This window comes from Strigops habroptila, chromosome 1, assembly GCF_004027225.2.
Source record: "Strigops habroptila isolate Jane chromosome 1, bStrHab1.2.pri, whole genome shotgun sequence".
In the NCBI taxonomy this organism is placed as follows: domain Eukaryota; kingdom Metazoa; phylum Chordata; class Aves; order Psittaciformes; family Psittacidae; genus Strigops; species Strigops habroptila.
In genome coordinates this window covers 124,043,612-124,107,967 of record NC_044277.2, presented here as the reverse complement: position 1 = coordinate 124,107,967, position 64,356 = coordinate 124,043,612, and the positions used below count along the sequence as shown (strand labels likewise).

General features: G+C 42.7%; 2 protein-coding genes across 5 annotated transcripts; one reads left to right on the top strand and one right to left on the bottom strand.

The window, feature by feature from the left end:
• Window positions 1-18,116: 18,116 nt before the first annotated feature.
• C1GALT1 (core 1 synthase, glycoprotein-N-acetylgalactosamine 3-beta-galactosyltransferase 1) lies at window positions 18,117-34,804 on the bottom strand. Of its 3 annotated transcripts, none has more exons than XM_030497323.1 (4): window positions 34,715-34,804; window positions 27,550-27,789; window positions 24,901-25,568; window positions 18,117-22,647 (listed from the first exon to the last, which is right to left on the bottom strand). In XM_030497323.1, exons 2-4 carry the CDS (start codon window positions 27,770-27,772, stop codon window positions 22,438-22,440), a joined length of 1,101 nt encoding a protein of 366 aa, XP_030353183.1. In that variant the 5' UTR covers window positions 27,773-27,789; window positions 34,715-34,804; the 3' UTR covers window positions 18,117-22,437. The 3 variants fall into 3 exon arrangements, with proteins under 3 accessions (XP_030353183.1, XP_030353164.1, XP_030353173.1); XM_030497304.2 differs by lacking the exon at window positions 34,715-34,804 and adding an exon at window positions 33,977-34,153; XM_030497313.1 differs by lacking the exon at window positions 34,715-34,804 and adding an exon at window positions 28,270-28,427.
• A 10,281-nt stretch (window positions 34,805-45,085) lies between these two features.
• ASNS (asparagine synthetase (glutamine-hydrolyzing)) lies at window positions 45,086-60,504 on the top strand. 2 transcript variants are annotated; one of them, XM_030498808.1, is made up of 12 exons: window positions 45,086-45,180; window positions 46,209-46,490; window positions 48,511-48,748; window positions 49,965-50,150; window positions 50,407-50,508; window positions 52,604-52,731; window positions 53,506-53,632; window positions 54,916-55,022; window positions 55,375-55,475; window positions 57,205-57,286; window positions 57,550-57,705; window positions 59,004-60,504. In XM_030498808.1, the coding sequence occupies exons 2-12, from the start codon at window positions 46,242-46,244 to the stop codon at window positions 59,211-59,213; spliced, it is 1,686 nt and encodes a 561-aa protein (XP_030354668.1). In that variant the 5' UTR covers window positions 45,086-45,180; window positions 46,209-46,241; the 3' UTR covers window positions 59,214-60,504. The 2 variants fall into 2 exon arrangements, with proteins under 2 accessions (XP_030354668.1, XP_030354658.1); XM_030498798.1 differs by having other exon boundaries at window positions 45,097-45,181; window positions 46,205-46,490.
• Window positions 60,505-64,356: the final 3,852 nt, after the last annotated feature.

Below are 64,356 nucleotides of genomic sequence, written 5' to 3'. Positions count from 1 at the left end.
GAGATTCACATATAAAATCCAGGTTTGAACGTTAATGTTTTCTCTGCAATTACCCTCAGAGAGCTACGACTGGGACTCCATCAGGCTGCGCTCCCCATAAATGTGCAGATCATAACTTACTTGAGGCACAGGCTGCCAAAATACGCAAGTGTCTGTAATAAGAAGAAAGTGTACTGACAGGGGTGGTTCTGGAGGCAGAACTGCACTCTGCCTGAAGGGAATGTCATGTTTGCAAAAAGAAATCTTTGATTTTTGTTCTGGATGAACCAAATAATATGGTCAGCCAAAAGTCATGGTACTGTCTGCACATTCTAGCGGATAGGGGTGAACTTGTGTGAGTGAAAAACCATCCTTTGAGCAGGGTCCTTGAGAACTGAGTTGTCATGTGCCAGGCTTTTTTGAAATCTTTTGACATGCTCAGTGATGTGTTGGACTTGTTACAATTCATAAGCTGGCTGAAACTTTCCTTTTCGAGAGGAGAAAATCACCCAACAAAAGTTCCCTTAAATAAGCTAAACTTCACATCAGTAATTTAGGTTAACAAGGTATAAGGATGTTGTACTGAAATTGAGCATTACAGGACCTGTCATGTCAGCGACAAGAAATCCCAGCATCTTCCATGATGCAGCTGCAGTACAGGGCCCCAACAGCCACAGCTTTATCCTACAGTGCCACCAGGAGGAAAACAACAAAATGCCTCAATAAAACAAACAGCAAGACAACAGGTTTCTAAAAATCATATTGAAGTAACAACTTGCAAAATTCAGCTGAGCAGCAGTAGCTGGTTGAGGACTTTTTAAATCACCTTAATTTATCTCACAAAATCACATTTTCTGCTGGCCACCGTAGCTACTTCATGCTCCTCAGTCTCGTTGACAAGAGGACAACTGACATTTGAACCATACACTGTGTAAACAGGATGTTCAGCAAACTAGGTATTGAGCATTGCAGGGACAAGTCTACATGGCATTTTCACTGAAGCAGGAACATGGCAATAAAAAGGGCCCTTATGCTCTTTACCATAGCATGAAAGCCAGAGCAATGTACCCCATAATCACATCACAAATCCCCTTGCAGCACCCCACTTCATCTATAGCCATTGCAATACTGCTGAAACAAGCAAATTTACATCTAGCAATAAATGCCAAGCCAAGGAGCACTTTCTGGAAAGCCAAGGATTCAGGGAAGTCAAGACTCAGTGTAGTAACAGCAGTAGTAAATGAGAGTACCTGGCCCCAAGCTTTATCTCCAGTACAAAGCCAGGCAAAGAACATGTCATGCTGGAATTGAAGCTATTACACAGGAGCAGCTTTTACTCTGAGCTGGATTACTCATGCAGTGATCTGAGGTTAAGGGCTCCAGAGTTTATGAGCTGGTTGGTGCGCAGAGAGGTGAAGATGACCTAAGACAGGAGTACAGATTTTGCTCTCTGCTTTTGGACTGTGGCTCAATATGCCCAGCATTACCCTTTCGGGACACACCCTGGGGTACATGCTGAACTACCTTCCTGCCTCTCCCATCAGCTCAAACTGGCAGTGCCCCAACAGACCAGTGCTCTGTAAAGCTTTCTCATGTTACAACCCTGAGAACAAGGCTTCACTCTGGGAACATTATTTCACTAAATTCCTTTGTTGTTTGGGGTTTTTTTGTTTGGTTGGTTGGTTGGTTGGCTTTTTTAATTGGTATACTTTGCGCAGGGAACTATTTTTACTTTTATGTATCTTACCATGTTTTCTGTAGCATCCTGTTCTGTAACAATCGCCTGTTTCAGCTTCTGCAAGAGCAGCGTCTATTAATCAAACTGCTGCAATGGGAGAGGGTAGCATTAACATTGGATCCAGAAGTTACTTGTGATATAAAACTCATTCCAATCATGGTGTCAGGATCATGCTTGCTCTCAGGTGTACACTGACCTTCCACACTCACAATGTGCTAGTACCACACCTTGGTCTCCATCTCCACCTGCTCCCAGGTGCTCTGCTTGCCAGCTGGTTATCACAGGGGGCAAGCATGTGTTTGGAGGTTTCCTCCTGTGGGTCTTGGTGTGAAGTTTTTGGATGCTGCTGTGTTTCTTTAACTGTACTCTGTTTAACCAGCTCGCTTTCTCCTCTAACACGGATCAGATGTATTTGTGAAACAGCAGTAAAACACTAAATATCAGAATAATGCTGAACCGAACATCAAGGGAAAGTGCTTCCTGCCTTGTTGCATTTTGTGTATTGGCTTTTTAAGAATCACAACATGTAATTCTTAAGTACTGGGCTTAAGTTGGGCACAAGTGCTGCAGGCAGCACAGGACCCCCCTTTATTATTTCCACGTGGGAAAAACTGTTTTGGATTCTGTCCTCACATTGCATAATAATTTTTTATGGTGTTTTTAGTAGCAGCTACCTGCTGGCTATCAGAGATGAGAAGCTTTTGTTAACAGAGAAATGAACTGTGCCAATACCAGAGTTAACCTTCCGGCTCTGCATACCAAAGAAACGTGATCTCTGAGTTCAACAGGCACAGCTATTGTACAGGAACAGGGAGAAGGGAACCTTTACACCCATAAAACCCAGTGTGCATTAATCAGGATTGTGGTAGTTGTACAGTGACTAATAAGACCCAAATGCTACTTTTTTAAAATGATGGTTTTAAAGCAAGATGAATGAGACTTCTTTCACTGGGGCTGGTGTGAATTCGTAAACATTCACATCTACATTTGATAAGACAACTTCTGCATTTAGAAACCATGAAGCTTTACCTAAAATGAAAACATGGCCAGTGCATTCTGACAAATATTTACTGGAATAAGTCTGAACAAGACACATGAAATTCAGCTTTGGAAGCTGATGAAGATAAAGCCCATAAGGCCCAAGCTAGCTGACAGGGAAATACTTTCAGAGCAGGATGCTGTTGATTAGACTGACAAATGATGTCTAATCTGGGTAAACAACACCACCTATTCCCTGTTAAAAAACAGAGTAACACTGACAAGCAGGAACAAAAGCTTCATTGTTCACATCGAAACACTGCCAACACTGCCAGCTTCTGAACGGGAGAGTTTGCTTTTCTAAACAGTGTTTGAAAACTGATTTTAGACACAATTACACTACCTGTCTTTGGAGCGTTAATCGTATTTCAGCTATGATTTCAACAGAATCTACAGCAGAACATGTGAAACCTGCTGTTTTCACTGGTAAATGTCTGAACTCCTGGTGCGGGTGAAGCACTCTGCTGGGAAAAACTGCAGACCCTCAGGTGTGATTTTCATATGGTTTATGATTAATCTCTGCAGAGTGCTCACCTGGGCTGCAGATCTAGGAAGGAAATGGGCTCCAGTTTACAACCACAGCCTCCACTTGAGATAGAGTAGCCAGAGAACAGACATTTAATAATGCTGTTGTACTCCCAAGCTTCGTAGAACTAGGGGATTGAAGACATACATTTAAAAAAGAATTAATTACAGAGATATTGATTTGTTTTGATTTCCACTAAGTACTCAGGATTGAGCCCTAAGTTAACATTTGTCTTCAATGTTATATTCTACACCTTCAGGGGCAGGGAGCAGGAAGAAGCACTGAACAGCCCAGCATTTGGGTGATTCGTAGTTAAGAATTCATGTGGGACAGCACAAGAAGGAAAAAAATAAATCATAGTCCCAGGTTTTAAAGGTGCAGGGTACCAATGCACGTTAGTTTCTACACCTTTTTGATCAGTTCTTAGGCAGAGGAGGAAGAGTCAAGACCTTGACTATCTGGGGCCATGCAGATCCAGAGCTGCTGGGGAACACTGAAAACTCAGGCTGGAACTGGGAAGCAGAATCAGGAGGCTGATCCAATTCTTTAGATGACTGACGTTACTGACAAAGCTCCTTTCCTTGCAGCAGGTTAGGATCCTAGCAGGAGAAAGAAATCAGAAGAGGGCAAGGAATTGGTGGAAGCCAGGTTAGAAATTGAAAGCAGCAAACCAGCCTTTTTGACTTCAAGATGCCAAAGTGATGGGTTCATATGCACCACAGGTTGGGTTTGTACAATTGAAGATCAGTGCTGCAAACTTAGGTACCTACTCAAGTAAAGTACCTGCTCAAGTAAAGTTCTGGAGTTTAAATGAAAGGAAAGAAGAAAGCTGCTCACAATAGTGTTTTATTTAACAAACATTCCTGCAAAACTCCCATCTCTATTCAGATCTAAATTTGAAACTATTGCCACTTAGCTTTGCAAAAGACTGTTTGCCTCTTTGTGCAGAAGTTAAAAAAGAAGATAGTGGCTGCAACAATACTTAGTAGATGGTTGGAAAATTCACATTTCTTTTAGAAGAACTTTACTACAAAGAATTCTCTCTAAGGAAGACAACTTCTAAGGAAGTTGGCTGCTAGAGTTTGGAGCCAGCCCACCTGTCCTTCCTCTCAAACTGAGAAGTATTTTAAGCACTAACTGTTGAAACATGGTTCCAGCTCCTGCTTTGGTAGTGGCTCATTTAGGCTGACTTTAAAGTATGCTGTAAGTTAGTAACTTTACTGAAGGCAGTATACTACTTCACATACAGACCTGAAATGAGCGGCAGCCACTTGAGAGTGAGGAAATGACATCAATCCATCGGTATCATGTACTCCTCAAACAGCACTTTGCAGAGCAGAAGGTGAAGCTATTGGCAGGAAAAGGAAAGGAAAGAAGTGGTGGGGGGAGGGAAGAGAAGGGAATCCATTTAAAAGGTGAATCGCACCTCCAAAGAAGGTAACACCTTGACTATGCAAAAGAACTGACACTGCCTCATCCCCGCAGCTGTCTAACACACCAGAAAAGTCCCAGGTAGAACTGGGACACTGAGGCATGAAGTTTTGGTCAGCACGAGTGCAGGCATCAGCACCTGGGGCTTCAACCTCACTAAAGAAAACAAAACTTACAGAAAAGCATTTGGAGGAGGAAGGGAAGAAGGGACTGCTCTTGATGGCTTGTAGTTTCACAAGAGAGCAGTGTTAGATACAAGGGAACAGGGGGCTGAGCCTGAAAAGAAGAGTTAAAGGAAAGCATGTGGGTCACGCCAGGTCTTTTTGGCTAACCAATGTTGAGAGCATCTCTACAGTTTATTTTATTGGCATTTCAAGAGGTCTCACAGAAATATGTGTTAGAAAGCTGAAAAAAAGGAGAGCTCAAGCAACTTTTCTGAATTAAATAACCACTTTTCTTTACAAATGCCAAGTTCCACCCTAACCCAAAAGTAAGATCTCATGATTCAGTTTTTCCCTGCCCCGAGTCTACATTAAATTACTTTACATGTGGAACAATGAAACCCTTCCCTGCAGGGCTCTGACTTTCTCACTTACTCCTCACCAAGTTTTTGGAACCCATAGAAGTTCATATTAAGGCGAAACACTGTCAAAAAAGGAGGAGGGACTGCTAAACATTTTGCAGTGAGAGCTGGAGTGAGCAACACACAGGCTTATCTTCCCTGAAGCTTAGAACAAACTCGACAGTCCCTGGGTGTAAGGTATTTACTTAAATTTATTTTAGTTCACACTAGTGCACCAGAACTCCTCCTCTAGGAAAATTCCACTGAGCCAGTGAAGCTTTCTGTAAGCGAGACGTTTATGAGACATGAGCTTCATTTAAAGATATGTCATTTGCCGAAGTGAGCAGCTCCACAGAGGACGCTTCAACCCCGGAGCAAGGGCAAACACCACGTCCAGGAGCCTCAGTTCTGAGCGGTGAGAGCCACCGACAGACCCTTGAGCCCTTGCCAGGCCTCGCCCAGGAGCTGCAGCTCCGTGGATGTGAGCCTGGGAACAGCCTCCCTTGGGACTTGCACTGCAGATGGCCCCTCAGACTTAGGTCACAGCTTGTCATGCAGAACTATATGCATAATATATCACAGCTGTTCTGTTCCATTCCATTCCATTCCATTCCATTCCATTCCATTCCATTCTCTTCTGTTCCATTCCATTCCATTCCAATCCATTCCGTTCCATTCCATTCTGTCCCATTCTCTTCTGTTCCATTCCATTCCACCCCATTCCGTGCACATGGTGCACTGAGTGAAGAACCAGCTGAATGGCAGGGCTCAGAGGGTGGTAGTGAACGGGGCTACATCTGGCTGGCAACTGGTCACCAGTGGTGTTCCTCAGGGATCAATTCTAGGTCTAGTTCTGTTCAATCTTCTTATCAATGATCTGGATGCAGGAGTTGAACGCACCATTGGCAAGTTGGCTGATGATGCTGACAGGTGCTGTTGGCTCTCTTGAGGGACGGGAGGTCTTGCAGAGGGATCTAGCTAGACGGGAGCATTGGGCAGTCACCAATGGCATGAAAGCGAACAAGTGCAGATGCCGAATTCTGCACCCAGGATGGAGGAATGCCAGCCACAAGTGTAAACTGGGAGAGGGGGGGCTGGAGAGCAGCCCTGCAGAAAGGGGTCTGGAGGTGCTGGCTGGCAGCAGGCTCCGTGTGAGTCAGCAGTGTGCCCAATGGCAGCCAAGAGGGCAAACCACATGCTGGGGTGCATCACACACAGCATGACCTGCCAGTTAGAAGAGGTGATGGTCCTGCTGTAATCAGCGCTGCTGCAGGCTCACCTTGAGTACTGGGTGCAGTTCCAGGCCCCACCATTTAAGAAGCACAGGAAGCTCCTTGAATGCATCCAGAGGAGGGCATCAGAGCTGGTGACAGGGCTGGAAGGCATGTCCTGGGAGGAGCGGCTGGGGACACCGCGTTTGTCTAGTTTGGAGAAAAGGAGGCTGAGGGGTGACCTCATTGCTCTCTACAGCTCTTCCCAAGGAGGGGAAATGGAGAGGGAGGTGCTGATCTCTGCTCCCTGGGATCCGTTGATAGGATGTGTGGGAATGGTTCAGAGCTGCGCCCGGGGAGGTTTAGAGTAGGCATTAGGAAGCATTTCTTTACCTAGAGGGTGGCCAAACACTGCAACAGGCTTCCTAGAGAGGTGACCAATGCCCTTTGCCCGTCAGTGTTGCAGAGGCATTTGGGCAACACCCTTGATAACATGCTTTAACTTTTGGCCAGCCCTGAAGGGATCGAACAGTTGGACTTGATGCTCACTGTAGGTCTCTTCCAACTTCCAATTTTTTTCTCCCGATTTCCTTCTTTCCCTAACAGTACATGCTGAGGAAATACTCGATGACATTTCTTCCGAGCCCTGCACTAGTGGAAGGGATTGAATGGGTATCACGTCCCATCACAGGCATTGGCTCTGTCATTTTGTGGGAAGGAGGCCTGTGCCTTTTGATGGGGGGGAGAGATGTAGATTGTCTCTGGATGATTTGAGCATCCAAACAGATTTGCGAAAAACATGTGTGAGCTGGTTTTTGAAACTCTTCTGTGATCAACCAGTTTATTTGGGTTTCACAGGATGGCAAAAGACCACGTCTCTGACATCAGCGACGCTCAAAGATCAAGCCCTCAGCCTGAAGCAGGATGTGCTCCTGAACTAAACGGTTGCAAATCTTCCGTATGTGGGCAATACCTGCTCATTTCCTTGTGATTTCCCCCCACTCCCAACCCCACCCCTCCCCCAAATACTGTTTTTTCAAAATGCCCAAGTTGGTGCTTTTGGAGAAACAGAACCAAACACAAGAGCCTGAGAACAACACCACTCCGTCAGGAGTTCCTCTGGCCCAATCCTCTCTCTTCAGTGGCACCCCGTACATGTCTAAAGGAGAGTATATGAGGAGTGCAGGTCTGCTTCAGTCAGGGTCCGGAGGGTGTTGGTAGGCCTCAGTGCCTGGGATCGGCCTCCCTTGGGACCTACACTGCAGATGGCTCCTCAGACCTAGGTCAGAGCATGTCATGCAGAACTATATGCAGAACATATCATAGCTGTTCTGTTCCATTCCATTCCTTCCATCCCAATCTATTCTGCTCCATTCCATTGCGTCCCATTCTCTTCTGCTCCATTCCATTCTACCCCATTCCGTTCCATTCCATCCCAATCCATTCTGTTCCATTCCATTCCATTCCATTCCATTCCATTCCATTCCATTCCATTCTCTTCTGTTCCGTTCCATTCCTTGCACTCACGATGAGTTGTATAATGGTGCAACCAACATTTACCTGAAATGTCAAGAGGTTGTCAGCACCAAAACCACTTTCAAAGACACAAATCAGACACAAATCAGGTTACAGGTGGAAAGAGTATTTTATTTATTTATAAAGTTATTTTATCTTATTTTATTTTTACTTTAGTTAATTTTAGTCTAGTCTAGTGTAGATAATATTTTCCTTTTCTAGATCTTGCAGAGCCAATGCTCACAAGCATTAACTCGATGCACACGCGTAGCCAGCAGCAGGCTGACGCATCCTTCAGTCTAGCTAGAAAAATCCTCCCTTGCAGCCTGACAAAGGAAAGCTGGGGCAGGAGCGGTGCCGTGGTGGTGCGAGAGCAGTGCAAGAACCCAGCCAGAATATGCTAGGGAAGACCTGACAAGGGGGGTGCTCAATGCTACAGAGGAGAAGCAGCAAGTCCCGGGGCCACGCTGTGGGGCCACCCTGGGAGTCCAGAAGGCTTCCTCCCCCCGCGTGCGGGGCACGAGGGCCAGCTGCGTGGAGCACGAGCAGCTGCCTTTGGGCCACAGTAGCCCAAAGGAGCCCCATGGAGGGGCTGTGCTCGGCTGCGGAGGAGGCAAAAAACCCCGGGGACACTTGCCAGTCCACCCTGGGGGCAAAAAAGCCTTCCCCCCCCAGCTGCAGGACACGAGGGGCCACCTTCGTGGAGCATGAGCACCAGGCGATAACCCAGAGCACCAGGACCAGGGGAGCCCTGACAAGTGGTCATGCTCAGTGCTCAGAGGAAGGCAAAAAACCCCCAGGAACCAGGGCCAATCTGCCCCGGGGGAAAATTCCTTCCTGACCCCAGCGCTGGCGATCGGCTACTCCCTGAGCACGTGAGCAAGACCTGCTCCTGGTCCACGGGCTGGTTATGCCTCTAAGGGGACACCGGCACTGCCTTTTCTGCCTCCACCTGCAGCCATCTCCGGGGCTTCCCACAGCAGCAAAATGCCGCTGGGCTGATCTACCCCGGGAGCAAGAACCCTTCCTGTGCCTGGCACTGGAGCTCCAAAGCACTGCGGGAGGGCGCTGGGCTTTATACTGCCCCAGAGCACTGTGATGCTGCGCTGGCGGGTGGTGGCACTATGACACGGGGGTGACGGGGCCCCCGCAGCCCTGCCCAGCGCAGCCCTGCTGCTGCCCCTTCGCCCAGCGTGCCTTGGAGAAAGGCCTCTGGGGTGCTGGCCCTGAGGCAGTGCCTGTGCCCAGGAGGCCCAGGGGGCTGCCCCTGCCCATGGCGGCCACGCCCTGGGCACCGCTGCAGGGTGTCCCTGTAAATGAGTCTGTATGTCCGGACTGTCTCAATAAAGGCTTTTATACCACGTACAGTCATTTGAGTGTGGCAAGCCCAGAGGTGAAAGAAAGGGGGTTTGGTTCCCTCTGCACGAACTTTGCAGAAACGTAGAGAGCAATGCAGGATTTCCTCACCATTCCTTACCAATACACCAAGTGGCATTTGCTACTGCACTGCTTATGGTGAGGTCTTCTTCTTGGAAAGAAGAAGAATTTCAGAAATCTCTCCTGCGTTTGTTACACACGGGGGTTAGATATTTGCTTGTGTTTATTAACACTCGTGTCTAGTTTGCGGGTTCACCTCTCGTATTACTACTTGAATGCAACACTTCACCGACTGCTGCCTAATTCCATGCTCTTGATAGCTCAGTAAAGTGCTTTGATCCCAATTTGGTTTAAAGCGCGTGGACTGAGCAGCTTTTCCCTGCAACACTCAGGCAAAACAAGTAACTGACTCAGTTGTGTAGAACGGTTTTAAAATGCTCAGCTAAGTATCACGTGAGGGTACTGTACAGAGGGCAGAGATTGCGAGATTGGCAACAACTCCCCCCAGCACATTTGTTCAAGTCCTTGCAATGCAGAATGACCGCTGGTCTCTCTGCCATAGGCTTATTTCTTGAGCGGTCTATCGGGGGGAAAAGGGAGAGTCACCGAGTTTCTCATTGGAGATGTTGGTGTAGGCTGCAGAAGACAGCCCCAGCTGGGTTCCTATCTGAAATGATGAAATCTTTGTGTCTGTCTGAACGAACGGTTCTTTTAGGCAAAACACCTATGTTTTTCACATACAAGAGTAGGAAATGCTACTGCCTCTGCCCAGGCCTGGTAGAAAGTGACCATAATCACCTCTTGGAAACAACAAGGAGCAAACAATATACACAACCAGAAACGCACCCTTCTCTATCTCTAGCTAGACCATCTCTAACACTTTAACACTGTATCTACATCTACGTTTCTAGCTATCATCTCCTACGTTAGCACAAACAAATCCTCACATCGCAGCAGTACTGGTAAGTGCAATGGAGGGCACGTGCTGAGGACGCCAGTGTGAAACACCAGAGCTGCAGCCAAGGCAGAGGGAGACAAGCTGGAGGGAACTGCAGCAGCGATGCCGTTGCAAAAGCTTTCACAAGTGAAGGCAGGAAACCGGAGAAGCTGTGAAGGGACAGCTCGATGCCAATCCACACGGTGTCCTGAGTTGGTACCAAAAGGGAAGGGTGGGCTCTAGAAGGAAAGGATCAAGAAATAGTGACCTCCCTCCCTAGATGGGAGAAGAGCAGGGCCATGGGGGAAAGGAGGCGATGGATTGAAATCTCTTCTCCGTGTTACAGAAACACGTTGCATGCTCCGGAAAGGGAAGTACTGACGAGTTTTGCTCTGCCGGGCAAAGGACTGGTGTCCTTCGGCACATGGCGGCACGTCCGTTCATGGGCCCCTATGTCAGCCCTGTACTCGTGGTCCTTTACAGGACAATTTCTCTTTTCTAGTTTCACCGGTACATGTCTGTTTATGCCAATAAATCAGCTAAATGGAAACTAACTGAAAACCCAAACTGCAACTCTGCTCGCATAAGCCAAAATTAATTACTTAACAAAAGTACTATTTCTTAGTTATGCGAAGAGGTTTCCTTTATGTAACTGTGATTACACCAACAGACACTTTTCTGAAATATGAAGACGTAAAGCTTGTCCACAGGTTTTTTGATTTCAGGTCAATTCTATGAGACGGTGGTAAACAATCCACTGAACACAAAACCCTGAATTACAGCGCAGTCATCTGTGAGGTCTGGTAGAATCGTTAGTCCTCACTTTATTCACTGTAACATCTCCTTTACCGTGGAAGTGTAACACTGGCATGCAACTCCATGCGATCATCAGGCACAATCAACATGGGTTCACGAAGGGAAAGTCCTGTTGAGCTTATTTGAGATCCTTCTCTGATAAGGTCACCTGCCTAGTGAGGGAAGGGATGTGGTGGATATAGTTTTTCCAGGTTTCAGTGAGGCTTTCGGTACTGTCCTTCACAGCATCCTGCTGGACACGTTGTCCAGCTATGAGATCAACAAATACATGGTGCACTGAGTGAAGAACCAGCTGAATGGCAGGGCTCAGAGGGTGGTAGTGAACGGGGCTACATCTGGCTGGCAACTGGTCACCAGTGGTGTTCCTCAGGGATCAATTCTAGGTCTAGTTCTGTTCAATCTTCTTATCAATGATCTGGATGCAGGAGTTGAACGCACCATTGGCAAGTTGGCTGATGATGCTGACAGGTGCTGTTGGCTCTCTTGAGGGACGGGAGGTCTTGCAGAGGGATCTAGCTAGACGGGAGCATTGGGCAGTCACCAATGGCATGAAAGCGAACAAGTGCAGATGCCGAATTCTGCACCCAGGATGGAGGAATGCCAGCCACAAGTGTAAACTGGGAGAGGGGGGGCTGGAGAGCAGCCCTGCAGAAAGGGGTCTGGAGGTGCTGGCTGGCAGCAGGCTCCGTGTGAGTCAGCAGTGTGCCCAATGGCAGCCAAGAGGGCAAACCACATGCTGGGGTGCATCACACACAGCATGACCTGCCAGTTAGAAGAGGTGATGGTCCTGCTGTAATCAGCGCTGCTGCAGGCTCACCTTGAGTACTGGGTGCAGTTCCAGGCCCCACCATTTAAGAAGCACAGGAAGCTCCTTGAATGCATCCAGAGGAGGGCATCAGAGCTGGTGACAGGGCTGGAAGGCATGTCCTGGGAGGAGCGGCTGGGGACACCGCGTTTGTCTAGTTTGGAGAAAAGGAGGCTGAGGGGTGACCTCATTGCTCTCTACAGCTCTTCCCAAGGAGGGGAAATGGAGAGGGAGGTGCTGATCTCTGCTCCCTGGGATCTGTTGATAGGATGTGTGGGAATGGTTCAGAGCTGCGCCCGGGGAGGTTTAGAGTAGGCGTTAGGAAGCATTTCTTTACCTAGAGGGTGGCCAAACACTGCAACAGGCTTCCTAGAGAGGTGACCAATGCCCTTTGCCCGTCAGTGTTGCAGAGGCATTTGGGCAACACCCTTGATAACATGCTTTAACTTTTGGCCAGCCCTGAAGGGATCGAACGGTTGGACTTGATGCTCACTGTAGGTCTCTTCCAACTTCCAATTTTTTTCTCCCGATTTCCTTCTTTCCCTAGCAGTAAATTCTGAGGAAATACTCGATGACATTTCTTCCCAGCCCTGCACTAGCGGAAGGGATTGAATGGGTATCACGTCCCATCACAGGCATTGGCTCTGTCATTTTGTGGGAAGGAGGCCTGTGCCTTTTGATGGGGGGGAGAGATGTAGATTGTCTCTGGATGATTTGAGCATCCAAACAGATTTGCGAAAAACACGTGTGAGCTGGTTTTTGAAACTCTTCTGTGATCAACCAGTTTATTTGGGTTTCACAGGATGGCAAAAGACCACGTCTCTGACGTCAGCGATGCTCAAAGATCAAGCCCTCAGCCTGAAGCAGGATGTGCTCCTGAACTAAACGGTTGCAAATCTTCCGTATGTGGGCAATACCTGCTCATTTCCTTGTGATTTCCCCCCACTCCCAACCCCACCCCTCCCCCAAATACTGTTTTTTCAAAATGCCCAAGTTGGTGCTTTTGGAGAAACAGAACCAAACACAAGAGCCTGAGAACAACACCACTCCGTCAGGAGTCCATATGGCCCAATCCTCTCTCTCCAGTGGCACCCCGTACATGTCTAAAGGAGAGTATATGAGGAGTGCAGGTCTGCTTCAGTCAGGGTCCGGAGGGTGTTGGTAGGCCTCAGTGCCTGGGATCGGCCTCCCTTGGGACCTACACTGCAGATGGCTCCTCAGACCTAGGTCAGAGCATGTCATGCAGAACTATATGCAGAACATATCATAGCTGTTCTGTTCCATTCCATTCCATTCCATTCCATTCCATTCCATTCCTTCCATCCCGATCTATTCTGCTCCATTCCATTGCGTCCCATTCTCTTCTGTTCCATTCCATTCTACCCCATTCCGTTCCATTCCATCCCAATCCATTCTGTTCCATTCCATTCCATTCCATTCCATTCCATTCCATTCTCTTCTGTTCCGTTCCATTCCTTGCACTCACGATGAGTTGTATAATGGTGCAACCAACATTTACCTGAAATGTCAAGAGGTTGTCAGCACCTAAACTACTTTCAAAGACACAAATCAGACACAAATCAGGTTACAGGTGGAAAGAGTATTTTATTTATTTATAAAGTTATTTTATCTTATTTTATTTTTACTTTAGTTAATTTTAGTCTAGTCTAGTGTAGATAATATTTTCCTTTTCTAGATCTTGCAGAGCCAATGCTCACAAGCATTAGCTTGATGCACACACGTAGCCAGCAGCAGGCTGACGCATCCTTCAGTCTAGCTAGAAAAATCCTCCCTTGCAGCCTGACAAAGGAAAGCCGGGGCAGGAGCGGTGCCGTGGTGGTGCGAGAGCAGTGCAAGAACCCAGCCAGAATATGCCAGGGAAGACCTGACAAGGGGGGTGCTCAATGCTACAGAGGAGAAGCAGCAAGTCCCGGGGCCACGCTGTGGGGCCACCCTGGGAGTCCAGAAGGCTTCCTCCCCCCGCGTGCGGGGCACGAGGGCCAGCTGCGTGGAGCACGAGCAGCTGCCTTTGGGCCACAGTAGCCCAAAGGAGCCCCATGGAGGGGCTGTGCTCGGCTGCGGAGGAGGCAAAAAACCCCGGGGACACTTGCCAGTCCACCCTGGGGGCAAAAAAGCCTTCCCCCCCCAGCTGCAGGACACGAGGGGCCACCTTCGTGGAGCATGAGCACCAGGCGATAACCCAGAGCACCAGGACCAGGGAGCCCTGACAGGTGGTCATGCTCAGTGCTCAGAGGAAGGCAAAAAACCCCCGGGGACCAGGGCCAATCTGCCCCGGGGGAAAATTCCTTCCTGACCCCAGCGCTGGCGATCGGCTACTCCCTGAGCACGTGAGCAAGACCTGCTCCTGGTCCGCGGGCTGGTTATGCCTCTGAGGGGACACCGGCACTGCCTTTTCTGCCTCCACCTGCAGCCATCTCCGGGGCTTCCCACAGCAGCAAAATGCCGCTGGGCTGATCTACCCCGGGAGCAAGAACCCTTCCTGTGCCTGGCACTGGAGCTCCAAAGCACTGCGGGAGGGCGCTGGGCTTTATACTGCCCCAGAGCACTGTGATGCTGTGCTGGCGGGTGGTGGCACTATGACACGGGGGTGACGGGGCCCCCGCAGCCCTGCCCAGCGCAGCCCTGCTGCTGCCCCTTCGCCCAGCGTGCCTTGGAGAAAGGCCTCTGGGGTGCTGGCCCTGAGGCAGTGCCTGTGCCCAGGAGGCCCAGGGGGCTGCCCCTGCCCATGGCGGCCACGCCCTGGGCACCGCTGCAGGGTGTCCCTGTAAATGAGTCTGTATGTCCGGACTGTCTCAATAAAGGCTTTTATACCACGTACGGTCATTTGCGTGTGGCAATCCCAGAGGTGAAAGAAAGGGGGTTTGGTTCCCTCTGCATGAACTTTGCAGAAACGTAGAGAGCAATGCAGGATTTCCTCACCATTCCTTACCAATACACCAAGTGGCATTTGCTACTGCACTGCTTATGGTGAGGTCTTCTTCTTGGAAAGAAGAAGAATTTCAGAAATCTCTCCTGCGTTTGTTACACACGGGGGTTAGATATTTGCTTGTGTTTATTAACACTCATGTGTCTAGTTTGCGGGTTCACCTCTCGTATTACTACTTGAATGCAACACTTCACCGACTGCTGCCTAATTCCATGCTCTTGATAGCTCAGTAAAGTGCTTTGATCCCAATTTGGTTTAAAGCGCATGGACTGAGCAGCTTTTCCCTGCAACACTCAGGCAAAACAAGTAACTGACTCAGTTGTGTAAAACGGTTTTAAAACACTCAGCTAAGTATCACGTGAGGGTACTGTACAGAGGGCAGAGATTGCGAGATTGGCAACAACTCCCCCCAGCACATTTGTTCAAGTCCTTGCAATGCAGAATGACCGCTGGTCTCTCTGCCATAGGCTTATTTCTTGAGCGGTCTATCGGGGGGAAAAGGGAGAGTCACCGAGTTTCTCATTGGAGATGTTGGTGTAGGCTGCAGAAGACAGCCCCAGCTGGGTTCCTATCTGAAATGATGAAATCTTTGTGTCTGTCTGAACAAACGGTTCTTTTAGGCAAAACACCTATGTTTTTCACATACAAGAGTAGGAAATGCTACTGCCTCTGCCCAGGCCTGGTAGAAAGTGACCATAATCACCTCTTGGAAACAACAAGGAGCAAACAATATACACAACCAGAAACGCACCCTTCTCTATCTCTAGCTAGACCATCTCTAACACTTTAACACTGTATCTACATCTACATTTCTAGCTATCATCTCCTACGTTAGTGCAAACAAATCCTCGCATCGCAGCAGTACTGGTAATTGCAATGGAGGGCACGTGCTGAGGACACCAGTGTGAAACACCAGAGCTGCAGCCAAGGCAGAGGGAGACAAGCTGGAGGGAACTGCAGCAGCGATGCCGTTGCAAAAGCTTTCACAAGTGAAGGCAGGAAACCGGAGAAGCTGTGAAGGGACAGCTCGATGCCAATCCACACGGTGTCCTGAGTTGGTACCAAAAGGGAAGGGTGGGCTCTAGAAGGAAAGGATCAAGAAATAGTGACCTCCCTCCCTAGATGGGAGAAGAGCAGGGCCATGGGGGAAAGGAGGCGATGGATTGAAACCTCTTCTCCGTTTTACAGAAACAGGTGATCCTGCCCCTCTACTCTGCTCTCGTGAGACCTCACTTGGAGTCTTGTGTACAGCTCTGGTGTCCTCAACATAAGAAGGACATGAAGCTGTTGGAGCAAGTCCAGAGGAAGGCCATGAGAATGAGAAGAGGGCTGGAGCACCTCCCGCATGAAGACAGGCTGAGAGAGTTGGGGCTGTTCAGCCTGGAGAAGAGAAGCTGCATGGAGACCTCATAGCAGCCTTCCAGTATCTGAAGGGGGTCTACAAGGATGCTGGGGAGGGACTCTTCCTTAGGGACTGTAGTGGTAGGACAAGGGGTAATGGGTTCAAACTTAAACAGGGGAAGTTTAGGCTATATATAAGGAAGAAGTTCTTCACAGTGAGGGTGGTGAAGCACTGGAATGGGTTGCCCAGGGAGGTTGTGGATGCTCCATCCCTGGCGGTGTTCAAGGCCAGGTTGGACAGAGCCTTGAGCCACGTGGTTTAGGGCAAGGTGTCCCTGCCCATGGCAGGGGGGTTGGAACTAGATGATCTTAAGGTCCTTTCCAACCCTTACGATTCTATGATTCTATGATTCTATGAAGCTGTTGGAGCAAGTCCAGAGGAAGGCCATGAGAATGAGAAGAGGGCTGGAGCACCTCCCGCATGAAGACAGGCTGAGAGAGTTGGGGCTGTTCAGCCTGGAGAAGAGAAGCTGCATGGAGACCTCATAGCAGCCTTCCAGTATCTGAAGGGGGCCTACAAGGATGCTGGGGAGGCACTCTTCATTAGGGACTGTAGTGGTAGGACAAGGGGTAACGGGTTTGAACTTAAACAGAGGAAGTTCAGGTTAGGTATAAGGAAGAAGTTCTTTACAGTGAGGGTGCTGAGGCACTGGAACGGGCTGCCCAAGGAAGTTGTGAATGCTCCATCCCTGGCAGTGTTCAAGGCCAGGTTGGATGGAGCCTTGGGCGATGTGGTTTAGTGTGTGGTGTCCCTGCCCATGGCAGGGAGGTTGGAACTAGATGATCTTAAGGTCCTTTCCAAGCCAAACCATTCTATGATTCTATATTTCACTTGTGTCTATAACTTCTGGTAATCAGATACACAGAGTCTGCTACATATTAAAAATAAAAGGCAAGCAAGCAAACCTGCAATTACCAAACAGTTTTTCTCCAGGGTAGTAGCTGTAGTTTTTGTTTCGCTCCAGGACTTGCATCGCCCTGCAATTTACTGGATCTAGTTTGTGCCTGACAGTTCATAAAGGCATAACCTATGCCTGAAACTTTAGAGAGGAGCTTCTATCATCTGTTCAACAGGCTGCTGTTCCTTAGTTAAAATATCCTAACTTCTGAGCACAGTTAACCTGGTTGTCACACACTTCCTGCGCCTTGAAACAATTAATCCACAATTAATCCACGTTAATAATTCTAGAGTCCATTACTGTAGTTAAGGCAATAAAACACAGCTGTACCGTGCTTACGCCTACCATGTGCAACAACCAACATTCCATAAGGAAAGACACCTCCCATCTGCATAAGTAGAATGTTCTGCATTGCTGGATATTATTCTGCATGAATAGCAGAAAGCTAGGTGAGAAAGCACAGCAATTAAACCAACAGGTTGTTTTGGGTTTTGTTGGTTTGGTTTTGGTTTGGGTTTTTTTTGCAGAAGAGGCTGACCTTAAGAACAAATCCTTTTGAAAAAAAGGTGGTTAATTTTGAACAGTTTTGCTTTATCTTTGCGGTATCGGCTACAGTCAGTTCAATCGGGACTCTGTACCAACATGGAGACACTGAAAGATCAGGCCAATGCAGAAACAACAGCCTGCTTGTGTCATCTAGTACTAGCACTTATAATGAATTTTACACTTAAATAATACTACCTTGTTTTCACAGTAGCTTCTTCTTTGCTAACGGCATAAATATAATAGAAAACTGAGCAAGTGTGAGAAGCTTTTTGAATTTTCTGCACCCACCCAAGACCAAAAGTAAGAATGTTTTTATTAGACTAAATTGTGCTGCTATGCTACACTGCTAGTATGCAGGAGGGGTAAAGGAAGACAGACATGAAGTGTGTATGAGATAACTTATTTTATTTATTCAAATCTCAACTTAATTTTGATGCTAAAAATTGGTCAAAGGCACTTCAAAGAAGGTATTTAAGAAACAAATCCTTATGGTGAACATTCCAGACAAGTCACCAACTCATACATGCCATTAGGGACACGACTACTTATAATTGCAAAGTGAAACATTCACAGGTTCGAAGTGGAGCGTACTGTCCAGCAGCAATATTCAATTCTTTTGGAGCATTAACAACCTTTGTGGAGTATTTTAAATACAATATTGTAAAACAAAGGAAATTACACTTTTGGAGTTCCACAGAAGTTTTGCTTGACAGAAAAAGGGCAAAACTGCCTTTACAAGTGGTCCTGTATTGAGGGATCTATTTTCACCCATGCCTGCACTATCAACATCAGTAGCAGTTGCAGGCACATCAAAAATAACCCGCATTTTTCTGTCATACAACAATAAAACACCCTGCTCAAACAGCAAACTGTTCCTAAGAGGTCTAAAATTTATACTTCTAGAAGCCTAACAGAACAAATGGCAACACATGAAGAAAAAGCGATTTTTAATATATATCTCCACCAAAGCAAAACAAATGAAGTGTCCTTAAAAGCAACAGGTACTGGAAAAAGAGCTGCCACAAAATGGGAGATAGTGCTAATGCCATCAGCATTTAAATAAGACCAACACAGACTGCAAAAAAAAACCCCAAAGTGGGAGTGAAAGAAGATTAAAATCAGTCCTCTTCTGCAAAGATGAATACTATCCTCTGATTGAGAACAGTGATCAGAAAGTAACTTCTTGGCATTCTCATTCTTTCTGAACTAAAACCCACTTACCGCAGCATTAAAATGTTACTCTCTTATACTAAGTGACTTTCCCACATCCAGCTGCAAACAACTGCTGCCTAGTAATCTCAAGAAAAGGAGTTAAAAATTTTTAGATGGGTTATTTAAATCACTACAGTACCAACGGAAGCCTTATAAAATTGAGAAGCCTCTTCTAGAAATAAAACAAAAGCACAGGGCAATAACCTGTATGGCCTAAGAGAGCCTGTGCCACTGTGCTTCAGGAAGGTCTATCCACCTCAAGTACAGCAGCCTCCTTGGGCTACAGCAGTACTCAAGCTCAAGAAATGCTTTCTCAAACCACAAAGAGCTGGGAGTGAAACAACTACCAGTATTAGCATGGAATATTATACATGAAAATTATACTAACTGTTCACATTCTAACCATGTCTATTGAAGCTTTTGAAGGTAGTGAGATACAAACCAGTTATTTCAGAGGTTTCAGCTCATTGCTATGGCAGTACAACTCAATATAGAACAACAGCCCTACTATAATCACAGAATGTAAAAACTGATACTTTTCTAGCTTGTCTGGAAGGAAAAAAAGACTTCTTTGCAGTGCTGTTGGAAAGGCAAAAGAAACAGATTCTGAGGCCTAAGCACAAGGACACTTTAAAATAAAGCAAGAAATGGACGTTTGAAGAAAAGGCTCCTCCTATTTCTCCAGATACGCCACCTATTTATCACAAGGTAGTATGTTCTTAGCCTTACTCCCTCAAGAAATGGAACTTGTTCCTTTATTCCTCCATTCCCTCTGAGGTCCTTCATGTTTGTTGAAAGAGACATTCCTGCCCCGCTCTGCTAAACCCACAAGCCACAGCTGGGCAGCAGACAACAACTGGAACTGCTGCTGAGAAAATGCTTCACTGGCAGCTCAGTGGTGCCTGGTTTAGCTTGCCACCTCAGCAACCAGACTTGTGCAGAGCTCAAACATCTCCCTATCTGCTTCCTGTTGTCCACCTGAGACTTGCGCATGATGAAATTGAAAACCCGAAGACAGAAGTCAGGATAGTAAGGAACATGAAGAGTAAATGATGTTACTTCACAGGGCAGCACAGGGCAGACAGAAGACACAACTCTGCAAAAAAATCTGCAGAATTAGTTCTGCCTGTTGTGGTAGAAAATCTTTAAATTCCCACAGATGAACTGAGGAAGAAAGCAGAAATAAAAGAACCGCACAGTAGTTCGGAGATCTTTTAAATGGGTTGCATTTACCAAGAGATTAAGTTGGTAGCTTGGTTTCATTTTATAACTTCCCCAAGTATCCCAGAAAATTTTAACTGCATGCTTGAACAATGCCACTGGAATTATCAATAGCATATGGATTTCACAATATCATTGGTTTGTGCTGCACATGGGATAAACATTTAGCTCACAGAAGGAAGCACCTTTCAGCATGGTACCATCCATTCTCCTCTGGACAAGCATCCCTCTGACTAGAGCAAACTGGAGGCTTTTTCCTTCTTTAAACAAATGCAGTTATAATTTCCTACCTAAGTCAATTAATATAAAGTTCATGTCCCTTTTAGTACTTCAGAGGCAGTCTCGCGGATAAAAGACTAGCAGATTTAACCATGCAGGAACTATTCATTTAACTAATACCTGATGTATGAATCTGGCCTATATTCAGGCAGAGAAGATGTAATAATTCAACTGCATGAGAGACTTACTTCAGTAATCACCATCATGCTGCTGAGCAATGGTCAGAAAGTAAGTCATGACCATTTACTGCTGGGCAACAGACAGAAGCCCAATTCATACAAGAACTATCTTTGGAGAAAAAAGAAAAAGTAAATCCAGTACTTCACGGTAACATCCTCTTGCAGGAACATCCTGAAGGACAGCAGTAGTAAATAAGGCTGTCTGCTACCAGTATGTGCCCTTTCCAAAACAATGACTGGAGGTAATTAGGTTATGTCCAAATTCATCAATATGATGAAGGTGAAAAGCGATAAAAAGATGACGAAACTTTTGTTCAAGTGTGGAATAAAGACACACTACATGTCAAGCCTAATCCCATCCTCCACACTGCTATTCGCTCAATTCAAAAGAGAAAACCAGAAAGTTTTATGTTAACTACATAAAACATAGACTTGGCCTCTGAAAATCTTCCAGTAATTAAAACACCTATTTTTGTCCCACACCAAGAAAGCATTTTCATCTCAGAGGCAGAGATACTCAAAGTAATGGAGAAAGTTAACGCACTTTCAAAGATTCCTGCATTCAGGCTGGCTTACCTGAATAACTATATACTTCAGCTTCAAAAAGAGTGAAAAAAGGATCATTTAATACTTTGTCCTGAAAAAGGTAACGAGCAGCAGCTACAGAAGAAATTTTTTAAAGTGGAGGAAAATAAAAAGTGAAGAGAAAAGAGAGAGTGAAATTAAGTACTTCAGCCAAATAAATGAGATGTGTACGGAAACAGACAAATCAGCTTTGCTGCGGTTCTAAAATAGAACTTCTTTGTATCTGTAAAATTTTAATGAATAAAGTAACTCCACAATCTCAAAGTATAGTGATGAGAAAACTAAATAAAACAAACTAATTTTAACACTGGCTGAAACCAAGTTATTATAATATATTGTAACTTTGCCAAGACACTATTCTTTCTGGTTCACGTGGAAGGAAGGATGGAAGAGAGGCTTCTATTTCAAAAAGTATCTACCTTATCTTATGCTGAGAAATTCTGAGATGAATTTTTATAACCAGTCAACCAATATGATAAGTTAATGCAAAACAAAAACAAACAAAAAAGCCACAGGTAAATATGTAAGCAGCTTGCCTGACCTCAGCAATTGAAATAACAGTAACCATTTCTGGGTTTCTCCCTAAAACAGTAGTGATCCAACTTCATATTGTTTTGTACAAGAGACTTAAAAAAGTTAAAAATAATTCATAGCAGTGAATTCCATTTCTGAAACAACTCAAGATTAATCTTTTGGGTGGATCTCTGCCTATTCATAACAGCCAGTCTGTCATTAAGGCAAGGCAGACTTGAGACTATTTTCACGCCTCTCCCTTGTACGGCACGGTACACAAAGTAACTTCAAGATACTGAGAATACTAGAGAAAGCCATCATCAAGTATTTGACTGTGCAGCATCCACTTTCTACCATTAGAGCTTACCTAACAGAACAGCTAGAAGGAAAAGGAGAACAGAAAAAGGAACAGAAATACTGTACGATTATCTTTGAACCCATTCACTATGTGTTTTATATAAATTCTTCCAGATATTAGTGTACCAGAACAACCTCCTATTTCACAGCTTTAGAGCCCTAAATCTTCATCGAGCAGGGCTGCAAGGTCACACTATCCCAAACAGTCAGAGCCAGCACCAGATTCTATTGTACACAGACAGGGACAGGCAGTACTGCCAACGTGATTTTTTGAATAAGAGTCACTATCAGTAATTTCAGTCCACAAGCTTCATGCAGGAGTTTGAGGAGACTCTTACTCGTTGTACTGGCTTCAAAGTCCAATTAACTCTCAGTAACTTTTTGCTTTAGCTTCTGGTTATCCTCCAGTGCTTCATTTTTGCTCTGCTCTTTTGGATTACTTGCTGCATCAGGATTGTACCGATACAAATACCCATACGGACGGAGATGATAAATCAAATATTCCAATTGATACATAGTCATGGAATCAACATAGTGGAATGAAACTGCCAGATCGGAGCAGCATCCAGGACCCTAAAATACAAAACAAGTCAAAGTTATCAGCTAAAATTGCAAAGCATGCCCTGCATTAAAGACCCAGTAAGAATTCAGACACATCCTCGACTTCATGGTAAGAAATTTACTATCATCAGTCACACATATATTTCAAAACTTAATGTCAGGCAAGCAAAATGTATCAAACATCAGCCAAAGCATCTTTCAAAAATAAAGCTGGACAAAGTATTTTGTTTCTGTAACCAAGCAGGTAAAATAACTAGCTGCTGTCATTAACATCAGGGGTTTTTTGCTTTTCCATACTTTGTTTTTTATGTTGGTGTTTAAACAGAATCAAGCAGCAGTGAGCAGGTCTAAATGCACTGCATTTCCATATGAAACAATACATACTTGATACTCATGACAGCATCCACCCAGAGTACACAAGCCAAACGTGTGTGTGCATGCACCTCTGTGTGTGTGTGTGTGTGTGTGTGTGTGTGTGTGTGTGTTCACACATTCAGAGTTTGGCAAAACAGTCAGTATCTAGCTTCCTGCCTACAGAGAGCTGTAACAAATCATGTTGGAACTATTTTTTTTTTTAAAAGTTTATTAATTTCATTCATGTTCTTAAGCATTTTTAAGAGCTAAAAGATCCTCGTTAACATATTTGTTACAACTTGTATTTTCTAGCTCAAATTCAGCTTTCAGAACACTTTTCTGGAAGATAGTTTGGGAGGGGGCTGTTCATCAGGTTTGGCTGCAGAGCTGCTAATATTCCAGATGGAACTAAGATTAAATATTTAAAGACACTGAAGTGAGCAATTGTTATATAATTGTTATTCTTTCAATACTTACTAAATTTGATCAATATACCATGGTTTTGGTACCAGACAAAGTAGTCTCTATCCAAACACAAATATGATAGGACAGGATCAAATATGTGATTTCCATTACGGATCCCCCCCACCACTGCACCACTTACAGATGTAACTGTCCACAGCTCAGCCACCTGTGAACATCTACCATAGCTAAAGCTGCTGCATCCTGACACACTAAATATGGTATTGCAGCTGGTTTAAACTACAGAAATGCTCTAGCCACTGAATATAAAAATAAATGCTTTACAATGAAAAGAATCTGCTGAAGAGCTAGATTTTTCTCCCCCCTAGCTTGACTGTGTAAGAAATCCTACATCCTATCCTTGATTTTGGCTACTTATGCTGATCTCAAAGCTTGCCTAAAAATAATACCTTCAGAAGTGAAATTATAATCTTAAAAAGAAGCCACATCACAGGTTATGATCATCAAAGTTTACAATACAGAATACCTTCAGATTGTTTTAAAGTAGCACCCTGCCCCCCCCCCCGTTTTTTTTTTCCTTTTTAAACCATAGGTTTCAGATATGAATACAAAGGACAACGTGAAGTTCCTGCAGTAAAAATGTTTCACTTTGTAAACACTGTTTTTGTTGCTACAACAAAAGAATATTTTAGAACTTACTTTGCCAGCTCTTACGCTTGCCTCCACTTCTACAGAAGGGAGACAAGAGTCCAATACAACTACACAAGGAAATCTAATCATATTTCTTTGTTTGGGTCATGCTGTTATTTCACTTCTAGGCAACATTCATTATTCTGTAATCTTTCCAATGGAATTCACTTTACCATTACCCACCAACCCCTCAAGTAACTTGGGACTCTCTTAGACAATGTTAACCAAGCACAATCACGAGTGAGTGCCAAAATTAGGTCTACTTCTACAGGTTTTACGCAAAGTTTGCTGTTGGGTAGAAGATAAAGGTGCATGAGTGCCACCTTCCCTTTCAGTAGGCTTCAATGTAACTAAGCCATATTGTTTGGCCCAGCTCCATGCAGTGAGTGCATACATCTTGGAATTAACCACACCAGTCTCACTGCACACTGGCAGTTGGATGGCTGAAGGAGAAATAAGGGACACTGTGTGCAAGATGTGAGGGACCGAACCAGAACAGTAACTTTGCAAGGAAGGTAGTAGTGGTGACACTAAAACATGTCAAATAGGTTTCATTATTTTTTGCTCTCCACAGAACATAGCAAAACAGCAATAATAATTCACAATTCACTAGCTCTTCTGCAACATTAGGCTCTTAGCGTCGAGTTTAGTGTATCTAACACATCTACACACAGGTGTATCAGGGTATCACAACAAAATCTTCTTTTCTAAAATATATATTGAGCAACTATTAAACTGCTAATTCACACATCATAAGATGTAATTCATAAAATGGGTACCAGGTTCCTAAGGACTTACCTCTACAGCAGGATAATAATTGTAATTCCAGTACCAGAATGTTTTTGGCAGGTATCCCCTGACTAAGTGATGTTCTGGAACAAAGGGATGAAACGTTTCTCTACCACTTGTATCCCTAGAATCTCCTGCTTCCACATTAATGATCTCCATGCATTTTCCTAGTGCGAGGTCTTCAATTGAGGAACTATGAGAGCATTTGTTTGTTTTAAATGCAGCAACAAATCTCTTCAGAGCTTCTTTGCTCAGAACATAACCTGCTCCTCCACTCATGTAGCCCTGTTTCACATAAGGCTTAAACCTTCTTCCAAAGTATATTGGCTGTTCAGGACTGTATTTTGAAAGAAGCCATCTCAAATTGTCCAATATAACATATGTATCATCATCTGCTTTCATAAACCAATCAGCATCATCAAAATAATGGTCATGCACATATTGAAAAGCTTTAATAGTCTTCCAGTACAGTTGGTCTCTGCCTTCTTTGGTTTCTAGGCCCACAGTTGGGAAGTCTTTGTTTTCCTCGGAGCTCATAAAAAGTATTTTATTACAACGTTGGGCCCAAGTGGCCTTAACATGCTTGGCCTTCTTTTCTAGATTTTGAGGTCCAGTCATGACCCAACACAGTATTTTCACCTTCTGATACAGTCCCTCTGCAATATTTTTATTCTCATCTAATAAAAAAAGAGAAAAGTTCCAGAACAATATTAGACTTCATAGCAAAACAAAGAGCAGCCTACCCCCTAGATATTGTTTCTCTATCAGAAAAGAGATGCAGAGAGAGAAAACACATTTGCTTCCAAATGTAAAAGTTAATGAAATTAATGTTAGATTTAGAAAGAAAGCAAACAAGACTTCCCAAACCCAGAAACTAAAATTTTTAAAGTTACTAAATGATCTTAAGGTCCTTTCCGACCCCAACTATTCTATGATTCTACTTCAACTTAACAGGATAAACAAAAGCCTAAGAGCCAGACTGGAATAGGTATCTGTTCAGGGAACAGGCTTTAGAAAACCTTCATCTGTACATAAAAACTGTTGGGAGGCAAGTTTTTTATGGTGTTGGAAGACTAATGAAAATTAAAAAGCTGAGTATTTTTGCCATTCGCAGTGAACACAACTTAATGATTACAGCACGGAGAGGTCAAAAAGCTAATAAAGTCTGCTGTATATAGTCATGTTAACTAATAAAACCTAGTAAGTATTTCTAAAACAGCAATATATTTTTGAAGGCAAAAGCAGGTGGTAAGCCAGAAAGAATGAATTTATCACCAAATCAAGTTAAATCTTATTTGTAAAAAATCAGATTAAGTAAGTTAAGATACTGTGAAAACAGTATTACTGTTGTGCTTAAATGTTTTTATTTGCCAACAATCCAACAGAATAAACAGACACGGTTATCTGAGGCACATAATATTTGACAAGCTGCCAAAGCATTCGTTTCCCTCAAAGAAACATTTTCACTTGACATATACACAGCAATTGCAACTCATGTAAAAGAATACTCCATGGCAAATAAGATCTGCGTAACTGGTCCTAAAATATTCCTGTTTATGCAACAACAGATCAGATTTCTTTGTCACAATGCTCTACAGTTACATGTGAAACACTCACAAACTTGTCTTATGAAGTTTGTAGTTTAAATACATTTAAATAGCAAATCACTTATTAACATCTTCTTCAGCAAATGCAGTAGAGCGATTTTTTTCTCATCCAAACTGTCCCGACTCAGATGCTATCTGTATTTAAAATGAACACATTTAATGAGATGTATCAAATGTAAAAGTATGCCTGAAATATTAGAAGTGTCTATGTTCTCTGGGAAAAAAAGAAGGGGGGGAAAAAAAAAAAATCCAGAGTGTAATCCAATTTCTCAGGTTTTGACTGCAACAGCAACCTGTGCTTGTTCGCTGGCACAGGTTGCCCAGAGAAGCTGTGGCTGCCCCATCCCTGGCAGTGCTCAAGCCCAGGTTGGACGGGGCTTTAAGCAACCTGGTCTAGTGGAAGGTGTCCCTGCCCAAGGCAGGGGGAGTGGAAATAGTTTATCTTTAAGGTCCCCTCCAACCCAAACGATTCTACGATTCTATTGTTCTATGACTGCTGCATAATCAGCTTGCCGAACAATCAAACAATGCCTACAGTGAACCCCTCTGACCACTCCACCATCCCAATTCCATGTTTTACTAACTGTATGAAAAAGTGATTTTCTGATTTCTGATTTGGTTTGGATTTGTTTGTTGGGGGTTTTGTTACAGCTTTATCTAAGAGGCTATTTCAAAAGTTAGAAGTGGACCAAAAGTAGCTCCATAAAGCTAAAAAGCAATTCAGGCACATCTACAATGCTAGCAAAAACATCTGCTTAGCAAAACCACCATGTGATGTCAATAGTTCATTTGAGAAGTTCCTGCTTCAAACAAGTCTGGATACAGAAGTTCAACAAACAGTTGGGCTCTAAGGAAAAAAAATCACTACTGTAATAAAAATGTAAACAAAGAAAACCACCATTCAGTAGAGAACAAAGTTATTTAGAGGTAACCTGAACATGGGCAAAGTGAAAGAAAAGGTTCATACAAACTCTTGGCAGTGAATAAAGCAACACTTTGCCATGCATGAAAAGGGAGCATATTATATAATTAGCCAGGCATAACAAAATACCTTTATGCTGTCCAAAGTCTGCATTGAAATTCATTTGTCCTTGCAGCTGATTGTTATCGGTATCGGATGAGTGCTGACCATGCGGATCATTGTGAAGGACATGAGGCTGGATCTTCACTTGTTCTTCTAGTATAATGCTAAACAGAAGATAGCATACAAAAAATCCTATTGCTGATCCAAAAGTGAAGGTTAGAAGGTTCATCAAAGACTTAGAAGAGGCCATTTCCTGAAGGTAATACACTGTCAAAAACAAATGAAAAATACATCAAACTTAAAGCTGCTTAACATGGAAATCAAATCTAAAACTATATGAAGAAATCAAAGACTAAATATCTGGAAGTAGAGATCTCCATTCTATTTCAGATTCAGTTCCCCTGGGCTTGCCTGGAGGTTTAAGTACAAGAGTAATGCAAATATTCATACAAAATTGCACAACCTCTGATAAATTTAGTGCAAAAGGCTTATCATATTCTTTAGTTTAAAATCATAATCACAACAGTGACTGTACGCACAAAACCCTGTCATATTTATACAAGAATGTATACATTTAAAGTGTATCCCGACTTAATTATAAAAATGTAATATAAGTTCATTTCTTTCATCCCAAGAAACCTATGCTTTAAAATGTAACACCTATTATATTAAAATGTAATACAAAGCCAAAAGATGATGAACATAAGCAATCTACAGGTCAAGATACAATATGGACATGAGATGTACCTTAACTCCAGGAGTAAGTATACTATGGGAATTCTTTAAGAGATGTCAAACACCAGCAGATTTTGAAGAGTTATAAAAGCAAATCTACCCTCAAAGTAGGGGAGTCTCCCTTCCACTTTAGGAAGTACTGAGGATACACTTTCAGAAGAAAGAGTAAGACAATGTCTGAATTTTCATACAGAAATACCCATTCTTAAAAGGAAGAAGAAAGCGCATCAGCCTCAGGGCCTCTTCTACAGATCAACTCCCTTGTATTCCTGTAACAAAAAGCAAAAACCTTCACTTCTCAAAAACCAAAGGACTTGGCTGACCATTTTTATAAAATCAAACAAAATCTGCATCTATGCCTACATAAAGTGAGATTTATACATCCAAAACAAGTGTGAGTTTTTATATATTAAACACTTGCAAGCCAATTTCAGGCTGTTGAGGCCCAAGGCCTTTTCATCTTTGCAAAGTGTTGAGATATTTTCTAGTAATTCATGACTAAGCTACAAAAACATTGACTATTAAATATATACTGGATTTAAGCCAGAGCCTTACAAACAAGTTGATGATGTTCCCTCCATTAGGATCATTCTTAATGTCTATGGGCAAAATCCAATTTAGTTAGTTAGGGAGACAAAAAAAGAAAATCATGGAACACACAGAGCATCGATAAAAACCATCGACCAGAAGAACTGCAGCCACCAAAACAACTCATTTAGCCTACAAACACTTCTCTCGTTGGCTATGTATAGTCTATTGGAAAAAGACTGTCCCCGAGCAAGCTGCATGAATCATTTTGCAGTAACACACACTCCAACTACCAGCTCTCTGTGTGTGCGAGTGCTCTCCTGAACAGACAGTAGAGAGGACAGAAAGCAGGTGTGTGATTTGTTAGGTTGGCACTTTCAGAAATCATCAGATTTACTGCACACATGGAAATCTAAGGCATTTGAGAGAGAAGCAGCTCTAACATGATACACTTTTCCTTCCACGCTGCTAGAAAAATGAAAGAAAACTGGAAGCACAACTTGAAGCACAAAATAAAAATCCAGAAACTTAAAGGTCATATCAAAACCACATAATTGTAACTGAGGTTGATAAGGAGCTATAGTTCTTTAATATGAAAAAGCACACTACACAATTTTTTAATCATACATTGTCTTCCCTCAATTCAGTACTACATCTTGGTGGAGACTAACAGTTGCCTTTAGACATCACATCTTAAAGTATAGAATTGACTGTATCATCATTCACACCCCAGGCCTTGAAAAAATGACTTGGTTTCCAGCTTTATTTCTATTGTCTTTTATGCCACTAACTTGAGAAAAAAATATAAGGGCGTAGATCAGGTGCCTTCCCCCCCCTAAAAAAAAAAACCAAAAACCAAAACCACCAAACAAAAAAAAAACCCAACCCACACTGAAGGAAAAATCTATACACACAAGCAGTCTATGATGCTGAAAAGTATTCACTGTACTAAAATGGTTATTTTTCGCTTTCACTTTCCCCATCTACCACCACAAAATCCCCACAAAATTTGCAATACACAAAGGCAGAGGTCCAGAATACAGCAATGCCTTCCTTCTGCATATTAAAAGGCAAAAAAAAAGAAAAATCCATGCAGGCACACACCATAGCTGCAGCATCTTCTAGAAGAAAAAGTCTCCATTGTTCCACTTTTCAATATTGGGCACCTCTTTGCCATACAATTTCAGTTATCTGCTCTAACAGCTGTCAAAATTACTCTTGCTTGGAGAGAAAAAAAAAATAAATAGAAAATCACTTGAAAATAACTGCTGCTTCTTAAACTGGGGAATTATGTTAAATTAGATTCTTTAGGAAAAAAACCTTCAAGTGTATTGGAAACGTTAAAAGAGAAAAAAGTGCATTAATCACATTTGGAAATCAGAAGCTGATTTGTCATTATTCCAGAAGCAAAGAGGATTTCTGGAAGCAGATTGGGACAGATGCCGAAGCTGCACTTGGTATTTGATACGAAATGCCACAAGTTACTGTTTTCAATCTAAAATAATCATTATATCAATTTTATATAAACAGACTGGACTACTATATACATATTTGTGTATCCATATGTTTATAAACTCCAACAGTAAGCAGAACAGAAATCTTCTTTTTTTATGTTATCTTTATATGTGACCTAAGTAGAGTCTTTTAACTTGCCAGTAAAAATAACTGAGGGCTATAGCATTAGACTAGAGCCAGAAAATGTCTATAAGGAAGGTCATTTCTTATTACGGTAAGCACCCCCACTCAGACTCTCTGTTAACATTCTTTTCTATACAGGGGTTTATTGAGGGTCACAACATACAAAACACTTCAGTGTTCACGGTCAGGCTGGATGAGGCTTTCAGCAACCTGATCTAGTGAAAGACGCCACTGCTCATGGCAGGGCATCGGACTAGATGATCTTTAAAAGGTCGCTTCCAACCCAACCCATTCTGCGATCCTATGATTCTATGACATACAGAGAGGGAAAAGGTAAGTACAAAACCTACCAGGTCACTAGAAGAATTTTTATTCCCATTTCTATTTTCACTTCACTCGAGTTAAAAAGACAAATGCTATTTAAAAACCAACTACAACAAAATCCTAGGTTTAAATTTAATTTATGCTCCACTGCTTTCTCATGGCAGCTTAAACAAATATACCTATTTAGATATTCATGTAGGCAGCCCTATTCGCATCAGCCAGACCAACAAATATTTTCAAATTCTATCACAAAATAGCAGTCATGGCAGATGTGGCTCCAAGTTTTGAGAATCTGCATCTTCCAACTTACAGAAAAAGTATTTTTTCTGTGTTAGAAGCTGCTGAAACTGATGGCCCAATAAAGACAAGGCAGCTGCAGCTCCATGTCCCCAAGTCTGGCCAGCGACAAGGCTGAGGATGTATTCTCAGAGTTGCACGTACAAACATGCATGTACACATCGCTGAATATACAGATCAATACAGCTAAAAACAGTGCTCATGCAAACACAAACATGGTCTGTTTGTGCTCCTCTCCCTAGCTGACTAGGACAAAAGCCTGTTAGTGGAGAATAGAGAGGTATGTACAGTGCGTACAGTGAAGGGATCCACTATACTGGCCTCAGACACCTAATCTACCCAGGAACCAACACCGAACCCTCAGCCTCCCCAGAGCCCCACTCCAGTTGCTGTTACAAACCCCCTTCACAGAGATACACACACACTGCACCCACAGACACACCACAGCTTCCCAGCAAATGGCCTTAGACATTCAGTCCACTCAGTAACTGGCCCCTGGATCCTTTTGTCTCCAGTTGTCCTGCTCAGCGACACACATGCAAATGAGCCTCCAAAACAACCCCTAGATCTTACAGTCCCTCCAGCAGCTGGCTTGGACCTCCTGGACTCTCATATTGCCAAACTGGGGATCCTATGATCTCACTAGTACCTGTACCACACTTACAGCTGCCCTAAAATCTGGCTCCCAAGTGTCTTCCCCTACTTACTGGCTAGCCCTGCATGATATTCACTAGCAACCATACACTGGCATGCTTGCCAAGACAATATGCATGCACTCTGTTCTTTGCAGTTACTCGTGCTCAGAGACACATAAGCCACTGTGACTTATGGTCTCCACTGTGGCTGCTGGCATTCAGACCCCCCCTGACTCCAGTCTCTCCCCTCGCTGGCACATCAGACACAGATGTCCCTACAACTTACGTTACCACTCCAGTTGCTGGCGCTTATTCCTCAGTATGAATATAGCACAGAGCCCTCTCATCCAGGAAAACAGTTAGAAACGGAGCTTAATGAGAAAAGAGGACAGGCTGCAGTAATCTGGCACAGGGCATAGCCAAACATAGTGACCAACCACTTGTTTACAATCAACCCGGCCCTTTATCCCCTTATCCCTTTTATCCCCTTATCCTTCTATTTTCCCATACTTGTTCCTCCTCAATGAACCTTATTCCCTCCCTTTAGTCCATCCCCTAAGCATCCCAAAATAAGTTCTCTACAGTCACAAGATGCTCATCTCCTGCATCCTGTAATATGTCCCATAGTCTGCAGGCAGTTACCCCCTTAACTTTGCAAACTGTTCCAGAGAGCCTTTCTGTTGACTTATCTTGATGCATGTCACACCTGGGCAATGGGACTGATGGCTCTCCAATGACAGAACCTGGGCATACTTCCTCTGATAAGATTAATGGGGTGCCCCCATCCCTGCTGTGCCTCTGGCAATAAGCCTTTTGACACATTGGTCTACAATACTGTCCTCACTCTGGTAGCTGTTCCACAAGGATTAAGGTCACCTTCCTAAGCCAAAGGAAATTTAGAGAATCCCCATGCAATAGGAATAATAGGATACTGGAGCTTGCCTCATCCCCACCCCCCAAAACAAAACAAAAAAAGCCCTTTTAAATTAGTATTTTTAAACAAATACAGACTATGTAACTTCTGGAACTTGTTTTACAAGGAAACATGACTAAAAAAAAAAAAATCCAAACCCGAAAAAACCCACAAAAAACAAACCATCAAATCTGGGATTTTGAAGTTTACAGACTAAGTCTAGATGTTGATACATGTTTTTTGCAGTATCATTCCACAACTGCTTTAAGATTTGATGAATTAACTATGAGAAACAAGGCTAGCCTACACACACAGCTGGCTCTTCCTCATATCTCTTACTTACAAGTGAGGAGGAAGCCCTGAGGCTCCAGCATGAAACAGAATGTAAATGTCATTGGACAGCTGCATAATTAGCAATGAAACTGATCTCCACTACCACACCCTCACCAGAATAGTTAAAAGTCAAAATGCAGAAAACGTGGTTAGCTGTGCAATGCCCGGAAAGGTCTTCTGCTCTCCGAGTCCCATTATTTCTAGGAGCTTTATATGTGCATATTCATATGCTTCTAAAATGAAGCCATATGCAAAAGTTGTACATTTGCTAATGCTGTCTGCATCAAGGATTGCTGTGAGCTGCTGCAGTTTCCTATCAGCCAAGGACAAACTATATTTTTCACTTTCATTTTTTTTTTGGGAGGGGGAGGGGATATCTAATATTTCAGGCATTTCTTTGGAGAACTTTTATCATCAAAAAGTGTTGGTTGTTCTATCAGAAAATATAGCCAACAAAAGGAGGTATTTTGGTATGGGTGGCCAATGATAGCATTGAAACCAGATGTGTAACAACCCACAGCACAGGTGAGAAGGAAGAGAGATCCTGCAATCTCCTTCCTCATTCTAAAAGCCGACAGCCCTCCCGTAGCAACAAGTTCCCACGTCCAAAGCATGGCTTTCCAGACCTCTGCTAACACAGCTCTTACTACAGAACTGCAACGTCAGTCCAGGAAGTCCTCGCTACAAGGAGCGGAGGCGGAGGGTGTGGAGCAGCAAGCAATTCCCCCCGCTCCCCCCGCGGGGCTTTGCGGGACCCGCTCGCTTCCATGCCGGCCCCTCCTCTGGAGCCTCCCCTTCCCAGCCGGGCAGCCAGGCACCTGCTGTCACCGCAACCGCGGCTCCCGCGGGCACCCTCCTCGCCGCTGCCGGGGCGACACGCACCGCCCCGGCCACCTCCTCCCGCCCGGCCACCGCAGGGAGGCACCTTCCTTCGATGCGACCTCCCCAGACGGGGCACCGCCACCACAGGCCTTGCCCGACGGTCTCACCCCTACGACCGCCCAGTGCGGGGCCCCGCCGCCGCCGCCGCCGCCTCAGCGCCGCCCCTCACCTCGTCGAGCCGGCGGGGCCCCGGCGCGCGCTCAGCCTCGCGGCCCGCAGGCAGCAGCCGTTGGCCGCGCGCAGGGGAGGCCGCCGACAAACCGGCCCCGCGCCGCTGCCCCCACCGCCAGCGGCGGTACCATCCCGACGGCCCCGCGCCGCGCACCGCACGGACCGGAACGGACCGGAACGGGGGCGGGGCTGGCGCCCGCCCCGCCGCCTGCTCATTGGCTGGCGAGAGCCGCGGGGGGCGTGGCCGGCCCCGCCACGCGCATTTTAACCCTTGCGCGCCGCGCCGCGTGGCAGCTCGCTGGTCCCGGCGCCTCCTGGCGAGCGCGGGGCCGCTGACATCGGCGGCGCAGGAGCGTGGCCTGACCGGCCGAGCGCTGAGGCCGGCAATTGCCCCTTCGTGTGTCCCCCTCCGGTTGTTGGGCCAGGCCGCGAGTACAACCCGTACCTGCCGTGCGGGGAGACCGCCGGGTGGGTGCCGGCGGCTGCCCCGGGCTGCGGCTGCAGCGTGAGGGGAGTGGCGGCCGGCTCGCCCAGCGGCTGCTGGGCTGGTCGGTGCGGGCTCCCCATGTGGAAGAAACATGGCACACGGCGGAGAGCGCCGCCTCCGCTCGGCCGCTGGAAGGCTTGCAAGCGGTGAGGTGTTTCGGCGGCGGTTCCTCCGTCGCCGCCTCTTCAGGCACGGTTCGGAAAGAAACGCCCCGGGCAGGGCTGCCCGCCCGCCCGTTTGTCGCGTTACCTTGCTCCTTGTGCCCGGTCGTGCCTGGAAGCAGCCGCGCGGTGTGCTCGGACCGGGCTGCGGAGCGCCGCGGCTTTCCCGCCCCTCGTTCCCTGCACTTGAGCCGGTCTGGAGCCTCTGCACTTCCAAAATACCATTAGGCAACTGCAAGGGACGTTGCTAGGTAACCGAGCCCTCTGAAATCACTCCTTATCTCCCTGTGCTAACGCTGCCTACCTTTTTAACATCCGTGACGTTTCTCTCTCGGTATCTTTCCTTAGGAAAAAGCTATTAAATATGAAGAGGAATTACAGATTTAAGAGGTGTTTTACATTACAGTGTAACCAAAGGACGGCATTTTGCAAACAGCAGGTAGTTAATGGAGCTCTGCAGTTAATAGGTAGAGGTTTGTTCATTTTTTAAACAGGACTGGTGTGCAGGTACACGCAAACAAGAGCTGGTCTGTGCTGAGGCCTACGAGTGTTTCTGTAAAGGGAGGTCACTGCCCACACTGCTCTTGATGTCTCACCCTATCTCCTACCTCCCTGTGGCTCTCGGTCCTTCCTCCAGCCTGTCCAGCGGTTCAGTCCAAACCATAGCTTTGCCTCTTCACGACTGGATATCTGTGTGTCTGCTTTTGGCCTCCCAGGTCATTCAGGAGAGGTCTGGCTTTTGCACTGGGGTAAGAAGCTCCCATGTCCCACATGGCTCCAGGTCATAGTTTCTCATTCCTGCCCCATCTGACAGTTTGCTGCCACCTGAAAACAAAAATTACAGGCAACTTGGTAAATGGTATCTCCTTGAGCTAGTTTCATTGTAGAAGAAAGGGCAAAAGTGAGGTGAGCACACTTGTTGTAGGGGGGAAGTTTGAGTGTTTGGCATTAAGAAATTCAACTAAAAACAATAACAAAGACAATGGAAATTGTAAAGGCTGCTGAAAAATTAGAGGTGTCTGTCTGCTCGTTTCCCTTCCTCTTCCACTCCCCATCAAATTTTGATAGGAGCTCTGTCTACCTGTGTTCAGGGCATGCCTTAAAATCCTGAAATGGATCAAATGAAGTTTTCAAAACATCTCATATTACAGATAATGCAGCACAATTAAGCTGAATGTAAGACTTACTTAATTTTTCTTGGCAAACTCTTGCATCATGGAACTTCTACTGTCAAGGACTGTGGCCCATCTATATTAAGTATGTGTATATGTAATGAAATTTTTAGTAGTTTGATTTAAAAGGAAATAAATCACTTTGGTCTTCATATCAGTATATACTAAAGAATGAGATCCCTCCCTATGTAAGAGGGAAAAGCCATATTAAACATAAAGACTGTTTCCTGCACACTTCCAAAAGGTGCAGGGCAAATACAGGGTAGCAGGCCCTTAATCCCTTTATTCATCACTTAGGTAGGTCTTCATGAGCCACCTGGCTGGGCATCTTCACTGCTAAGCCTTCAGGAGAGCGCTCCAGAGTACGCACCTACCGTAAAAGCCCACTTGCAGTTCAGCTACTGCTCTCAACTCTTAATTTCCATGCACCGGAGACTGAGAATACAGGTTTCTAAATAAGAAAGCTGACACAAAGTTAAGGAGGAAGGCAAAATGCAACAGCTGGTGTGAGCCTGTGCGATTTGGCAAGCCATTGATGACACATAAAACATTTAAATATTTAATTGGCTATATCTGTGGTCGAAACTAATATCTGTGGTTGAAACTGTGATTTCCTTCTGTAAGCAGCTTTCTACATGCTAATGGCTGACAAGGAACCAGCTTTACCAGATCAAATTCTACATACTCCATGGAAAACTGTTTTGTTTTCTCACTATTTTGTTCAATTATAAATGGTCTTATCTTGATTCTGTTTATGCCATTGCTTTATTGATCATCAGTAAGACCACGAAAGTATATATTGATGCGTAATTTCCATATTATTTTGATTGAAAACTACTTTTGTGTTCTCTGTTCACTCCTATTTGGTCAGACTACCAGCCTTACTTGCTTAATAGTATTTACAAAAAATCCCACTAACTTGACTGTTCAGATTCAGGGAGGCTGTTCATCTTTAAAGAACCTGTTACCCATTCTGTGTCACCCTGTGAACCCACAAACTGTGGTTGCAGGCACACTGGACCAGATCAAGTACGAGTTATTACCCATGCCTACCCTAGCTCCTAGAGCAGAACAAAAGCCTTCAGAAAAGTGAGTGGAATTTCAATTTACCACCACATCTTTGCTCACCTGACATGGGACAGGACACACAAATCAGGTGCTGTGGTGTCCTGAAAGAGGGCAGAACTATATATGAAGCTGTAAAATTAATTTATTTACTGTAATCTGCTTAATTACTGCATGAGATGGAGTGGATTATAACATGATAAAGCAGTAAGAGGGTTCTCCATGGTGTAGCGTATCACCCCACCTTCCTTTTACATGTAAGAACACCAGCTGGCTGAAAGTCTGACATCCCGTTATGATACGGAACTTCACGCCCTGTATGTCTTGCACAAACAATAGTGGAACAGCTGTGTAGTAAGACACATTACTGATCGGTGACATTAGAAGTACTGTCTGCATTTAAACAATGTACAATCTCTAACTGCTATTTGTCTTAACCAGATTTGGCAACAAATAATCGACTTAAAACAAGCCATTGTGAACTTACAGATTAGTATTCAGTGTGTGCCAAAAACTTGAGTTATATATTTTAAGTGGCAGAATAAGGGATTAATCACTGGATCTTGCAAAAAATGTGACATTTTAAAGAGCACATTAAATTTCTTTGTACTTTCATACCAGACAATGCAATAAGCTATCATTCTGGAAATTCTGCAAGAAAAAACTTTTCACGATGTTTCTATCCTGCTCACAGACCTGCCCCAAAGTCTACTGCAGAATGCTCTGGACTACATCTGTACTTCTGGGGATGAAACAGTGCAAGGGACCATTCTTTGACATCATTATTTTAGGCTTTTTCAGTTCAAAGCAAGTTGAGGGCTGTGTTGCAGCCCACTGGATTGAGATTTTCATATCAGGAAACAGAAAATGACATTCACTTTCAGTGCTGTGGAAGATGGCAGGAAGGCATGCAGGAGGACTGGCAGGTTAGAAATTCTGCTGGGATTCCCTTGGAGGGCTGCACTGTGGATGGACTGAAACCTCAGCCTTGTCCATACTGCTCTTTAGAAAGAGCCCTTGGCAAATGTTACTCTGTAAACCTTGCCCAGAGATTTTCTCAAGACATAAATCACACCAATGAGTGTGCTAATCACTAGTCAGCCTCCCATACTGGAATTTACTTTCTGGCACTAATTTATTCATAGAAGTGGCCTCACGAAACCTGCTTTAAGCACTTAGGCAAAATACATCGCTATTCATAACTGATATATATCTGTATAGATGAGTATATTTCCGTTCATTTTACATAAGCATGCAACTTAAAAGTAAGTCAGGGAGAGTGCAAATATTTTCTCTGTCAAATCCTACAATAATAAAAAAATAATAAATTCTCTAACAATAAAACCTCTAATAAAAGAGCTGCATTTCAGAACAGCTTAAGGTGTAGCCAGTGCTTGTGGATATGTTGGATACATTCGTTTGTTTGCTTGTCTCCTACCTGTTCCTGACAAAAGCAAAGAGGTTCAGCTAAAATGAGGCCCAAAGTAATGCTGCTATAAACTATCATTCTTGTATAATTGTATTTCTGTGAGAATGGCAAAGCTTAATAAAAATGTTGGAATTAATACTGGGAATTCTCCTGTTAAATTAATAGAAATACCCACCTTGTTATCTGGCATCTGTGATAAGTATCATTCAATAAGAATTAGAATGCAGAACTAACTCTTCTTCTACTTTGCCATCATTAGTTATTTAATTTTTTTAATCCCCGATTAAAAATTTTTAATTCCTTTCGAATTGGTTCTTTATTGGGTTTTTTTCACTTTTTTCTTTTTTTCCCCCTAATCAGGAAGAATTCTCTTTCTTCTCCTTATGTGTAAAGAGACAAAGCTATCTTTACAAAATCTGTTGTTAGAGTTTCTAGCCATGGAAGATTAGGGAGGAGAAACATTCCATTTTCTGTTCATATGATAGCAGTAACAACCGAAGTTTATCTCTGTACAGAATTCAGAATGAATTCCTAGGAAAAAAAGCAGAGTAAGCAGCTATAATGAAGAAACAACACCATCATTTAAGGGTTCAGTACTACTTGATTTGAGAGAATTAGTAAGATGCCAATAAAAACTGTGAAGTGAGCTCTACTTTAGTGTGTACTTCTGTGAGAAAATGATAAAATTACGTTATCGGGGTTTTTTATTCTACAGAAAAAACTGGCTTAGTATATGTGATAGTTTATTTTCAACACTGAAAAGCGTTATATTTGCCAGTCTAGTTATTTTATTGCAGACCTTTGCTGTATTTGTTTTACACCTCTTATTTCTGGTAACACCAGCAGGGTGCCGGTTTCTCATTTTGAGGTAATAGCTCGACCTAGTGATGGGAAGGAGCAGCTGCAGTAAGTCTTAGAATAGTTTGTAAGCCTTTTCTAAACAAAGACCATCTAACTTTCTGGGAAAAAAAAAAACCAACCCAAAACCAAACAACACTTCCTTATTGTTCTCAATTGTCTCTAGAAGAGCATATATGTGCATTTAAAGAGTGTGCGTTTCACTGGACACTCTTTATGTCTCCCAGACACACATCACAAAATTAAATACCGTGCTTTAAAAGACTACAGCAGCACAACTGATGTGTGTCAAAATAAATTTATTACAATTATGTCCAATTACTCAATCTGAAAAATACATTCCAATGTATTTTAAGTCTCATATATGTTCAATGATGAATTTAGCTGTTACAGGTTTATACCAGCTAACCATGTCTCTTACAGTGGAATTCAGCTGTATTCTAGATGAAAAAGATTATGTTTGTATTAAACAAAACACCTATTGAACAGGACAAAATCTCACAATGGACGAATTACAATGAAAAAGTGAACTGAAGATTGTAATTTGCAGTTAATCCTGCTGTATTGGCTACAACGGTTAGTTTAAATGCTAATTCAGCTGACACCTAATCTTTCTTACTGCATGAAAAAAGAACCAGAATTTAAATTAGTTCTACCATTATGGCTCTAAAAACTCTAGAGAGTTACCCACTTTATTATAGAATCAATATCAGACAACTAATTTTTCTTTCTTATTCTGCAATTGGTAAAAACCTTATGTAATAGTTCTTTGGTTTTGTGGTTTGTTTCCCTCTCCCTCTCCCCAAGAAGAGAATAAATTACACTGGATTCCTTCTAATTAGCCAAGACCACTATTCAGTGGAAGTCAGCAGTGTGTCATTCCTCCATGGTCCTGCTGACAATAGTGCCATTGGCATGCCATATGCCATGCCTGCCATGTGCACTGTATGGCCAACAGCTCTTTCAGCGATCCTTTCTTGTCTGTGTTAAGGAACACGGGGGATAATGGAAGGGCTGGGATGTTAAAGAAAGGATGTGGCAGTCGTGCAAAATGCTTAGTCTTTTGTGCAGGCAATAACAAATCACCTTACTTTCTGTTCACTCTCGATGCACTAGACGTACCTTCCTGGCACTTTACTGCAGTTCTGAATGCCCAGGCTCTAGAAAAGATTTTCTTTTAACACTTCAGTGCTGTGACCTCTAACTCCAAGGCCAGAGCAAGTCTTATTTGTTTTGAAGCTTAACATAATTAAGCAGAAAGAAAAGAAAAAGGATTAAATAAGAGGGACTATAGCAATAGGGACTCCCAGTGAGAGAGACAACTACTTTTTATACCATGAGTGAGAGGATTTTGTCTGGAGGAGAGACAAGTAGCCTGCATGTCCAAAGGAAGAGAGGAAAAAAAGAAAATGAAATATATTCAAAATTATAGGAACAAACAGCTCTGTAAGGTCGATAAGTTCTTGGAAAGCTGCAAGCTCAAAGCTCGCTGGCATGTGGTTCAGTCCCACTGGGTAAAAGACAGACCAAGTGACACAAATGGGGGCCTACCTTTCTTCAAGCTACAGATCTGACAGTTTATCTTTTCACTTTTTCCCCCCCATTCAGATACGGGGCTCTAGACTGGGGCTCAAAGGATGACTCTGTGTACTGGACAGACGTCAACACTGACTCAATCAGCCAAGCAAAATGGGATGGATCAAGCCAGGAGGTTGTGGTGGACACCAGACTGGAAAGTCCAGCTGGACTAGCATAGTCTGAGTTACCAACAAGCTATACTGGACTGAAACAGGAACAAAACAGACTGAAGCCAGTTCAGCCTGAGATGTTGAGTGCAAGCACTCCAACTTTTAGAACACATCAAGTTACTGTTCTCCTGGGGAAGGAAAATAAAAGTAGGAAAAGGCCTTTGCTCTCTGCATATGTATATCCCGGACTTAGAAGCGTAAGTTTCAGATGTCAGATGTGTTACCAGAACATCACAACTATTGCCTGGTGAATGTACATGTATCCAACACACGTTTCTGCTTGTAAAGATAGCCAGGGTATGAGGTAACATCATTTATGTCAACCCATGTGACTGGGGAGGAGGAACTGACCTCCACTTCCCCACAGTCCCTGCCCACAGCTGCTAATGCCACCACGGTACACGGGTGTTTCTGTGTGGGTCCATTAGGAGAAACAACCTTCTGCTTTCTGAAGGTTGTCAGAAAGCAGAAGATAAACTAGAAGTTTATCTTCCCTGTCCTAGAAGATAAACTAGGCTGTTTCCAGAAAGAGCATTCACCATTTGCCACTTCATTTTCTGTTACTGCTGCAATGCTGGAGTATGGAGCAATGTCTGTCTAAAGCCACTCTTTCCTGATGGAAACGAAACTGTACAACTGTACATTAACTCCCTACCCCAAGAATGACACTAGATTCTTATTAGTGCACATTCAGGAGCAGAAGATGTAAACACATAAAGTACGCAGACTTCAACACCAAAGTAATTTGTAGATGCTGACAAACACAAACAAATCAGGAGTAGCATATGCCATTCAGTTGCGCCTGTGACAATGTGTGGCAAAATGTTGTGGAGCAAATACATCAAGGAAAAAAATCAAGCTGGAAAATACAGGATTCTTGGTGATCTGTGCCCAGCTTACATCATAAACATTCAGGCACTGAGGCTGAGAAAAGGATCATTTGAGGCATCTGGAAAATTTTAGTTGCCTATCCCATTATGCCATTACTACACGTTAGGATTGGAGAAGGATAAGTACTGCTGTTGCAATTCAGGATGTGTTCAAAGCCAGATGGAAAGTACTTGGCCCAAACTAAAAATGGCTATGGGATGCAAAGGGAGAGTGTGAGATTATATAGACTCGTGAGAGTGTAGACAAGATACATCATCCTCCTTGCCAAAGCCCAAATCTCCAATTTTCCAAAAACACAAAGTATTTCAGCATTATCCTCATTATCCCTCAAATTGTTGGTGATGAAGCATCTTTAATGGTCCTTGACTATGTAGATAGCCTGGCAGGGTGCAGAACACCTGTGTTCTGCTGCTACTCACTAGCAATTGCCATGCAAAGGGATGGTGCAAAGCTCATGCATGGCACAGCAATAGAATTTCCGATGTTTTACAGTCCTGCCCATCATAGAGACTTGGCCCACGAATCCTCTCGTGGCAACCTTCACCATCAAGAAAGGCTATTGAGTTCCTGTCTGAGAAACTGCAGAGTATATCCATTTGATGCTGACAGAAAAGGGAAAGTCTTTCTCTAATATTTGAGTCTGGTCATTGTTTTCTACTTCAGATATCATGAGAGATACCTTCAGGAGGCTACTCCCTGTAAAACCCCCAGGTACTATAAGCTGTTAACTTGACAGTCATTGCTGTGAAAGTAAAAGACCTTCAGTGTATGTCTGTCTTAATCACAGCCCCTGGCTTCTCCACTTTCCCCTTAGTTTCCTCCTCTCCAAACAGCTTTCATGTATCTCACAGAACTCACACATTTCCAGTCTTCCAGGCATGCTGGTGGCACCACATCCAATGGATGCAGCAATGGTATTCATCTTTAGTAGGCTTCAGGTACAAGCAATGCTCCACTGAGAGTTGAGCTGACAGTGACCAGCTTCGTGTAACAGTCATACAACTGCAACAGCTCATTCCACATTGTACTCATTTACCTGTTCCCTCTGACCTTTCATTTACTCATCTACCTGTTGTCTTCACAGAAACCTCTTAGCCTTTTATTTCAGCTAATTAGAAACAAAACTACTCCAAGTACTTCCTCATTAATCAGTCAGGAGCTTTCTTACAGTGGTTTTCAGCCATTCTTAAACGGTATTAGCCTGTGGCCAGATGGTTACTCCACTTAACAGATAATCCAGCAAAGTAGAAAGCCTCTTAGCTACTCATGGCACCCAATATTTATGTTCAAACTTGTTCTCTCCACCCAGCTAGCATCAACTTAAATTCCTCTCAACAAAAACAGAGGGGAAAAGCAGCTTTAAAGGAGTATAGTGGAGAAGAAAATGTTTTGGAGAAACAATTACACATGGTAATGTCTGCAGGAAGGAGAAAACTGAGAGGGAAGATGTGACTGAGAAGAACAGAGCTGTGAGAGTGGAGTGTAATTACATCTCGTGCTGTCTGTAGATATGCTGAAAGACTGGATATTGAAGAACGATGCTTAAAGTAAAGGGACTGTAATGGGTTACTTGGCACTAGCCCAGAAAAGGCTAGAAAAGGACAGGGACATAACAGTTAATACTTGCACTATTGTAACTACCCAACAGCAACATTGCCAGTGTTTAAAACAGGTTGTGTGTGGTATTTCTGCCATTAGTCCCACATGTAGCACCATCGACTCCATTAAAATAGGGGATTAAACATGCAAGACACAGTAAAACGCAATAGTTATCCCCAGTTTTTAAAAGTGGTAGTAAAGGGGGGATAACTATGTGGCTCTTACCCAGTGTGTCCTACGGATGTGGACACTACTGAGGACTTACAAGGTCTCACTCTGCCCTAGTTGTGCTTGCTCAGCCTTACTGGGCCCCTTTCTGCAAGTTGCTTCTCAACTTCCCTTCTTCAGTTTCTCCATAAAAATACTTTTACCAAACGGTTTATGACTTACTATCGTAAAGCACTGTATGAGATCTAGTTATGAACCTGGAATTGCTCATAAAATGAAAACATCCAAACAATAACTTAAGCCTATGCAGACTTGCCCAAAAATCTTCTCTGTGTGGAGAAAAGAAGTAAAGATGTAAAGAAATACTGTTTACAAAAGTTTCTGACCCCAAAAAACCCTAAAACAGTGTCAAACCAACCTAGGTTAATACGATGTTAATGCAAACAATAGAATACAACTATTTCCTGTGGTTTTTCAAAATGCAGAGTTTGTGACATTTAGATATTTGGAAAACAGATATAAGCACAAGCACTACTCCTCTGCGAGCAGTACCCAGTGAGCCACAGCGTGCACTTTTTGCTCTGCTCTTCCAAGCGGTGCACTGCTCTGGGAACTGTACGCATGGCACGTGCAGGCTTCCCAAAGCCTTACCAACGCCAAGGCCAGTCCTGTGTTCAGGTGCAGCTGTGCTCAACAGAAACCTCTTACAGCTACTCTTGATCAGCACTGTAGTCTACTTCTCATTCATAGGGTTCTACATTTTTTTCTTTCTAAAGCTTAAAAATACCCTTTTAACAGCTTCTTATGGGTCCTTTTAAAATTCTACACACAGACCACACTTATAGCTGATGGTCTGCGTAAGCTGAAGAACTTTTTGCGTACCACTGTGGTTTTATACCAAGTCCGCTAAAGCTATGAAAGCGCACTGCATGCAAATTACAACTAGTGGCCCTCTTTGAGTATGTGTGGAGAATTAAGGTTTACATTTAGCACTTCACATCCTAGTTTTCAGAGTAAAGTTTCATTTGCTTTAGCAGTCTCAAAGGCAAAACTGTCCAATAATGAAGTTGAGGCAGGCATCAAAATCCCTTTTTACCCAGAATGTCTCTTTCTCAAAACTGAGTTTTGCACAGCAAAATCCCAACTCCTCAGTAAATGCTTCCAAAGGTGTAAGCTTTGCAAGCACTCCCTCCCCCAAACCAAATAAAGCAGCACATGCAGGTGTCAGGGCTCGCTATACAAGGTACGACTCGGGGCAGATTTTGCAGGGACAGGATTCCTGACAGCCGCAAGCCGCGCTCCTAAGCCCAGCGGTGCCCGCCTTCCCCACAGCGGCCCAGGGGAGGTGGCAGCGCCCGGCTCCCTCGGCCTGCGAGTCGGCTCTTGCCCTGCCAGCAGGAACGGCTGCCGTGCGATGCCGGGCGCGCCGACCCCGCCTGGCCTCCCCATCCCGCCCTGCACGCCCAGGCCGCGGCCCCGCGGGGCGGTGCATGACGAAACTTCGCGGCGGGTTTCAACAGCAGCAGGCGGCGGGGGGGAGGAGCCGGCACCGCCAGGAGCCGCCTCTTTCATCACCCGGCGCGGCGAGGACGGCGGCTCTTCCTGTGCCGGCGGCCGGGACGGGGTAAGGCAGGAGGGCAAGCGGCGGTTTCGGGGTCACGGCCCGCGCCGCGCAGGGCTGGCCGGGGGAGCCCAGGAGGGTCATGGGCCGAGCGCAGCCGCGCAGGCGGCTGTCGTGCGGAGCGGCCGCAGTGCCCGGCGTGCCGCCTCTGCTCCCGGTGCCCGCGCCCCGGCGCCTTCCCCGGCGGGTGGGCGAGGGGCGGCGGGCCCGCGGTGCGCTGCAGCCACCGACAGAACGGGCGGCCGTGCGGCGGGGGAGCGGCCGTGCGCGGAGGGGACCTCCCCCGGGTGTTTGCGGTCGCCTGTTGGAGAACCCCGGGGAGCGTGGGGCACCCGGGACCCGCCACAGCCGGTGGGAAAGCCCAGGTCCACGTGCCTTTTGCAGCCTCAGAGGTGGGCTGCGGCTCGGGACCTGCAGGCCAGGTGATGGTGCTGGGGACCTCAGCCTCAGCTCCATGATGCCATTCGGGTTAGGGTTCAGGGAGACACAAAGCCTTCAGCTCCAGGGACACTAGGGCTGCACAAGGCATGCCAAGGGGAGCATGGCACTGCACCAACATTGCTTCTACCACGCCTTTCTTATCTGGGCCGCCCATGGTGCTGGGGAAGAACCTACCTTCTTTCAGTTTGAAACCATTGTCCTGTTGCTACAGGACTTAGTAAAAAGCCTCTCTTCATCTTATAAGCCCCCTTTATGTGTTGAAAGGCCACAGACTGAAAGGACTGTCAGTGTTTCTGCTGAAATGATGTTATTTCTGCAGATGATACCCAATGCCCAGTAATGATTTGTTCTATTTGTGCTCTATAAAAAAAGTCATAGACAACCTTGGTGTCTAAAGGTAAACTTAAGCCTAATTTCTTGGTTGCCAAAGTTTGCTTATCATACTCTGCAAAACAGGTTTTACCTCGTGTTAGCAAAGTGCTATTTTCTTGATCAGTCCTTTTGACATTTAAGCGATTAATACCCTGTGTTTGTTGTTCGTGTTTTCTACATGTCAGCACTTGCTTATAATGTTCATGTCTATGGAACAGGTTCTCCTCTTCAGGTAGATCCACAGCCTCACAATGTGTGGTATCTGGGCCCTGTTTGGGAGTGATGAATGCCTTTCTGTCCAGTGTCTAAGTGCCATGAAGATAGCACACAGAGGTCCTGATGCATTTCGTTTTGAGAACGTCAATGGATTCACCAACTGTTGTTTTGGTTTCCACCGCCTCGCGGTTGTTGATCAGCTATATGGTATGCAGCCTATCCGGGTGACGAAATTCCCATATCTGTGGCTGTGTTACAATGGAGAAATCTACAATTTCAAACAGGTAAGTGTTGTAGGGATCAATAAGTATTTGTATCTTCAGGTTTGATGAGTTTTAAATAAAGATGCATTCTTCGTTATCTCTTGGGGAGGGGAATTCCAAGCCTCTTTTCTCCCCTTCTTTCTTTGTAATCAAATGCTTTTGGGCTGTCTTACTCTTCATTTCTTTTGGGTTGTTCTCCAAGCTTTTGAGTGTTGCATTTTTATTTTCTGCATATCCATTCAGTTGGAATGTGTCACTTTAATATATGTATAGCATGCATGCTTAGGTATTTAAGTAAAACATCAAGCACAAGGCAGATGTTTCCATTATGCCACCAAAATCCTTAGGTGCCTGCAGCTTTGTGGAGTTTGTAAGAGCCACCTAAGTCAGTCCCTTGGGCACAAAACAAGCAGCAACTCTGTACTTACTTCTTAAAGTGCCTTAGTGTCCCTGGTGGGTGTGATGCTGCTGCTGAACATCGCCTTGAGTGCCTCAGTCTCTGTGCTGAGATGTCCATGCCCCCTATGTTAGTTGTAAAGGGAAGTAATTCAGATCATCCAAATTTGGTGTATAAAGCAGCTTACAGTCGTGACTGTTTCTGAATCATACTGAAACTGAATGCTTAAAATTAATCATAAGCTGAGCGTGGTAGTATCAGAAACGTAGGAATAATCTGAGATGTCTTAGTAGTTATCACATTTTTGAAGTTGGAGGCAGGCAGTGTCAGTGACATCAGTAACGTCACTGGGAGTTTGAATAGGCAGGAGATTATTTTTTTCCCTATCTTCAAGCGTCTGTTTGAAAGGCAAGATAAACTTTGCCCTGCAGTACATGTGAAATGCATTGTACCAGCAGTCTGTAATACTGGGTGTGTTTTGCATTGTGGTCTTTCTGCTGTTGAAAGCAGTAAGAATTACTCTCAATTGTGCTACACACAGTCCTAAGGGGACTTGAATTGTGCAAAATTTCCTTTGCCATCTTTAGGAATTTGTTCAGTTGTTCTCACTACATTATGTATGCTCTTAATATAGGGGTATAAAGAGATTTTTCTTCCAGGCTTGTGGCTGAAACCTACCTAGGGAAAGATCTTTGGTGAAACAGGCATCTTGTTTAGGGAAATGACTTAGTTATGTTAATATCAACTCAATTTGATCCAACGCTTTGCCCCATAAATAACAGTTAAAACTGAAGAACTCAAAATGCCAAAGCATTGGTTCTTTGGGGTTTCTTGGCTTGTTAGTGTTTTATTGAAACTCTCTTTCCCCCTGGCTGGTAGATATTGAAAGGACTTTAAGAGTAGCACCACAAGAACATGAATATTTGGTCTGACTTAAGTCTGACAGCTAATTTCTTCCTCCCCCACTCCATCTGCACAGGCAGAATGAAAAGGTTAGTTTGAGGAATGGAGGAAGATTAGGCAGAAGGAAATTGTGCGTAAAAAAAAAAAAAAAAAAAAAAAAAACACTGAGGAATTGCAGTGACTGCGTAAGTAAACCAAAGTTTATTTTTGAACTTCTTTACTCTGCAGAGATGTTACCAGTGTCTGTGTGTTTTGGAGCGGGGGAGGGCTTACATAAATGTTGTTATTTGATAAGAAAGTGCCACTGAGTGATTTCAGACTATAATAAGTAATGTCTTTGATGGCCCTGTTTTGAATTGGGTTGTTAGAAGCAGAGACGACCTGCGTCTGCCATTTGTCTGTGGGAGATGGGGAGCCTGGTGCTTCTGAAGGTCAGGGTCATGGGTTTGCAGTTTCACATCCTCAGATAGAAATGTATCCCTGAAAACTTGCCTTAATGTGGATTGCTTAAGACTGCAGAGTCAATTTATGTTGTCTGAGAGGTGATCCCGGATAATATTTTCAACACAGAAGTATAATTGCCTTCTTTGGCAAAAATGTTTATGTAACTTTCAAACTGTGATTTTACAAAAGAAAAGTATTTTTCTTACTAAACAATTACGTGAATGGTGTTGGGTATTTTTTTTCAATTAATAAGCAGTCATTGCAATTTCTTACATTTTTCTTTATATTTTTTCTTAGTTGCAGAAGCAGTTTGGATTTGAATATCAAACATTAGTGGATGGTGAGGTTATCCTTCATCTTTACAACAGAGGAGGAATAGAACAAACAGCATCCATTCTAGATGGTGTATTTGCTTTCATCCTTCTGGACACCGCAAACAGAAAAGTGTTTCTGGCAAGAGATACCTATGGAGTCAGACCACTGTTTAAGTTGCTGACTGATGATGGATTTTTAGGTGTCTGTTCTGAGGCAAAAGGTAAAACCAGTTGTGTTTAGTGCCTAAATAATCTTACGTATTGTTGTCAGAGACAAACTACTTTACTAGGCTTTTCTTCTAAGTGTGACAAGGAAGTGAGCTGTAAGTTCAGTAATAAATGAACTACATTTAGAAGTTTAAGCACTACATATCATTAGAACAAAACCCACAGATAGTAAACCTCTAAGATGTTTAATCGTCCTTAATATCTCTAAAATAACTTGCTTATTTAATTTTATAATTCTTTTTGTTCTAGAATCATAGCAGTATTGAGCCCAAGATATTTTGTTACCCCAAAGTTAAATGTAGTCTACAGAGTTAGGCTAGATTTATGCTATGATAAATTATATTAGAATTCTGTCCTGCTGTTCTGTGGTGAATTGGGAAATAGTGCCGCAAGAACTGCTAATCTGTAAAACCTAAGAATTTTAAAACCCTACTGAACTTACCTGCAGCATTGGGTAATTTTCAGGTGACATTTACTTTATTTGATGATGATTTTTTTCCTTTGAGATGATACATCTTTTTTAAAGTAATTATCTCTAGTCTTGACACTTGCATAAACAAATCCGAACAGTGCCAAAAGGGAGTTTATTGCCTAAAATGCACTTTGGCTAAAATTGACTTTGATTACTTGGGTCCTTCCTGTTTACTGTATATCAATTTTACTATCAGACTCCAATGTAGCTTGGCTCCTCTAACAGTAGTACTACATACTACAGTACGGTCTGAAACTGGTGAGTTATGAAATCACTAAATCACTGTCAATTGAGCAATCATTTCAGTGATGTAGTTTTATTACAACCCCCTTGTTTGCTTAACTACACCTAATTTTAAACACAAAATCAGTTGTTAATTGTCATTTGAATTCTCATAAGCATATTACATTTCAAGCTGGACATCATGTCAAGAAAGTGCTACTCTTAATGTTCACAGGGATGTAAATTGCTATTTGCTGGCTTCCCATCACTGTCTGCCTCAGTTTGAGACAGCTCAGATCTGTGTGTAACCTGCCAGAAGCAGAACCATGCACTAGCCAGAGCAGACTCCGACTCAAAATTATTTATTTGTTTATTTAATACTGCATTTAACATCTGGATTAAATATTTGTTTATAGTTTTAGTACAGATGTTGTTGTGTGAGGTGTAACTGATTAGGTAAGAACTCTGACTTTCTTACTTTCCTCCTCTTCCCCACCCCCCCATTTTATCTGTAGGACTTACCAACTTAAAGCATTCATCATCCTTATGTTCTAAAGTGGAACCATTTCTCCCTGGTCATTATGAAGTGTTGGATTTAAAGCCCTCTGGCAAAGTTGCATCGGTGGAATTAGTAAAATTCCATAGCCATAAAGATGAACCACTCCATGTTGCGTGTGATACAGTGGAAACTCTGCCTTCAGGTAGTACAGCAAACCATTTACTGCTGCTTCTAATCTAAAAAGAAATATAATTGGTTTAAATAAGTGCCAACTGGAAGAATCTTTATAATGTAGGGACTTAAGAATTGTTTTTGTAGGCAGTCATGTACGAAGATGAACTTGCATGCCCTCATTATCAAAGGAAAATTTAGACAAATGTCTTTGTTTCCTAACATCATAATCTAGCAAAGTCTAAGTAGCACTTCTTGGGTTTCTTTTCCTTTTCTGTTCTGGATAGGCTTTGATCTTGAAACCGTGAAGAGCAACATCCGTATTCTGTTTGAAAATGCTGTTAGAAAACGTTTGATGGCTCATAGAAGGATTGGTTGTCTTCTGTCAGGTAAGTAGCAAGAATCACAGTGATTCTTCTCTCTCTTTCACCCATCTCTACTAGTTAGACAGAAGTATACTGGCTGTTTTGCTGTGATGTACTGAAGTGATACAAATCTTCATTTGCTTCACAGGGCAGATAACGGAGAACTTGTTAGTTTGTAATAAAGTTTTCCAGTTTACGAATATCTTGAAAATCTTACACTTTTAAAGCTTACTCTGGTGTGGGATGTTGGTTTGTTGAGACATTGACTATTTTTAATTAAGAAGAAAAAAAATATTTTTATTGAAAAGTCACCCTACATACACTTAAATATATAAGATCCATGCTTTAGGTCAGTGTCTAAAAAGAAAATGTAATTACATTCACTTTGCACAGATTGAGCATAGAAAAAATATTCGGCATGTTTCAGATAGCAGGAGGAAGTGAAGTTCTTACTTATCATCATCTTTGCTTTAGCCTCCATCCTAGAATGCCCTTGATTTACCAAATTACAGGGGACCATCTGGACCAAAATTGATTGCTACACTCTTTGTCAGGTGAGGTGCAGGAAGTTGTTCACTGACTTAGGTCGTCTGTGTTGTGATCTGGTGGGTCAGTGTTATAGAGGTACTTTACAGAGGTAAAGCCTTTGCAGCCCTGGGATTCACATCTTATTTACTTTGGTTTTGTAGCACTTTTTACTTGTGGTTAGAGTTCTGAAATGCTTTTGATGCATTCACTGAACATCAGTAATTGCACTCATATATCATGAACCCTATTACATGTGCATTTGAATGCAAGAGAACTGACTAGGAGATACAGTTGGACCATTTGCTTACTGTGGCATCATAAAAAGTAGGAGGGAGATAAATGAAATGGGGAGATATGTGGAGTTTAAAGATCCCAGACTCAGTAAAAAGCCTGTTCAAACCGCAAATTTGACATATCAAATTAGAAGGCACTCAGCAGCTCCTCAGATGCACATGCAGAATGTATTAGTAGGAAAACTAAGTGCCATTGCTGGTATAATACCAGAGTATCTCAGTGCTTCACAATTTTGACTATGCTTGGAGCATCACAGTTGGAGAAATGCTTTTGTTTCCAGTCACATAGGGAGTTCTGCAACTTCACAGTGGAAACTCAGGTTTTGATTCCCCTGATTTCCACATCCTAAGCACTCAGTTTTATTTCTGTGTTCCACTTTTCTCAGACTATGCATGTAATTTCTACAGAAGGAGGTATTTTATTTGCAAGGTAGCATGTCCACAGAGGGGATCAGGGTGGGAAGGATGCTAATGCACTCAGCTGAAAAACCACATGCAGACTGTAGGAAAGGAAGAGGGTTTTGCCCTATGCTTGTTAGAACTGCAGGCAGGTGTGGGAGAACAGGTACTGTTTTGCTCAGTATTTCAAAGGGAAACAGCAAGTAGAACTGGTCAAGGATTAGCAGAACTACCTCATGAGAATAAGAAGGTGGAGTCTTGGGGTACATCTAGGCAGCTTGTGCATCTCTTGGGTTTGGTTTTTGTTTCTTTTCTGAGCTGTTCAAATCCTTCCACTGTTTGAGAGAGAAAAGGAGGAAAAAGAATGTCACTAGTGAAGCTTTTCACTTTGAAGTGATGTTTAAAAAAATAGTGGCACTCAAAACTCACTTTTGAAAACGATTGGGAAAGAGTAGAATCCTTACACTAAACATTAATTTACTTAATCCTCTTTATTCAAAAGCAAACCAAAAAATAAATCACGTAGTTCTGTCAGTAGAGTATCAAATGTGTAGGTAAGAAGAGAATAGAGACATAAATCTCATTACAGCAGAATTGAGAAGAGGCATGTTCTGCAGTGGTACAATGTTTTCAGCATACTTTCTGTGTATCTTAAAGAAGGATTTCCACTGATGCTTCTGACACGAAAATTACTAACAACTGTTACTGAAGATGTTCCACTGAAGCTGCCCAATCTCTTGTTAAGGGGAGTTAAACGTGCACTTGTACAAGAAGTACTTTGGATTCACATGGCTGAAAAATGAAGCCTACACATGAGATTCCACTATCTAGATTCAGTGTCCTCAAGGGGAAACAAAAAACAGGCAAACACCTAACCAGATAATTTGGTTTGTTGGCAGGGGGCTTAGATTCCAGCTTGGTTGCAGCTGTTCTTCTGAAACTCATGAAAGAAATCAACATCAATTATTCCTTACAAACCTTTGCAATTGGAATGGAAAACAGTCCTGATTTACTGGCTGCCAGAAAGGTATAGTAAGTGTTGCTTTTCAGTTCTGAGCTGCTGAGTGCTAAACAGTGTATATTAATGGTGCTAACTTCATGCTATGGTATTAATAGTAACACTGAATATTCATGTACTGTTGTGATGTAAATCAGTTTGCAGTAAATCATTTAGTACAACATTTGCTGCTTAGTTAAATCTTATGAAAGAGATAATTTAGCTTTACCTGTTTTCTCTTGTATTTGAAAGACTTTCATGACAAACTCTCACTGCGTTGTTACCAAAAGGACAGTACTTTGGAGTTGTCTCAATTCTGCCTCTGTGTTTTAGGGTAAATCTCCATGCTGTGGTTCCTATGCTACAACATTTGTATATGTGTTAAATATTTTACGTTAATTATCAGTTACTGAATTAGGAGCCTTGTACAAACTGTTTGCCATCTGAGGTACTCTTTAGGTATGCAGGCTGTCATGGCTTTTGAGCTGCTTTTTCTCTTCAGGACAAGTATCTGGAGTATTTAGAGCCTTTACAGATGCTGTTATGCTTGGGCAAGCAGCTGCATGGGTGTTGTAATCATGATTGAACATTGTAATTAGGGAGACTATGTTCCCTGTGGTGAATGTACCGCTGGGAGTCAGAGGCTGCTGCAGTATCGTCTTTTCTTGGCCTAATGTCATGTAATTCTCTCTGTGGCAGAAGGGAGCTGGTGCTTTCACTCAATGTGCGTGGTTTTGAGTACAATGTGTGTTTAAAAATGTTTTAATTGAAAAGCAATATGTTATTGTTACCTTTTGCAAACAGGTGGCAGCACATATAGGCAGTGAACATCATGAAGTAATATTTAATTCCGAAGAGGGAATTCAGGCGATAGAAGACGTTATCTTCTCCTTGGAAACCTATGATATAACAACAATAAGAGCTTCAATTGGTAAGATTTTTTTTCTTTTTAACAGCAAGCTTTGCTTTATATCGCCCAAATAAAATTTTGTGCAAAATCATGTAACCATCTACTAGATCCTTTAGAAGTCATAGAACCGAAAATCCCACATTCTGCTCCCCAGTCTTGTCTGTGATACCACACTGAGGCAAAACTGTTAGTAGTTTCAAAGTCACTGACTATACAAAACAATTGTCAAGAGCTGTTCCTGAAGCTTTGGGATGAAAACCAGAAGTTGTATGAAGAAGAAACGTTAGATCTACAGGTCTAGATTTTCCTTGAAGGAAGCAGGGAAATGTACAGGTTATCTGAGGTACTCAATGTTATGATAACAAAGCAATTATGATTAGTATAAAAATTATGCAAGGAAAGGGTAAAGTGAAGTATTTCTTGTCACAGTTTAGTAACATGTTCACTCAAGCCAGGTAGACGTCTTATAATGTATGTTTGATTCTGAGAAATGAAGGAAGTCACCAGCAGCTGCTTACGAAGGGTTGCCAGCCTGATTGATAGAATGAAAAACCCTAATCCATTGTGACATGCTGTGCAATGCAAGCTTCGACATTTTACCCAGTTAGTCTTGTGTCATCCTAAAGCATTATAAAAAAATTATTAAGCCAAATAGGCAACATGGTTTTGAAAACCCAGATTCCTTGTGTGGAATTTGAGAGATGAAGATACGACTTCACAGTGTGAAATATTGAAAGTACTTACTTAAAAAACAGACTTCTCAGCTGTCATCTTTATTTGTGATTGTTGCTTAGTATGAAAAATAAGGAATTAATTCTGATTAATAAATAATTCTTGGAAAAAAACCATAATTGAAAAAATGGTTTCATACAGCTCAACCCACAGTGGCAGAGTGTTAAACAGCAGCTTTTGTTGGTAGTTTTGTTCTCCAAAGTGGAAAGGTTTCTTCAGGACTCTGCTGGAATTAATCATGTGCTTCATTTCAAACTGAGTCAGAATAACATCTCTGTGTTCCCATGAGAATCCTCCAGTGTTCCCAGGATCACAGACAAACATATCTTTCTGATATTTTGAGGGCTAAGTGTAGGTACACAGTTTAGATGTATCTGCAGTATACCTAGTGTCGTTGTTGATGGCTTTGAATAACAATGAGATGTTATTTTAGCATATTGCAGTTGTTTGCTACGGAAGAAAGTAGTGTAGGAGAGAAACTTCTAAAACGCTAAATTCAAAACTGGGCTAGCTGTATATAGCGTCAAATATGTAGCTGTATTTTAATAACTTTATACTTTTTTGTTTTTAAGGTATGTATCTTGTTTCCAAATATATACGGAAAAAAACAGATAGTGTGGTCATTTTTTCAGGAGAAGGATCAGATGAGCTGACACAAGGATATATATATTTCCATAAGGTAAATATATTCCCTATACAGAAAGCCCTTGAGATGCTTGTTCTCCCCTTCAGTGGAAAAATCTGAGATTTCAAGGTGTGATGCTTTAGAGTTGTCACAGCTATATATTTGTTGAGACTTCCTCCTGAGGTGGCATAAAGTCCAAGGGGTTTAATTTAATCACCTAAAAAAAAAATCCCCAAAACCCCAAATTTTTAAAAAATTCCCAAGACTGTTCTTTCTTGTAATGTAGTCTTTGCTAGTTCTTACATCACTAGGTGATCACTACAACTCAAACACAGGACAGCAAGTAGTGGTTTCCTCATTGTGGCTGTGTTATGTCTGTGCGCTACATGCATATGTCTGGTTACAGGCACCATCTCCCGAAGAGGCTGCAGAAGAGAGTGAGAGGCTTCTGAAGGAGCTCTACCTGTTTGATGTGCTTCGTGCGGACAGAACTACTGCAGCACATGGGTAAAACATACTCTCCTGGATGCTGAGGACTGCTGTGATTCAAAAGCCTAAGAAGATCTTAAAAGTTCTGCTGCTGTTGAGGAAAATAGAACAGTTAATTGTTGACTTGTTACTGTTTGAATTACTAAGTGATTCAGAATATTGTGATGCAGGATAATTTTATTCCTACTGTCTGAGTTTAAAATAATTGGAGATGATCATTTCGTCTTCAGAGTAGTAGGAGCAAACGGGGTGCACCACATACTGTGCTTGAGCTGTGGATCTTAATGTAACCCAAGACACCACCCACTTTGGGAGAACAGTTTGTAGCCTGAAGGAATTTAAGCAACAGCAAACCACAGACCACAAAATTTAATCCAGTCTTCTGTGACTGTAGGGCCCACTGTGTTGCCAACTGATGCAGGAAATATCTTTTGTCTAGGATTGTACTGGTCTTCACAGAAGCAGTGAATTAGAAATATAAATACGTAGAGTTAAGGAGGGAAGGCAAAGTCATGTTTGACTTCATTTTTTTCCAAGGTTTAGACAAAGAGGAATCCTGAATCTGATAATCAGCATGCACATGAAGAATTAGAAGAAAATAAGGGGGAAAGTATGTGTGTTGAGTCAGGTAGCTGACTAATAAGTATTGTTGGGAAATGGCTATAGATGAGAAAAAGATGGTACCTTTGGCAAAGCAAACAATTTGCCAATTGGGAAACTTGTGTGGTATATTGATCCTGCCACAAAATTACTTGCCCAGTATTTTATACTTTCTTACGTTTCTCCTTCCTATATAAAAGATGGACATGGTGCAGTAGTCCTGCCATTTGCCTTATAATTTTATTTGGGCTGAAAAGTTTGGCCGCATATCCAAGGCTGTTTAATATCTCACTCTGGCTGCTCTTTGGAGAGTTGCCATTTCTTGAGGTTTTTTGGTATGGCGGGTATTACCTGAAGTAGTTGAAGCTCTTTATCAGAGGAGAAGATACAGAGACAATAATATTACTAGTATGCAGCATAACATCTCTATTTGACTTTGAAACTGGGCAGCTTAATGTCTCTTGAAGAAACACACTGAGAGGGCGTCTTCCTACTGAAGACACAGTTACTGTAATTTTATTTGTTGCCTTCAGTGTCATTAGAAGTCATGGTATGCATAAGAGAATATAAGGAAGAAGACTTTGTATGTGTATAACTGCCACTGGTGTAGGAGAGAAAGTGTGTAAATGCTGCAGAATCAGTAGTAAATAGCTTAATGGTGTCCATGCGGCTCCTTTTAGTTTATTTTTTGAAAACACAAACAAATGTGGATTTAAAAAATAATAGAGCAGAAATCCTTGCTTGATTCTGTGACATCTTTACAAATGCTGAGCTGCAAATCTCAGTGAGCAACTTGGTAGTTTTCTGGAGGCAACAGGATTTTTATTTTTTCAGTGGTTTTTTGCTTACATGATCCAATGGTTGTTGCAAATCCTGCAGGTCTGTAGTCTTTAAATTCATTGTGCTGGAAGCTGCCCAGCAGATGGCATCATAAATCATTGATATCTTTGTTAAATCTTTACTTAACATTCCAAATTGATGAATTAAGTACAGATAGTCATGAATATGCAAGTGAAATTTCTTCAAAATAAAAGCAGAAAAACTTGTTCGTATGGAATACAAGGAATGCTGAACAGTAAAGAATTTTGTAAGTATATGGCTTGTTGGTTTAATTTAGTATCTTTTTGTATTTATTTCTCCTGTTTAGTCTTGAACTGAGAGTCCCATTTTTGGATCACCGGTTTACTTCTTATTATTTATCTCTACCAGCAGAACTGCGAGTCCCAAAGGTATGTAAAACTAGGGTTGGACCCAGTGTGATCTTATATATTCACTGGATCGTATTCAAAGCATGACCAAATTGCTGAATTCAGTGGTTATGTTCTCTACCCAAAGTTAAGTGTGCTTTTAAATGTTTTTCTGGATTGTTGGACTACTGAAGCCCTTTTCTGACCAGACCTTCTGAAAGAAAACTATTTCTTACATGTTTAGAGCCAAATGTTTATACTGCCATTCATAAGACTCACAACATTGTTTATCCTTCTGCAAACAGAATGGAATTGAAAAATACCTTTTAAGACAGGCCTTTGAAGATTCCAACTTGCTTCCCAAAGAAATACTCTGGAGACCCAAAGAAGCTTTCAGTGATGGTATAGCATCAGTAAAGAAATCCTGGTTTTCTATTCTTCAGGACTATATTGATCAACAGGTACAATACTACTTTTTTTGTCTCTCACATTTAGGTGCATTAGATATGGCTGCCAGGGGGAGGCAGTTCACATGCTTAGTTGGGAGAATAAATCTGGGTATAATAAAAACCTGAGCCTCATGGTGGAGCAGCAGAATAAACTTTAATCACGGTCTTCTATCTTCTAATGGTCTTCTGGTTAAAGGCATTTGAAATCCTAGATAGACAGAATTGCTAGAGCCTGACAGAAATGGCTGTGTAAGGAAATGAACATCATTGAAGTATCTGGATTGCAAATTAGATTGTGTCAGCAAACACAATTTCTGGGCTACACACAAAGCAGTTGCTTCAGCTGAAAGCACTTGCATGAACTTACTCTGCCACTGAGTAACAGCATAATGATTTTATAATGTCCTTGCTTGTTTACTTCATTTGTTTTTCCCAGCCATGCCTGTCTAAATCTTTTGCTTTTTAAAACCTTTGCTTGCATTGCTAACCAATGAAGACCTACAGTATTTTGGCTTTGGACAAAAGATAATAATCTCTGATGTACAGAGGCAGTTTAATCATCAAGAGGAAGGAATAACATCCAATTTACGCCAGAGCACTGTTGCACAAAAATAGTGTAGTCAAGCCTGTGGATGGATGTTTGTTCTCCTACCACCAACTGATTGTTTCCCTTTTTCTTTCTCTGTATCCAAGAAGGTAGTTGGGCTACAGTGTTGTGCTGCCCGCGCTGAGCCTGCATTGGAGTATTTGGGGCAAATCTATTTCATGGCTGTGAGGAGCTGGGCAGCATGTTGGCAGTGGAAGGTGCTTTAGAAATTGCCTCAACGGGTGCAACTTTTCATCCTCGCTTTCTTAGCCAGCTTAGCATCTGCAGGTGTCTTTGCCTCTTTGTCCCAGGTCTTTTGCTGATAAGAGCTTGGTTATAAAAGCATAGTCAACAGCTCCCTGTGAGCTGAAAAAAACTCCCAAGTAGCCACTTATATAGCAAACAGACTGTTGTTCCGTTTGATTCACAGCAAAGAGAAGGATAGGAAGGAAGTTCTTGTGAGCTTACTAACAAAGGTGAATGCAACCCAAAAAGAAATGGAAATACAGTTATGTATTCATCTAGATGAAGTGAGCGTATGACAGAGATTTATCGGTCAGAAGCCTCTACCTCTAGAATAGACTTTACTTTTTGTATTATTTTTTTAAAAAACTTTGATCATTCTGTGGTTGGCGAATCCTCATGTCTTTTATCTTGCAGCAAATTGACTTGTAAGGAGTTAAATGTATTTGCAGCTCAACTCAAGTTTTGCTTATGTCTACAGGTTGATGACCTTCTGCTGGAAAAGGCAGCAGAGAAATATCCCTTCAATCCTCCTAAAACAAAAGAAAGTTATTACTACCGCCAGATCTTTGAAAAGCACTATCCAGGGCAGAGTAACTGGCTGCCCCACTACTGGATGCCAAGATGGGTTAAAGCTACTGATCCCTCTGCTCGCACATTGAAACATTACAAGTCAGCTACTCAAGAGTAGGCTGTTGAAACAATCCCCCAAAAATAGAAGTGCTGCGAGCAATTTGCATGCACTCTGCTTTAAAAAAAAAACAAACAATGCAAACTTAAAGCTTAAATGGTCTTTAAGATGCATTTTGACAATGCTGTTGGAAATAAGAGCTTTCTGTGGCTAGTGTACTATTAAAAATTCACCCTGCTGTACCAAAACTTTGTAATTCATGGGAAAATACTATATGGACAAAGAGCTACCTTATTTGGCAGCGGTGTTCCTTATGTGACCTTGATTGTATTCGTTTGCCTTGCAGTCATTTAATACATGCCATTGTGAACTCTGTTTTGAGGACTTGAGTAAGACTAAGTGATGCAAACTGCTGCAGGCCCTCTGAGCCAAGGGGAATTTGACTATTTAGTGATTGGTGTTCCTGGCTGTGGGATTTGGATAATCTGTCTATATTATTCTATTCTGAATGTCTTTCTAAGCATTCCTGCGAACCTTGATCTGGTTTTCAAGAGGTATTTAAATATTCATAGCTATGCAGAGATGCTTACTAATGTTTATCATAGTGGTGGTGCTGGCTGTTACTTAATTAAACAAATGGGAATTTTCTTTGTTATTGTAAAGCTACCAGTTGGCTGGTTTGAATCTTTTAAACATGTCAGCAGTCTAAAGATATTGTGACTGTTACCAAAGAACAGAAGAGGCAAGAGAAGCCAAGTTATGCCTTTGTTTCTAACTCAAGGGCTTTGATTCTTAAATTTATTTATTATTAAAAATAGAATGTTAACCAAGTGATTTGTGTCAATCTGATGGAAGTTACATGGCTAAGTATTGTAAGAATTTTTTCACTTACTGTGAGAGTTTTTCCACCTGTATGATGAAAGGTAGACCGTGTTTCTGCTCAACTGCATGGGGCCAACTGTGTGGTGAACCGACCTCGTTAACCATAAATTTTGGTCAGACAAAGCATCGCTGAAGACAATGGGATCAGATACCTTGCTTGGAAAAATGGAAAAAAATCTTCTTCAGAAACCACAAGAACTTCTAATACCCTACTGAAAAGCACATGACATTTTACCCAGGACAACTTTTTATTGACTACTTAGGCATGAGAGCTGCTTTTTTTTAAAGGTAACTTAAACATAAGCGTGGTCAAGAAGTATACTTGTGTGCTGCAGATTGACTTGATTACCATTATGCTGTTTATGAATACACGAGTCTAGTTTATTGTCCCTCTTGAATGGGAAACCAAAGCAAATTGTTATTTAAAAGATAAAAGTATAAACAATTCTAGTTTAAAATCTTCATAAAATGACTAATTGTCTTCTTATTACTCCCCCCTAATCCTGGGTTTGAATATCCCTTCCAGAAACCTTACTGAACCTCTCAATGGTACCATAGAGCCCATGAACAACTCCAGCTCTGGTCAGCAGTGGCTATATTTTTGACATAAACTTACACATACTACTTAGTTATGAATATGTGATGAGTAAGGTAATATGTTCCTACAGCTGCCTTTGCATAAGGTCCATGTGCTTGTCTTTCTGGTCGTCTTTGAAGCAGTGAAGTGTATTTTGACTTGGGAGAGGTTTATAGAGCGTGTTGATTACGTACTGATGTGTAAAGATAAGATTTACTACTCACTGTAAATTTCCCAAGGCTGAGATGATAAGCAGATAGCATTTGTCTGAAGTAAAAATAAGCTCAACGCATTTTGGGGTCATTACTCGAATGCACTTTCTGCTGCAAGATTGTCAGGTATTCAAGAAAATCTACCTTAATTTTTTTAATTCGTAACACATTTGGCATTTACATGGCAAAGTTTGATCCTAGACTGGTGACTAATTATTTTAGATTTTTACTGATGTGCAGAGGAAAATTATGGTGTTTGCTATCTTGTTAAAGATATAAATCTAATTCCTCAATGGGTGCTATAATTTTATTCAGATTCAGAGTTAGTATCTGAAGGTTATTGCGTTTGTCTACTCGGAACTGAGGTAAAATATGATAAATTGTGGTTAAAAGTAGAATATAAAAAAAATTACACCAAGGGTCTTGAGGGGTCTTTTGTCCTGACACAGTTCTAATGTCTGATTCCCATTAACAAACAAGAGAGAGAAGTTGTTGAAGGAGGATTTAATTGAAGGTAAGCCTGTGTTTGAGTTGACTGTTGAAAGGAGAGGGGCTGGAGTGTGGGAGAGGATGCTTACTTCTGTAGCAAGGTAAGCTGTGTGTTCCTCAGCGACTTTCCCAGGGGTAGCTAAAGCACATACATCACTTGCAACCGTGCCTGTCACTCATGTGTTCCTCATTTGGAATTTCAGAGCCTGTAGTTTTTTATTTACGTATGAGATATTTGCATATCTACATAGACATTGTAGTTGATGTAAAGGCTGGGATTTGGAAAGTCTTAAACTTTTAAATGAGGCTGCCTCTGAGTGCAGGTGATGCACAACTTGTTTGTTTACTTAAATTTAATATTTATTTCAATTTAAACTTAAATGAGTTTAATTTTTTATTTACAGAGCTTGAGAAAGGAGAGAAGACAAATGAAAGCAGTGGTTTATGCTGCTGTGGTTTCTTGCAAGTTGGTAGGGGATACATAAACTGGGTTTGTGCATGCTTTCCAAGATCTGTTTGTGGTTTTTCACCCAGTCCTCTCTGTAGTGCCACTTTCCATCTATTATTTGCCTGGAAACTCTTCCAACAAGAGAAAACTAGCTGGGCAGCTACTTTTTCCTGCACTGTATGCTCAGGTTTGGATCTTTGAATTGTCCGTGAGCTGCATCAGAGAATGTCGACAGTACTCTAGAGCCCATCCGATATTGGGATTTCTCCATACGAGCAGGTTGGGGCTGGCTGAGCTTTGCAGCTTTCCCCCTTGTGCTGTGTCCAAGGAAGCCAACAGGCAGACATGTTTCCTCTAGTGGGCCAAAAAGAGCATGTATAAGTTTGAATTCGTATGGAGAGATTGCTTTAAGGGATGGCTTTTCAATATATCTTTTATTTCCTAGCCAGCAGATGGCAGCCACTGTTAGCGTGTCTGTGCAAACGAGCGCTTCATCCCTAGGGAAGGCACCCGCTCTCCTGTGTTTAGCCTGTTCCTTCATGCACACTTGTCACTGGGATTTGTATGTGAGGTTTGTGGAAGGTAATTTAATAAGTCCTAGGTTAGAATAGGGATAAAGCCAAGCAGAAAATCGTTGTTTAATTGATCTTGCTCACAAAATACTAGGCAGAGCTGCTCATGCTGGTGCTGCAGGTGAGAAGGCAGCTAAGAGCCGAATGCATTAGTATTGAAAATATTCAGTATTCAGTTTGAAAGTAATTAAAAAATCAGCTATGATATTTGAAATCAGAAAGTTGAGTTAGAACTGATACAAAATGCCAGTTCTAAGGAAGATGGAAGATAATACGGAATGAGGAATGTTAACTTTACCTCTGAGGCTGTTAAGGGTTTGGGTTTTTTTCTGTTTTTGTCATGATTAACATGGTGGATCACAGGATTTCAGATAGCCAAAAAGAGAGAACACTGTGAGTCTTACTGGGGAATTTTACAGATGCACATCAGAAAGGTTTAGGGCCGTACCTCTGCTTGTTTCCCAAACAAACGGTTTTTAAAAATATGTATATATGTGCATTACAAAATGAAGTACATCATATAAATTTGGAAAAATTATGCAACTGTTCAGTCCAGTTGTTTTATGAGCTCTGTGTGCTGGTGATGAGCAACAGCAGACTGCTCAGACACCTGAGCACCTGGACTGTCAGGAAACATCTCCTAGGAACCATCAGTGGCATAATAGCAACGTGTATCTGGCTGTCCACTTTGGCAAACACAACCTTTCACCCGCTCTAGGCTCACACTGGAGAGAGGCCGCCTGGACTTTCTCTGTGTGTGTGTGTGTGTGTGTGTTACAGAGTGCTTAATTGAGGAATTTTCACTAAATAGAGGATAGGGGGCCCAATTTAGTCCTTTAGAGAATTATAATTCCAGGTACATAAAATTATTGGAACTGACCTCAATTCCTACACCATAATCATCTCACAGAGGACAAGAGAAGAGACAGAATGATCTGGTTGCAAAAGCAGCCTCCATTTCTGCTGCTACTGAGGGCAGAAGTAGTTGCCTATATTAATAAACTGAGTTACTTAATGTGTCTCACCACTGCTCTAGAAGACTGCTCTTAACACCTGGGGCAAAATGTATATTAATACAAATTACTTTTGATTAAAACCATTATTATTTTAGCACAAAAAGGAAGGGGGTGGTAGAAAGGAACGTTCTCTTTTTAAATATTTAAATACTCATTATACCGAAGTGATACAAATTACTGGCTGACTGACAACTTGCTAATAATAGCTTAAAAATGCAAATAGAGCTATTATCCCAATTGACACTAATTGGAACTCCTTTGGCAGCCTGGGAGGGCAGGGCAGGAAGGTTTGATTGTTTCCTCGAGCTGAAATTGGGTTGGTAAGGAAGCGTGGGGAAGATGTGCCGTGGGTAAACAGGTTGCCATCTGCAGCCATCAGAACTCTTACATTATGTTTCAAGAATATGTTCGGAAGTGCTGTCTTCTGCCCGTGTACCATTTTGATGAGGTTTGCTGGTGCCCTGGGCTGGTCCTGCTCATGTCCGCTCAGTGCAGGCTTTGCCTGGGCTGAGTTGGCACCACGAGAATCCAAGCTGCAAATGCTCAGGTCTCACAAACCAGCTACTATGTCTTTTGTGAATTAGAAACATTCACTGCCTTAAATTCACTGAATTATAAACATTTTTTAAATACAGTCTTAATGTAGCCACACTGTATGTTCCTCCAAGTAATTAATGTGTATGTTCTCTAAGCAAGACTTGCTTGCAGAGGGTATTGCTTCAATTTTAATGCTTTGGTACACAGAATTACAACGTGGCTATTGTTTTCTGAGTATTATAAGAGTGAAAATAAAAAGCATGTCTGTGTGCCAGAATTGAATGTCTGTGATTAAAGGTGTTCTTCTGTTGCTTGGTTAGGTGTTTTCAGTACAAACTATTTCATGTAGAAAACGATGTTAAAAGTATATTGACATATGTTGGTGCAGGTAGATCATACAACTATTACAGCTATGCTTCTGAAGGAATAGCGTAAGAAATGGTTTAGATAGGAAAAAATATTCTTAGTAG

Coding starts and splice junctions, on each gene's coding strand:
- C1GALT1 (XM_030497323.1), bottom strand. CDS start 27,772: ATGGCCTCTTCTAAGTCTTTGATGAACCTTCTAACCTTCACTTTTGGA. Junction 25,569..27,549: donor AGACTTTGGACAGCATAAAG/GTATTTTGTTAT, acceptor TTTTTTTATTAG/ATGAGAATAAAAATATTGCA. Junction 22,648..24,900: donor ATTATTATCCTGCTGTAGAG/GTAAGTCCTTAG, acceptor TTTGTATTTTAG/GGTCCTGGATGCTGCTCCGA.
- ASNS (XM_030498808.1), top strand. CDS start 46,242: ATGTGTGGTATCTGGGCCCTGTTTGGGAGTGATGAATGCCTTTCTGTC. Junction 52,732..53,505: donor ATTTACTGGCTGCCAGAAAG/GTATAGTAAGTG, acceptor TTTTGCAAACAG/GTGGCAGCACATATAGGCAG. Junction 57,287..57,549: donor CAGAACTGCGAGTCCCAAAG/GTATGTAAAACT, acceptor TTCTGCAAACAG/AATGGAATTGAAAAATACCT.